Source organism: Camellia sinensis, chromosome 1 (assembly GCF_055761805.1).
Source record: "Camellia sinensis isolate YWXY chromosome 1, ASM5576180v1, whole genome shotgun sequence".
Classification (NCBI taxonomy): domain Eukaryota; kingdom Viridiplantae; phylum Streptophyta; class Magnoliopsida; order Ericales; family Theaceae; genus Camellia; species Camellia sinensis.
The window spans coordinates 254253663-254325751 of NC_138961.1; the positions used below are offsets into that span (position 1 = coordinate 254253663).

General features: G+C 35.6%; 1 protein-coding gene and 1 long non-coding RNA gene across 7 annotated transcripts; both read left to right on the forward strand.

Annotated features, from left to right (window-relative positions):
* The first annotated feature begins 17759 nt into the window (after positions 1-17759).
* LOC114261198 (nudix hydrolase 13, mitochondrial) lies at positions 17760-22918 on the forward strand. Of its 2 annotated transcripts, none has more exons than XM_028201419.2 (6): positions 17760-18265; positions 18374-18472; positions 20901-21015; positions 21142-21225; positions 22105-22257; positions 22371-22918. In XM_028201419.2, the coding sequence occupies exons 2-6, from the start codon at positions 18402-18404 to the stop codon at positions 22755-22757; spliced, it is 810 nt and encodes a 269-aa protein (XP_028057220.2). In that variant the 5' UTR covers positions 17760-18265; positions 18374-18401; the 3' UTR covers positions 22758-22918. The 2 variants fall into 2 exon arrangements, with proteins under 2 accessions (XP_028057220.2, XP_028057221.2); XM_028201420.2 differs by having other exon boundaries at positions 17817-18265; positions 18374-18602.
* A 35217-nt stretch (positions 22919-58135) lies between these two features.
* Positions 58136-62792, forward strand: LOC145806299 (uncharacterized). 5 transcript variants are annotated; one of them, XR_014349243.1, is made up of 7 exons: positions 58136-58413; positions 60052-61240; positions 61588-61704; positions 61855-61930; positions 62082-62144; positions 62245-62292; positions 62431-62792. It is a non-coding gene; the product is annotated as an uncharacterized LOC145806299 (long non-coding RNA). The 5 variants fall into 5 exon arrangements; XR_014349244.1 differs by having other exon boundaries at positions 60052-61704; positions 62082-62126; XR_014349247.1 differs by having other exon boundaries at positions 60052-61704; positions 61855-61926.
* Positions 62793-72089: the final 9297 nt, after the last annotated feature.

Below are 72089 nucleotides of genomic sequence, written 5' to 3' on the forward strand. Positions count from 1 at the left end.
ACCCAAAACTGCGTTTCGAACCCGTTATGGCCACTATGAGTTTGTGGTAATGCCATTTGGTTTGACGAATGCGCCTGGGGTATTCATTGACGATATTTTGATATACTCACGATCAGAGGAAGACCACGAGCAACATCTGAGAACCGTTTTGCAAATTCTAAGAGAAAACCAATTGTATGCTAGAGCTAGCAAATGTGAATTTTGGCTGAAGGAAGTAAAGTTCTTAGGTCATGTTGTGTTTGAATCAGGGATATCAGTGGATCCTGCTAAAGTAGAAGCAGTAATGGGGTGGAAACAACCTAAGAATACGTTTGAGATTCGTAGTTTCTTGGGATTAGCAGGTTATTATAGGAGATTCATTCAGGATTTCTCCAAATTAGCCAAGCCGATGACACGCCTAACGCAAAAAAGAGTAAAGTTTGAATGGAGCGAAGCGTGTGAGCAGTCATTTCAAGAAATCAAGAAGAGACTGACAAGCGCTCCAATATTAATCATACCCGAACGCGACGTTGGGTACACTGTTTACTATGATGCCTCTAAAGAAGGGTTAGGTAGTGTGTTAATGCAAAACGGGAAGGTAGTGGCTTACGGATCAAGACAATTGAAGAATCATGAGAAAAATTATCCTACTCACGATCTGGAGTTGGCAGCTGTGGTCTATGCACTTAAGACTTGGCGACATTACCTTTATGGAAAAAAATTTGAGATATTTACCGATCACAAAAGCTTGAAGTACTTGTTCACACAAAGAGATTTGAACATGAGGCAGAGACGCAAGATGGAGTACCTTGAAGATTACCAATTTACCTTGTCTTATCATCCCGGAAAGGCTAATGTTGTAGCAGATGCACTAAGTCGAAAGACAAGGGAGATTGTAGCCAACATATCAATTAAAGAATGAGAAATGGTAAGCACTGTGAATGGGTTTAAGTTATAACCAGAGACTCAGAATGGGAAGGGTAGGTTGTTTACAATAGTTACAACACCCCAACTTCTTACCAAAGTGTTGAAAGCCCAAAGATTTGATCAGGAGACCGACTTCATCAAGGCCCGATTAGTGACCGAGGAATCTTCACCGGATTGGACACTCCATCAAGATGGTAGTTTAAGGTATTTAGGTAGAATTTTTGTGCCAAACATCGAACAATTAAGAGAGGAAGTACTTAAAGAATTTCACCATTCGATTTTTGCGGTTCATCCGGAAGGAAATAAGATGTACCAGGATCTTAAGCGATAGTATTGGTGGAGTGGAATGAAGAAGGATGTTGCTCAATTCGTATCTAAGTGTTTGACGTGTTAGCAAGTGAAGGCAGAACATCAAAGACCGGCAGGGAAACTCCAACCCTTACCAATACCTAAGTGGAAATGGGAACACATAACAATGGACTTTGTAACGGGATTACCCCGGTTGCCGCAAGGCCATGATGCCATTTGGGTGGTGGTTGATCGATTAACTAAGACGGCACATTTCCTACCAATAGGACCAGCAGGCACACTCGAATCTTTAAGTCGATTATTTATTCGAGAAATCATTAGATTGCACGGAGTACCAGTCTCAATAGTGTCAGATCGTGATTCTCGTTTTACGTCACAGTTCTGGCAAAGTCTGCAAAAGGCCTTGGGTACAGAGTTGTGTTTTAGTACAGCTTTTCACCCTCAAACTGACGGTCAATCAGAAAGAACAATTCAGACTTTAGAAGACATGCTTCGAGCTTGTGTGATGGACTTTAAAGGTAATTGGGAGAAACACTTACCACTAGTAGAATTCTCTTACAATAACAGTTTTCAAGCAAGTATTGGTATGACACCGTATGAAGCTTTGTACGGACGGCCTTGCCGATCACCAATATGTTGGACAGAAGTCGGAGAGGCACCTCTTTTAGGGCCAGAATTAGTTCAAGAAACTACCGAGAAGGTGAAACTAATTAGGCAGAGGCTCGAGACCGCTCAGAGTAGGCAGAAAAGCTATGCAGATAAAAGGAGAAGACCTTTAGCATTTAAAGTTGGAGATCATGTGTTTCTGAAAATACAGCCTCATCGAGGAGTTGTTCATTTCGGAAAGAAGGGAAAGTCGTCACCTCGCTTCATTGGACCTTTCGAAATTTTGGACAAAATAGGAGAAGTGGCGTACTGTCACGACCCAAACCCGGCCCTATGGGTTTAGCACCATAACCGGCCAGTAATCCGAGATTACCGAAGGCCTGCAGAACAGTAGAACAGTAAAACAGAGTACAGGGCCTGGCGGAAGCCAAAACAGTAAATAAACAATGCCCAATGAGCTGTGATAGTCTGTATGCAAAAAGACTTTCATACATATATACATAATCAGTACAGAATAGTATGCACAAAATGTACAATCATTCAGACTAGGGACTCAACCCTTTACATAACAGTGCAGTAAACATTCAGTCTATACAGAACAGTAAGACAGTACAGAAAGGGGAGTCCTAAAACACCCCTAAGCCTTAGCAGGATAGGCTTGGAACCTCGCAGTGAGGCACATAGGCTGGCTTGACAAAACTGGAGTTAGCCTCGACGCTCCTAGCTGCGATCTGGTGCCTGAACACCTACATATATATATGAGCAGTGAGCTAAAGCCCAGTGAATAACATAATGCGTAAAGGAGTTAAGAATGAATGTCCTTACAGTAATGAAAACAGTTCATTAAATCAGTATTTCAGTCGTTCAGTCAGTACAGTCATATGTGGTACATCCATTAGCATAACAGTACAGTAAACAGTAGGTCTTAAAAGACCGAACAGTAGTGATGGCCATCAGTCAGTAAACAGTGGTGGTTCCAACAAGGGAACCGATAGAGAATTCTGTTACAGTAACAGTAAACAGTAGGTGCTAAGGATGCCACAATACAGTTCAGAATATAGGACATACATTCATTCAGTTAACAATAAATCAGTTCAGAAAACAGTACAGTTCAGTTGTTCAGAAGATAATCATTTGTGAACATATCTTTACACAATCGTTACTCACAGAGTTTGGGCTACAGTATGCTAGAGCGTGTCTCCCCAGTCGCCAACCCTACACAGTTAACAGATTGAACACACTAAGCTACACAGCTGGGAAAGATAATAACTTAATCCCTAATTGCCTCGGTGTGTTCTACATCTACGCCCTCATGAAGATGTCTTAAACTAGGCCTAAGAGTGCCTAGAATAGGATGAGGATGCAAAGATGCACGTTTAAAAGTAGTTTCAGGAGTTTCAGAAAAACAGAGTCCCGCTCGAGCGCAGGTTTTACCCGCTCGAGCGGACATGCAATAAGGTACACGCTCGAGCGTCAACTTTCCTGCCCGAGCATACTGTAAAAGTACTGGATGGGTGAAATCTCCGTTCGACGGACGCTCGATGCCCGCTCGATCGTGAGACACATGCCTCCGCTCGAGCGCCCAATCCTCCGCTCGAGCGGACTGTAAAACAGTGCAGAGAAAATACTGGATGCTCGGATTCCACGCTCAAGCGCCACTTTCCACGCTCGAGCGGGAGTGCAAAATCTGGAAAACCCAGATTGCACTACCAAGCTCAAGTCACATTCAAATGCATCAAAACCAATCCTCTTGGGCCCATTTTCTAGAAAACATTTATATACACATGGAATAATATGGTTCAAAGCTCAATTTGAGAAATCAAAGCCCAAGGGTGTTTAATTCAAACCCAATTTCAAACCATTTTCAGGAACAGGATGAACATGCGAACATGCATGAATTTTAAACAACACAAAGCTCAATTTGATGCTCTAAGGAGCCAATTGATCCAAAAACAAGATGAAAACATGGACCATTACAAAATCATGGACATGCATGTAACAATTTGCCATGAACTCAACTCAAAATCCAACAAGTCAAACATGCATGCATGGATTATGCTCTATATCAACATGCTAGAACTAATCCATGGCTCAATTCACTAAATTTGACATGACTCATGTAAGAACAAGATCAATTCACGAACAAGAGGGTAATTACTCTACCTTAGGTCTTCAATGCAAGACTAGAAGCTCAAATTAGCAAGCGATACTTCAATTCTTCAAGCAATTCTACCAATGAACTCAAGATCCACTCAATTCTCTCTCACTCTCTATCTTGGTCGGTTGAGTCTAAGGAATGAGCTGATGAAATGTGTATGTGTGAGTGTAATGAGGCTCAAAGATGATTCAAGTAGTGGGCCACTTAAGTGGCATTAAGGTAATTAAGTCAAATTATGTCATTCATTGATATAATCTAATTCAATCATACCTAATCAGTTTTCAGATAAATACACCATAAGATCACATTAATTATGAGGATCATAAAACATCAATCAATTCCCAGTTCGGCCGCCGATAAGGCCTTCCATTAGCAGTTTAAACATAAAACGTGAACAGATCAAATAAACAATCAAACAGATAAAATACAAATTAACATACATACTCGGTCAAGTCAGTTCCAGTTTTCAGTCAGTCAGTTTAGTACTTTAATCAGTTCAATTATCAGTCATAATCAGTTCAGTTTAACGGTAATCAATGTTTATCGGTAAGCAGTGGTGAGGGTCATTGCACGTACCGTTTGGCTCTACCGCCTCAACTGTCTGGAGTACATAATGTTTTCTACGTCTTTATGCTACGGAAATACAAGCCACACCCTTCTCACATCATCAATTGGGAGGAGATTAATCTTGATGAAGACGTGACAATTGAAGAAAAGCCTGTCAAGATTTTAGATCGTCGCGAGAAGAAATTACGAGGTAAAACTATACCATTGGTTCGAGTTCTCTGGAGACATTGTGGGACGGAAGAGTCAACGTGGGAGTGAGAAGATATGATACGTGCCAATTATCCTCAACTTTTCGAATCTAAAGGTACGAATTAATTTCGAGGGCGAAATTCTTGTTAACAGGGTAGATTGTGAAAACCTATATTTAAATTATTCTTGAAAGAAAATAAATAAATTAATTAATTAATTAGTTTTAAATTAACCAAATCCTATCACTAACAAAGACCCTATTAAGAATAATAATTTTGTGGGTGTTTAATATTTGTTGTTTATAAATTATTTTAATTAGGATTCAATATAATAATTATTCTTACTAAATACCTTAGATAAAAATCTTAGTGTATCAATTTTCAGAACCCATACAAATACACACACACACACACAAAAGAAAAAAAAGATATGTTCGTAGCTATGCCACCTGCTTGTTTGCATGGTGGTATAGGAACCATAAACCACCATCCCTCTTGGAATTTAGGGAAAGCTTTCATTCTTGGAACTTTGAGAAAGTGAGCAAGATAAAATAATGGAAAGAATGAGAGGGAGAGAGAGATGTCTTCAACTAGCATTTTATATATATATATATATATATATGCATGCAAGCCTTCCTTGTGCATGCAAGCATTCGGTAGAAGAAAAAAAAAAAAAAGAGAGGAGAGAAATCTCTTAAGCAACCAAGTTTAGTAGTAGGAGAGGAAGAAGAGTAGGAGGTTAAGGAAACCAAAGTTCTCAACCATTTTGTCACCCTACTAGTAGGTAAGAAAACCCTTCCAACCCTCTCATTTTTTTTTATTGTTGGAATCTTCAGATCTTATTCCTATGATAAAATGACTAATTTATAGATAGAAATTTTTATATATATGTATGTAAATTTTGTGATGTGTATATCAAATATCTGAAGATACTGATAGTCAAAAAAAAAAAATAATCATGGTATTATTGTAAAAATAGGCTTGCATGTGTATTTCATACCATTATAGAGTGAATTGAAGAATTTATTTGGTCTTTGAATCTGCCAGCCTGTTACCCAAATTTTTAGATAATTTTATACTCAAAATTTCGAGATGATTTCTTCTACAAAGTTGTTGATAATGATGTCTAGTTTGTCCAAAAATTTTTGGAAATAATTTTTGAGCTTTTTACGAATTTATACAAATTTTTAACTAAATCTGAAACTCTGTTGAGAATAAATTGTTTTGAATCTGCCAGCCTATTACTTGAATTTTTAGATAATTTTATACTCAAAATTTCGAAATAATTTCTTCTACAAAGTTGTTGATAATGATGTCTAGTTTGTCTAGAAATGTTTGGAAATAATTTTTGAGCTTTCTACGAATTTATAAAAAATTTTAACTAAATCTAAAACTGTGTTGAGAATAAATTGTTTTGAATCCGCCAGTATGTTTACCCGAATTTTTAGATAATTTTATACTCAAAATTTCGAGATGGTTTCTTCTACAAAGTTATTGATAATGATGTCTAGTTTATCCAGAAAGTTTGAAAACAATTTTCGAGCTTCCTACGAATTTATACAAATTTTTAACTAAACCTAAAATTGTGTTGAGAATAATCTGTTTTGAATCTGCCATCATGTTATCCGAATTTTTAGATAATTTTATACTCAAAATTTAGAGATAAATTCTTCTACAAAATTGTTGATAATGATGTCTAGTTTATCCAAAAAAAATTGGAAACAATTTTTGAGCTTTCTACGAATTTATACAAATTTGTAACTAAATCTGAAACTGTGAGACAGATTTTACCATGTATTTGAAAATTTATTTAAAATTCTATACTAAGCCAAATCTGGTAATTTCTAACCACAAGATGAAATTTGAGAAGTCTAGTTTCATGATAAATTTTTAGATTATGGGTTTGATCTATAAATTTAAGCATGGAATTAATGTAAGGAAATGTGACAAATCTGTGTCATAAACACCTTTGGAATTTGTTTAGAATTATTTATAAGTTATTTTTGGAAAATGCTTTCTGAAAAATAACCATAACATGTTTATTGAGTATCCTGTAGATTGATATGAATTTTAGAGTTGTATAAGTAATGTATTTATAATTTTATTTGCAAGATATATACTCTGAAAATTTTTCTGGACAGAATAAAATCACCACTTTAATATTATGCTAGTCTAATTTTGTAAATCAAAAAATTGTGCATGTGTGTATTTAGGGTTTAATTCTTGTATCTAAGTTATTATTTCATACCATAGTTTAAATAAATTGTTTATTTAAATTCTGTACTTTTATTTAGTATTGTGTGACACATGCAATATTTTATGATTGAGAATTTTAATGAGTTGGTATAACATTACTTGTGATTAAAAATTTGAAATTATTTGTGATTAATATCAAAATTAACTGAAATGATTAACGACATATACAAAGTTAACAATTGACGGTTAATACCAGTTGTTCGGGGTGAGTCTTGGTTTAAAGACTGTACGGAATTAAGAGTTGACGGTTAATACCGGTTGTTCAGGGTGAGCCTTGGTTTTGAGAATTCTCACTTAAATTGTGTTGCGAAACTCTAAGATGGCACGGGACTTATTTGACCCCTTTTCAGTATTCGGTTTTGGAATAAGGGTGGATGTGCAGGTGGCACACAGGGAGGTTACTTACCCATGGCAGACCGTTTCTTTGGGGCAGACCACGGATGCCACTACTTGGGTATATAACTCCGGATGTGGGCATCCCTGGTAGTTACAGTTGGTAATACTTAAATATTTGACCAATGGAGGGTTTCAAATTAACCGTTCTCATGCTTAGTGGTTGGTAAGTTAAATCTCTTTGGTGAGATTTCAAGTGTCACCTAATTTATAAAAATTACTGAAATTATTCTAATGGTTGTAATTTCTGTGTATAATTATATTGTTATCTCATGTTTAGAATATTATTTTTCTCTTAAAAAGAATGGTAGGTTGGTTACATTTTCTTACTGTGTTGCAAAACTCATGGCATATATTTTGTTGCCCTGGCGTTTCATGCCAGATTATGTTGAAGAAGGGACTGAGGCTGAAATTGGAGCTGCTGCCAATATCGAACCTTGGCTGACTTAGAGTCAAGATTTTATCGAAATAAAATCCTGTTATCCCTTGTATTAGGATTTAACTATGTTGTGACGTTGGGTGTGAATTTGTAGTTTTACTTTGTTGTTGGACTTTGACTATATAAGAACTTAAAAGTTCCTAATTAGTAGTTAAAACTTTATCTAGCAAGTTATCGTTATTTAAATCTTATGACGTTTCAAAAAAAAAAAAAATTGGAACGTCACATCAACAATGCAATTTATTCATTTTTTCTTGTGTGAAAATTACTAAAAATTCCATGTGAGTTGCACGTGGTATTTTTTCAGTTTAAAATTCTAATTGTAAGTGATGAAATAATCATTTTATGACAAAACTAAAAATGTAAGATTTAAATTAAAACTCCCAGATTCAAAATGAAACTTCACAAAAGGACCGACCTTGTAATTTACCCTTGTGTATAATTTTTTTTAATGATGAGTATTTTCAATTTTTTAATTGTTCTTCATCATGAAAATGTTGAAAATAATACTAAAAAAAGTAAACAAAAGAAATTGTGTTACAATGAGCTCACTGTGATTCCTTGAATTAGCTAGGCTGTCTCTCTCTCCCCCTCGCTCTCTCTCTAATAAGATTCTTCAAGTGTGGTGGTGAGTTTCGCTGAAATTGTTAATAAAATAAACTAAAATGGGATTCGAAACTATTCTATTACCGACTTATGCCCCATTTTGTGGAAGGCGTCCAAACAGTGTGGTATTAAATTAAAAAAATATTATACATCTGGATATCTATATTGGATCCAAGAAACAAAAAAGAATTTGATTCAAGATAAAATGGGGAAAAATAAATTTTAAAAAAAAAATGTGAGAATAAAATGAAAAATAATTTGCGAAAAAAAATTAATTTTCATTTAGTTAATTCTTGACAAAAAAACATATATAACTCTCTTATGTGCCATCATATATATATATATACTAGGTATGTCCGTACCTGAAGGCACGGTGGCCATTAATATATGAAAATGTAATTAAATATAAAATTATTGGGTTAAAATGTAATTTATTTAATTTGATGGGAAAAATTTTTTTAAGTGAAAATATAAATAGATGATCCGTATGGTTTTGAATTTTCAAACGAATTTTATAATTAGATTTTTTAAAAGAGTTTGGAGTATTGTAGTATGATGACACGAATGCAAACAAAGATCATATCACCAAATATTTACTATTGTAGTATTTTTGTTTATGTAACCTACTTGCAATTTGTAATAGAAAATAAACATTTTATTATCCTAGCCAATAACAGTACCCAAATAAATTTCTATATCTACATTTTTTTAGATAGTGAGTTTTGGTTGAAGTAAAGAAGAGAGATCTCAAAGCTATAGTTTTGCATCAATTTTAATGTAATGGTTAAAATCTACCAATTTTTATGATTTGGTAACATAAAATTTTCAAATTTATAGGTAAACGAAATAGTGAAAAGTAAACACATAAATGCTACGTAAAATTCAAGCACAACAAAAGTATAAGATTTTAAACAAACAACAAAATGTAAGAATGTAAGTCCCACAACACAGAAACATCTATATAAAAATCATACGAAATACGCCAGCCAATGCTATGCAATAGAAAAAAATAAACAACAAATTAAGCACACCAGCCAATGCTTTGCAATACAAAAAAAAAATGCCAAATAACAAATTAAGCACACTAGCTAGTGCTCTGCAATATAAAAAAAAATGCTAAATAACAAATTAAGCACACCAGTCAATGTTCTGTAATACAAAGAAAATGTAACACCCTTCCTGATAAAAAGATAACCAAATAAAAATATGATTAGTTTTGTTTAATCTAATTCAAGAGCATATTAGGAAGAAAAAACAAAAAAACAAAAAAATATATATCACGTAGTGTGTTACATTTACAAAAACAAACTCATAGCATAAATCAATAATTCAAATGGATATTATCTAACATACATCTAAACTTAGTTATAAATTTCACATAGATAAAAGACTTTACAAAACTATTGTGAGTAATAAATTTCACATCGATCGGAAACTTTACAAAATATGGATCGTAGCTAGCATATGTACGCTTTTCACAAAAATAAATATGAGATTCAAACTTGTTCTTTCTTAGAAATCCTGGGAGCGCCTCATCATTTTCCAAAAAGTCCCCGTATCAACTTTTATGTATCCACAGTGAGGAGCATGCACGACAATTTACTAATTTATGAAAATAAAAAAAAAAGTTAGTATATTAGTAAAAGGAAATTTATATATATATATATATCAAAACACTTTCAAATTGAAATTAACTTGTTACATCCCCATCGAAGCAATCTGGTTGTATTTATATTTTTGAGCTCCATATATTTTTTAACCAAATCCTACAAAAGTCGACACATATAGTAAAATATTTTTAAAATAAGAATTTGTAATCAATAGAAACAAATTTGTCAATAAATAAATTGTACCTTTTGACAAAAGTGGTTTGATCCATAAGTAACACTATAACAAAATTTCAGGATAAACAATGTTTGTAGTAGAATCTGGCTTATCATTGGGAAGGAGGACACTTATACGATGAAAAGATGTGCATCTAGATAGGGCCACATACAATTGCCCATGACTAAACACTGGTGTGCGCAAATCAACTCCAACAAATTTCACGGATTACTCTTGAGATTTATTAATGGTCAGGGCATATGCTAATCGAACTGGAAATTGACGTCTTGTCATTCAAAAAGGCATTTATGAAGAAGACGGTGTTAAGGATATTCTTGGTATGAATACCAAATTGCCACATTTTTCTCCAGTTAAAATTTGAGTTTCAATTATGCGAGTATTGCATCTAGAAACCATCAATCTTGTGCCATTGCACAGTCCATCTTTTGGTGCAATATTTTTAACAACATTATAGGACAACCCACTTTCAACTCTACCTTAAAAGCCGGTAGCCCAGGAGGATTTAATGAATTTAAATATTTATTAGGATATCTATTTATTATAGTACGATCAATTTCATCATCTTCAGACATCTTGTTTGCTGCCAAATAAGTATGTGTGTTACCGAGAAAAATATTCAATGCTGCAGTATTGATAGCATTGACATCATCATTCCATGCAGAAAGAATTGTACGTTCAGTTAAAAATGTTGCAGTCGATGTCATTGCCACATCCAATTACGGATAAACTACTGAGATTATGTCTTTTAGATCTTGACATTTGTGTATTGTTGATGGAAGTTTAATAATTTCCTAAGGATTGGTCCCAATCTATTTATAAAAATAAATAAATAAAATAGTAAGTAAAATAAATTAAAGTACATAAACGTAAATGTATTTCGTCAATTTAAAAGAATCATATAATAGAAAAAAAGTTTGAAGAAATATTACCTCCATCAAAATTTTGCAAAATTAGCATTTTCAAGATTTGCATGATTCAAGTGCATGTTCAAATTTAAAGACAGGACATGTATATCCTTCCATAGAAAATAGTGTCTTAATGATGCATTCACAATTTGCTCACGGACTCCTTTGGTTATAATTGGTAAGATTTGTCGAAAATCTCCACCAAGAACAACAGTGATACCCCCAAATGGCTTTTCACTATCACAAGTGTCCCGAAGTGTGCGATCAACTGTCTCAACACAATGTGTATGCTGCATATTATTAAAAGTAAGGTTCTAAAAAGCGGTGGCGGTCGCCATAACGGTGGCAGTGGCGCGGTTGCAGAGTGTAAAGGCCGTAGCGTAACAGTTGCAGTAACCGGAATCGTGAATTTTTTAATTTTTCGTACAATTTGAAAAAAACTTACCAATATGTATATTTTTTTTTCCATGATCATATTTATTGGATTTTAAAATAAATATTGATCAATTTTTATAAATTTTTAAGTATGATCCAATATATTTTATATTTTTAAATCACTATAAACAGAGTTTTTTACATTTTAGTTTAATAATTAATGACTTTATATTATACAAAAAATTAACAATTCACTATTATATATAAGATAAGCAATGACAAAGAGTAAGAGAATAAATAAGAGTCTAAATATATATATTGAGATGGTAATTTATATTTATAAATTGGGCCGAGCTGGGCAATGGGCCGTTATGGGCCACAATATGGGGGGCAGAGTAAAAAGGCCTTGAAGATTAGTCCGGTCCCAGAGCCTTGAAGATAGTCCGGTCCCAGACGGCCCTAAAGTTAATCTGGACCCAGAAAGCTTGTTGTTATCTCGGTCCAGGAGAGCGCTACGGATAGCTCGGTCGCTAAGATGCCACACTCAGAGTTAGTCCGGTCACGGTATAACGCAGCTAGCTCTGTCGAACCTAGCTAATGGTTAGCACGGACGTAACAATACTATGGTCAGCATTGGAAAAACCGTGGTAGCAGTGAATGGAAGAACCGAAGTAGAGTTATCTCGGTCTAGTCTGCGGCTTAGCATAGCTATGCTTACCTCGGTCATATTGGAGTCCGACCATGGAAAAACCATCTCACTTGGTTTAAGTAGTGAGGGGGGTGTTGAAGGATAAGCATTTATCTTTCAGGAGTGTGAATCCAAGAAGGACTCTACATGGAGGAGTAAGAGTCCTACTAGGATGGTGCCACACGGAACCTATAAAAGCTCACAAACATCACCTATGGAGAGGTAACACACAACTTTGTTTCTCGAATACACAGAGCTTTTTGTCTATTTATCTATTTTGCTGACTTAGGCATCGGAGAGGTATCCGGTACACACCCGCCGGCTAGCTTACGTTGTGTTTTCAGGGAATAAAGCGACAACGTACGGAGGAGCGCAGACTTAATTAACAATATTACACGAGAAGGTTTATTTTCTTTCCTGTACATATATATATATATATATATATATATATTTTAATCAAGCCAAATAGATAATGACCACACTTATTATTATTATTATTATTTTCAAACAATATGTAGATAGACACACACAAACAAAATGGTTGAGTGATAGCAATTGAATAGAATAACATACGTTTTACAGTTTTCACAAATCAATAACATGTTCTTCATCTTCTCTTTTCTCTCTCTCTCTCTATCTCTCTATCTCTTGCTCCTTTATCTTCCCTCTTCTCTTATTTTCAGCTTTTGTTTTTTGTGTTTTTTTTTGAAAGAAGCAGTTCAGAACTGTTACGTAACGGTGCGTAATAGGCTGTTATGACACTGTTACGACTGCTACGACAGCCGCTACGGCCGACACACCTGTGAATCTCAATCACACTGCAAAAGCAGCCGTAACGGGTGACAGTAACTACCACAACCACTACGTAACGACGTTATATAACGGTTGCGGCCGCTTTTTAAAACCTTGATTAAAAGTGGTATTTTTCTCATACTTAGAGGACACATTATTATAAGGACTTACTTTTTTTTTCTAATAGAGTCACATCAACATGTATTGTTTTAATCACATATAAAGTTTTATCCAAATATAATTTAAATTATATTAACTTTACATATTTTATATGGATTCTATTTGAAAAATATTTATTTTTCATAGTAAATTGAGATAATCCACAAACCTAATTCCAATTTTGCGTTTTATGTTTTTCTTCTTAATTTTTTCAAGGGTATTATGATTTTTTTTAATGCTAAATTACTTTTTTTTTTTCTTCTTACTTTCCCTTGTATTATTCTATACCCAATATAAATTCTATATTATGGATTTGTAGTTTAAATTTTATAGTGATTCTATATATGCAATTATACTTCATTTACTACATTATTTTTCATAATCACAATTCAAAAGAAAAAAAGCTGCACAACAAAGATACTCTTGAAGAACTTTTAAAATTTAGATTTACTGCTTGAGTTACTTTTTCAATTGTTGAATAATAAATTCTTTTATTTTTTGACATCATATTATAGATGATTAATCACTTTACACATTGAGATGTATTTATCGTTTGGGTGTTTCATTATTTTTTCTTTGGATTTAGATATTGTTATGTGATTCTTTTTTGATTGGAAATTAAATTTATTTTATATAGAATTTAATTAAGAGTGTTTATTTTACAATCTTATAATTTAATATGTATATATATCATATAAAATCATTATATGATAATCCAACTATAACATATTTATATTTAATTTTTTAAATAAATTTTATATAATTTCTATTTCTACATATTTTTTTCCCCAAATGAATATAAAAGAAAATTAAATAGTTATGTTACTAATTTTTCTTCTAATTTAACAATTATTTTTAATATCAAAATAAGTATTTATTTTAATATTTTATAATTTAATATATATCATACAAAATTATTATATGATAATTACACTTTTATAATATGATAGAACTAAAATTATCAAAATACACAAATAATTTAACTAAAATTAATATATATATATATATATATATATTTATAAGTATTCAAATAACAATTTTATAGAACGATAGCGCCAATATTATTAAAATAAATAATTAAAACCATAACTTAATTTTAATTTTAATTTTAAATTAAAATTATTTTTTTATAACACACATTGTACCATCAAATATTTTTTAAAAAAAAATACATGCATTGTACTAATCAACTAATAATTATCATACTAATTTAATGAATTTTATCACTCATATCACGAATGTACTAATGACTCATCACATACTAAGCTAAATATAATAAAAAATAATGATATATATCTATAGCATTAATAAACATTCATACCTACTAAAAATTTTAAACCTTCTTCATTTTGTTAACGATTACTTTTTAGAATACATGTTAACTATTTATAAAAATGGTTAATATTTTGTAATTTTCTTATATGTGTCTTAAAAGAATACATTAACAAATTTTATTTTTTAATTAAAATTCAACCATTAAGATTTATAGATGTTAGTTGACTTAAAAAATTATTGTACCATCATTCAAGCCAATAGCTAATATTTTGCCAATCGTCATGTCAAGAAGATGCGTCATGGTTTGCGATGAGCGTGGCATTTTTGTTGCCGAAAAATCAAAAAATATGAGTTATAAAAAGGAAATATTATGGTGTGTATCTTTTTAGGGATATATATCATATCTTATTATATAAAAAAAAATAGATTTTTTAGTGAGAAGTCTTTTAAGAGTTCTAAATTCTCATTTTAATTTTCTTAATTTCCAAATTCTCAATCTAATTTTCTTAATTTTTTTTAATTTTAAATAATTACTTTTATTTGATAATTCCATATAAAAAAAAAAGAAGGAAATTCTCTTTAAAATTAAAAAAAAAAATACATTTGACCTTTTTAAGTTTGAAAAATAGATCCCTTTTTTGATATTTTAAAAACAATTAATTCATTTTATTAGCCAATCATTTTTTCTTATGTCATGACTTTTATATGTTAAAAGTACCAATTTTTTTTTTCCCGAATAATGCTATATGTACTAATTAGTATACTAATCGATGATATGATATAATTTAGAGGTTTTTGATATTTGTAATTTATATAATGAGTGAAGTCAATAATAATGTCATAACTAATAATGTTGATACATTAATTAATTAATACACTAATTGATACATGTAGTACCATTGATTTTTTCCACCTTACTAATAGAAACAAGAATTGATCAAATTCTATCGAATCTGTCTTATAATGATTATTTATAAGGGCGAATTACACTAACGGTCCCTATAGTTTGAGGCCTATGTTACTTTAGTCTTTAACTTTTCAATTGTGACATATTTGACCATGAATTTTGAATCTTATTCCAAATAAAAATAATTGAAAATACCATTACTTAATTTTAAGGGCAAAATTGTCAATTTAATAAAATATAAACTAATTTGACAAAAATAAATGCCAAAAAAAAATATTTTTGAATTTTTAAAAATTATTTATACCCACTAATAGGAATGGCAACGGGGCGGGGCGGGGCGGGGCGGGGCCGGGGATCACCCTCCCCGTCCCCGATCCCCGATGGTGGAAACTCCCCTCGTCCCCGGTCCTGATCCCGACGGGGAGCTCATCACTACCCCCGCCCCCGCCCCTTAACGGGGATCGGGTTTTCCCGACCCCGAAAAGTCCCCGACCAAAAGAAAAAAAAAAAATCAGATTCAACATCCCATTCAACATCAAATTCAAATCAGTTCCAAAAAAAATGTCATAAATAAGATTCAACATCATATTTAATATCAGATTCAACATCATAAATAAATATAAAAAAATCGAAAGAGAAGATCGAATGAGCTCAAATGTCATAAAAAAAAAAAATCAGATTCAACATCATATTCAATATCAGATTCAAAGTTAGAGCTCAGATTCAATATCATATAGAAAGAGAAGATCTGAATCTAATGCTCAAATATAATATATATATATATATAACAAATCGAAAGAGAGAGAGAATATTCCAGATCTGTGAAGCTTGGTCGGTGATGGTGGCGGATCGACGAAGCTTGGTCGGTGATAGTGGCGGTGATTCGGCAAGCTTGGGAGGATGGAGATCGGCGGTGGGAGAGACGTTGGAGTTGTGGGAAGATGGAGATCGGTGGTGGGAGGAGGGAGATCGGCGGTGGGAGTCTGGGAGATTGAGAGAGGGAGACCGAGAGAGATGAGGGCGGTGATGATGAATGAGTGTGTTTGAGGTCCCTAACCCTAATATACCAAACCGTTTATTATTATTATTATAACTATTATAAACACAGTGTCATTGGTTTGGTATGTTATAAATATTATAAACGGTTTGGTTTATTATTATATATATATATATATATATATAAGGGGTATAAAAGTAATTTCACTTCGGGAAAATTCGGGGACGGGGACGGGGATCGGGCCGGGCCGGGGATTAAACACTAATCACCGTCCCCGGCCCGTGACAGATTGGGGATTGATTTTCAAATACCGTCCCCTTCTCGTCGGGGGTATTTTTCGGGAAAAAACCGCTTAAATCGGGGTCGGGATCGGGGATCCCCGTCGGGTCGGTTTCAAATTGCCATCCCTACCCACTAAAGATAAAATCATGTAAAATTGATAAATCTCTTAAACATTTAATTATTTATTTATTTTACTAAATTAATTTTTATTATATGTTTGGACGATAATCATGTAATGTGTTGTTATTTTTATTTTCATTAAATTAGGTTCTATTTTTCCAAAAGTCAAATATTACGACAACTTTGATATTATTATTAAACCAATCCATTAAATTAAAAAATCCCAAACTAAAAATATTTCATATATTAAATATATCGATTATAGATTAAAATCTTGACAATTACCCATTATATGATCATCATCTAAACACATAATAAAAATTAATTAGATAAAAAAATAAATAAATGTCTAAAAGGTTTATCAATTTTACATAATTTTATCTTTAGTTGGTAAAAATAATTTTTAAAAATTTAAAAATATTTTTTTGACACTTATTTTTATCAAATTAGTTTATATTTTATCAAATTAATAATTTTATCCTTGAAATTAAATAAAAGTATCTTCAATTGTTCTTATTTAGAACAAAATTTAAAATTTAAAATAAAAAATATCACAATTAAAAAATTAAAAATCAAAATAACACGATTCCAAAATTATAGGAATCATAGTGTAATTCGCCCAATTTATAAAGAATGACTCTAATTTTACCCTCAATGCCTCCATCTCTCCGTGCTCAATGTGAAATTAATTCATGTCCTTGTTATTGAAAAAATTAATCTTAAATTAAGAGGTGGTTTAGAATGTTCTAAATAATTATAATTTTTAATTTTTTATGAAATATGAGTTGAATTTAGGTTAAATTTGAAGTAATGTGATAAAGAAATGATGTGATTTAAATAAGATAATGTAACTTAAATAAAATAGTGACTTTTTAACTTTTTGAATACATGACAAACAAAGCCTAAATAATATAGAACTGCATAGAAATACACTTTTCGCTTATTAATTCTATTTTAAAATCAAAATTTTGAAGAAAAAAAAAAATATAAATAAAAAAGCGGTAAAGACAAAAGAAAAAACATTTGTCGGCCAGGGGCGTTTTAAGAGTTGCCGTTATGCGTTGCATTGGTGTCGTTGCTCTCTCTCTGTGTTCCTAAAATTACTCTCTCCCTCCCCCTTTCTCTCTCTTCTCTATCTGTTTCTGTTTCTGGAAGAAATTGCTGTATTGAGAAGTTGGTCCTCTCTGTATCTCGTTTGTTTGTTAATATATACACGATGTTGTCTTCCAAAATGGGTTGGGGATTCTGTTTGTTGCAATTTCACATTATTTGACTGCGAAAGTGCTCTTGTATTAAATAAACTTCCTGTGTTTATTATTATTATCATCATCATTATTAAATAGAGAAATAGAGGAAGAGACAAACCTAGAGAACAGGTTTGAGGGAACTTTGCATTTGAATGGTGAAGCTTTACGACAACAACATTCGTTGGAGGTGGATTCTTTGGTTATGAAAGTCCGTCGTCCCCTCCTTGTTCTCCAAAACCCCGACAGTACGTAAATAAATTTATCATTATTCTTTTTTTTTTTTTTTTAACTTCCTTTTTTGTCGATTGATGATCCCTTTACTGATTGATATAATCAAAATTCATTTTTTGTAGGATTTGATTGATTGATTCTTGGATTGCCATGGCGTCTCTTGTTGCACGAACGGGCAGACTCCGCCAGCGTTATGACAACAATCTTAGGCTTGTTTCTGGGTAAACCCCCCCTCCCTCTCCCCCTCTCTCTCTCTCTTGAAATTTTGACTTTTGCAGCCCCAGGAGAAGAATCGCTTATCTCTAGTGTGTTGAAATCAGTGTTGCAACTGTGAATCGTTCTTATCCGCAGGTTAACTTTGCGTCTTCCAACTGTTAATTTACGTTTGCGCAACCGCAGATTGACTGTATTTACTGACTGATTTTCTTTAGTTGAGACAAACAAGTGTGTCGATTGAGTTCCACGATGCATCCCATTAGATTTAAAAATTAAAATAAAATATAATTTAAAAAAGTTATTTTGATGATAAAATGATTACACCAGAGTGGGCCTCTTCATTGACTTCAATGGTCACTATAAAATATGTTTTGTATTATTATTGTATTGTATTGTATTTTATGTATTTTCAAGTGTCTGTTGTGTGTAATGATTTTTGGCATGATTTATCTTATCCTTGTCCCATATGTGGAATTTGTGGATCAAATTAATCCCTTATTATAGATTTTGATTTATAATAATAATACATGCATAAGTTGGCTTTTTCTCAAGGCTAGGGAGGAGGGGCAGGGTTAGGTGAGGATTTCTCAAGTATGAACAGATGTAAAGGCAACCTCGCACTAGACTGCAATGTTTAGATTCATTGGTTTAGTGAATTCACTGGTTAAATTATTGATTATAGATTTTATTTATTCAGCAACTGTTAAATTGTGCTGTCGTTTTGTAATTGATGATGGGATCATTGCCTATATTAAATCTTTAAAACTTTGACATAGGCTGGTTTTTCTTCATTTCTTTCTTTGTCCCCCCCCCCCCCCCCCTCCTTTTGGTTTATTTCTTGGGGATTTAATGTTTTTCTTGTCCTTAGATTATTTATTTATACAAGGTGCAGAAGGCCTCTACATGCCTCGTGCTCCCCATTTCATAAATAAATTACTATGGGGTGTTTGGGAAGTTTTTTTTTTTTTGGCTAAAAAAACACTAAAAGACAAAATTGGTTTTAAAAAAAAAAAAATCCAGACAAAATGTCATATCAAATCAATAATCATTTCACTTTTTCTCTCATAAACATCATATCCAACTACAAAAAAGCTCAACTTTCTTCCCAAACACACAAATTTTAACCTCCTAAAATAATCAAAAACTAAAAAAACCTACTAAAATAACAACTTCCCAAACACCTATCTATTGAGATAATAAAGGAAAGTAGTAGGTAATTGGTAGTAGGTTTAACAAAAGTTCACCCACCTTGGTTTATTGAAACATTATAAATTTTCTAGTACATCAAGAAAAAACATAAACCCGTTTTATGGGCTCATATGTAAATGAAATTTTTTCAGACTTGTCATTAAATCATGGGAGAAGACTATTCCGCCTCTTAAATTTTATTTTGTGATCTACCAAAAACATTGTATATACATGTAGCACACATACACACAGAGCTACGTTACTACTTTCAGCACATCCAGAACTTAATAATTATCATGATTGTTTTTTTCTTTCTTCCCTAGAGAAGGGACACATATCTGAATTGTGGGCGAGAAAGAGTCTTCTAAAATTATATGAACGCTTCATAATTACGTATTTCTTTGTGGCATTGAAAAATGTATGAGAAAGAATAACAAGTGAGAGAGAAAAAGAAGAAGAAGAGGAGGAGGAAAGAACTGCAGAATTTTGGATGTCAATATGAAATTAACTCCAGAATTTGTTTGAATTTTTTGCTCCTTCAGTAAAAACTTTATATCCTAATGATGGTTCTCCACCAAACAAAAGAATAAAATTCAAACCCGAATGTTGTTAAAAAAGTTCTAGCTATACTTTAAAAGGAGGAAGCTCAAGATGGTATGGTGATTTTGTGCATTTTGTGAATGCGAAGCAGGTAACAATACATAATGATGTTACCATTTACATTTAAAATTCAAAATTTTCTTAATCTGTCTTGTGGACATTGTCAATGGACATCCAAGTGCCTCTTTGATGAGTGATTCTTGTTCCTTTAGGCTGTGTTTGGATCATGGATTTGGTTTGGGTAGGGATTTGGAAAGGGAAAGAAAAAGGTGAACCTTGGTGTTTTTTTCCAAGGCTTTAAAAGGATCTACTTCAAATTTTTGTATAGTGCATAGAAATAAGAGAAGAATCATTTTCCTGTTAAAATTCTTATCTGATTATCTTTTTATATTGTCTGATTTCATGATGTTGTCTTAAGATTCTTAACTATGCTTTGGACTTGATGATTCTAATTACGCCAATGGTGCATGCAGATTTCTGCTTATCAGAAATCTTGATGTGATTTGAAACCTCCAAATTAAAGCATAAAATCATATATGAGCAATGCACAAATAGAAGATCAAGGATAAACATGCAATTGCCAGTCTGATTGTTCAGCCAACTAGGTTGGTTTCCTGTTGCTTACTTATGCAGTGCAATCAACAGGTGTATTCCTTACCGGGTGACAAAAGGTGATGAAGATCATAACATTGATCTTGAGAATGAAATAGAAGTTCTCATGATTTCTTCACCAAATCGTGATGACCTGGTGTTTCCAAAGGTAAATACATATATATACTACCCCTTTTATCTTCATCACAAATTTGCAATAGCAGCATTACTAAAATCTTTCCATCTGAAATGTTAGTTTTTTTTAATTCTATATAACCATTATCTCTGTTTTCAGGGTGGATGGGAGGATGATGAAACTCTTGAAGAAGCTGCATGTCGTGAAGCATTAGAAGAAGCAGGAGTGAAAGGAATTCTTAAAGTAAGTGTCTAAAATGTGTCTGATTTAAAAAAAAATAATAAAAAAAATAAAAATAATACGACATATTTGGATATGTATCTAACATGTGTCGAGATGTATCTGAGGAGTGCTGAAGTCTAACATGCGTTAGATACACTATCAACAACTCGAAATCAACATGTATGTATGACTCTTCAAAGGGTTCCAAGCATCTATGTATAGATGCCTTGGGTTTATTCATTTAGGATGGTAAGGGAGAAATATTTTTGGAAGATTGGGAAAAGAAAAATATTACACATGAACTCATATTTCTTACCCCACTAGACACAAACAAATAGGTTTCACATATCCTGTATTTATTAATAAGGGCACAACTGCCTTGGGTCTAGTGAGTAAGAACCTCGGGTATTTATGATATTACTTTTAAGAAAATCATTTGTGGTGTTCATAGCTGACGATATATGATGCTGTATATCCACTTTTGTGGCTGGTGGGGGTTTCGAATTTGAAGATTGTATCTAGTTACTTTTGCTAATCAAAATATATGCTGCTGTGTATGGAGAAAATAAAAAATATAAATTAGGAAAGACAAGAAATACTTTTGGAATGGAGTTTATATGTTGTGCAACATTAAAGTAAGATGTTATATTATTCCCTGAAACTTGACTATTTCCAGTTGGTTGTTGTGGGAAATGTATGCCATGTTTTGCTCAATGTAATCTCATATCATATTGTTAAAAATTTGTGATGCTTACTGGACTTCCTTTCAGCATTTATACTTGTACAATAGGAGTATGTTGACATGGCATTAAATTAATTTGGTACTAATACCTGTCTCACACCATGTCTAGACTACATGTGTAATATATATATAGGTTGATCATATTTCTGTTTGTTTAGGGAAAACCACTAGGAGTTTGGGAGTTTCGGAGCAAGAGCAGTCAAGAAATATGCAGGCTGCAGGAAGGAGGCTGCAAAGGTTATATGTTTGCATTGGAGGTGATGGAGGAGCTTGAGGACTGGCCGGAGCAGGGAAACCGGGATAGAAAATGGGTTAGTCATAGTATGCAAATTAAGTGTGTGCCCATTGCTGATTTACCTTGAAAACTTTCTTTTTTTTTAATATATATATAGTAATAGTATATGTGATATGTGTACACATGCAGTTGTCCATCAAAGAGTCATTCAAACTGTGCCGGTACGAGTGGATGCGTAGTGCCCTGAAGGAGTTTGTGAGAATAATGGCTGAAGATGATGGGACACATGAGATGCGAGAAGAGGAGGTAGTGGAGCCATGTCGTCCTGTTCCAGTTTCAGATTGTCAAATTTTGGCAACAAATTATTGTTATTTAATGCATTCTGGAGGTGCCCAAAACCATAATAACATTATTAGCACTACTACTAATACTACTAGTAGTACGAGGAGGACTAGGAGTACATCATTGATCTGGCATGATGGTAGCAAGTACTCATCCATCCCAGGACTGTTGGAATCATGTCAACTTGTCTGCATAAAAGCGGGGGTAAGGTTGTCTGCATATTATCACTCTTAGACCCTATGTAGAGCAGCCAAGTCTGCGAATACACCTTGTAAGAGTGGATATGGATATCTTTTCTTTTCCTTTTTATTTGGGATTATATTATACATATGATGATGTATTATGCTTCCTAATTAATCCTGGCATATTCTGTGATAGGGTTGCCATTAATTTTAGTTTCAGGTTGTTGTTCTTGCAACTGGTCTTTAATTTTATGTAGTGCAAATAAATAGGGTCTTGTATTATTAATCAATGCTTTCGTTCCACAGATGGTAAAGACTGCTGGTTTCTTTGATCTGTTTCTGTCGTAGAATATATACATGGAAGAGCTATCTCCACACCTACATTTACATTTACGAAACAGTCTCCCAAATATAATTGAAAGATGCTTCCTGTAAAGAAAATAATTGTATTATCATAAAAATTTGTGTGGATAAAAAATTGGAGATCGCATCCGAATGAGTGGATGATTACGGTTGAGGCGAACACCGGTGTATTCTCTACATGGCTATACCCTAGGCTAATTACAAATCCTCATACATCCTCATATTCTCTAATCACCTAACACAAAATCGGGAGCATGCATATGTAGAACATCACGTGGCGTTGCCCTTGAAACAACCAATAACTTCTCATTCAATTAGGGATACTTTGATACTAGAGTCACTATAATATGGTGCAAAGTATAATTTTAAGGGTTTGGTTAAATAGTAAAGACTTGAGAATAAGATCAAATGTCTTGAGTTCGTGTCACCCTAACACTCCGTTTGGATGGAGGGGTTTGGTGAAAAAGTAAAAAAAAAAATTGTGAGAATAAAAAGTTTCTTCACTTAATTGGATGGTTAAGTAGGTAAGAAATGGTGAAAAAATAATTCTCACTAAACCTATGTTTTGTTTCTCACCAAAAGTGGTGAGATTTGGTGAGAAAGAAATTAGGTTTAATGGAAGTTTTTTTAAAATACCAAATTGCCCTTATGAAAAAACATAGGTTATGAATTGGAAAAATTATTGGTTGGTTTTAGGGCACCACGTGGCTTTGTCCCAGGCCAATCACAAACCTTATATCCTTTCATGTTCTTCAATCATCCAATACAAAATCGTGAACCTCACTCCCTCCACCAATCACAATTAGGGCTGCAAATGAACCGAGCTGTTTATGAACAAGCTCGACTCGGCTCATTAAGGGCTCGGCTCGACTCGGCTCATTTAGTAAACGAGCCGAGCTCGAGCTCGAATATTAGGCTCGTTTAGTAAATGAGCTGAGCTCGAGCTCGTATAAGCTCGGTTTATTAAGCTTGGCCCGTTTATTTTTATTTAAATTATATAATAAATATATTATTTATATATTAAAAATATATAAATATATATAAAAATAATAATATAAATACATTTTTTATATATTAAATAATATAAATAATATTAAAAAAAATTTATCGAGCCGAGCTCGAGTTTCATTAAAATTAACGAGCCGAGCCGAGCTTGAGCCCAGTTCCTTATTGAGCCGAGATCGAGCTCAATAAACGAGCTCGATAAGTAAACGAGCCGAGCTCGGCTCGGCTCGATTCGTTTGCAGCCCTAATCACAATGCATGTAGAGTATCACGTGGTGCTACACCTGAAACAACCAATAACTTCTCATTCAATTGGGCATACTTTGATACTTGAGTCACCATAATATGGTGCAAAGTATAATTTTAAGGGTTTGGTTGAACAATAAAGACTTAAGAATAAGATAAAATGTCTTGAGTTTGAGTCACCTTAGCACTCCGTTTGGATGGAGGGGTTTGGTGAGAAAGGAAAAGAAATTGCGAGAATAGAAAGCCTCTTCACTTATTTGGATGGTTAAGTAGGTGAGAAATGGTGAAAAAATGATTCTCACTAAACCTATGTTTTGTTTCTTACCAAAAGTGGTGAGATTTGGTGAGAAAGGAATTAGGTTTAATGAAAGTTTTTTAAAATATCAAAATTGCCCTTATGAAAAAACATAGGTTATGAATTGGAAAAATTATTAGTTGGTTATAGGGCACTACGTGGCTATACCCCAGGCCAATCACAAACCCTTATATTCTCTTATGTTCTCAAATCATCCAATACAAAATCGTGAACCCCACTCTCTTCACCAATCACAATGCATGTAGAGCATCACGTGGCGCTGTACTTGAAACAATCAATAACTTCTCATTCAATTGGGGATACTTTGATACTTGAGTCACTATAATATGGTGCAAAGTATAACTTTAAGGGTTTGGTTAAATAGCAAGGACATGAAGAATAAGATCAAATGTCTTGAGTTCGAGTCACCCTAACACTCCGTTTGGATGGAGGAATTTAGTGAAAAAAGAAAACAAATTGTGAGATTAGAAAGCCTCTTCACTTATTTACATGGTTAAATAAGTGTGAAATGATGAAAAATAATGAGAGATGGTGAAAAAATGATTCCCACCAAGCCTATGTTTTGTTTCTCACCAATAGTGGTGAGATTTTGTGAGAAATAAATTAGGTTTAATGAAAGGTTTTTTAAAATACCAAAATTACCCTTATAAAAAAAAATAGGTTATTAATATAGGAGGTTATAAAACACAACACTTTCATTTTTGTTCTTTTATTTACTCTATCCACACAAGATACGTGTGAAATCACATTTTCTTCTCTTTTATTCATCCAAACACAATAATGAGAACCATAATCATTTTTTCCTTTCTTTTCTCACCTCGGTGAGAAATCATAATCATTTTTTTTCTCCCCTCACCTCACGATCCAAACAGAGTGTAATGGGTCACTAGAGGTTTGATCAATCATTAATTCTGTACCTCAATTTCTTCTTCAAAAAGTATGATGTGGTAAAAATTAAGAGCCATTTGAGTGAATTTTGTTTTAAAATGATCCTTCTATATTGAGCCATATCATTAGACTAACTTTGTTGGTACTTTTCATTTTTCATTAGCTAAATGATGAAAAAGATATACTCTTTATTTTATCTAACTAACTTTTTATTTATGTGCTCCAACGTTACTATTTATTTCACATATTTATTTATACAAATTAATTTAAAGAGCCTCCCAAGGCTTTCCAAATGTAGTTAGCTTGGAAGAATTTTGTTAAAATAATTATTGCAGTAGCTAATCCTCATTAGCTATAATAACTAACAAGTTTCTTTTAAAGAGCTCATTGGAGATGCTTTTTATATATTAATTTTTTGTATTTTTGTTTGTTTATATAATATTAGCATTCCTATAGTTGAAGGGGTTTTATAGATTTCTTTACCATTTATTCTATAAGAACAACTTCAATATTATTATTCATTTTTCAATTAAAGTACAAAAAATGACTACTTTTTATTTTATCTATTCAACTGCACAAATTATTTAAGGTATCAAGACTCTTCAAATGTAGTCAACTTGAAGAATTTTTTTTTAAAAATAGCTATTGCAATGACTAGCCTATTGAAGGGTGCAAATTTAACAACTTTCATTTTTTTTTTATATTATTTATCTTTTTGTTTTTTATATGCAATTCCAAAATTCAAACAGTACTTTCATTAAGCATGTATTAGCTTGGGTGTGTGCTCCTTCTAGGTGTCAGGTTCAACTCTTATTAGGTGCTATCAATTTCTTGAGGCCACGCCTGTAGGCTTTGCCGGTAATTTACTCAATCCGCAGATTTGACACCTAGAAATGAAAATATGAGGTTAAGCTAATCTCTGGATAGAAGTTGCTTTATCATCAAACAAAACTTAGCAATACATATATATGAAGAATTTTTTTTAAGATCCTTGAATTTTTTTTAATGAAAATTAACAAAGCTTAGAATTTTTTTAATGAAGATTTTATAAGATAAAGGCCATACAATTTTTCATAGTAGTTAAGGTCCTTCAACATTTTCATAAAGAAAATTTGACTTAGAGAAATTTTACCTCGACTCAAAGAAATTTCGGCCTTGACACAGAGAAATTCCAAAATTTCTCTAGTATGATCACAGAGAAATTTCATTAAGAGACCTTAGTTAATAAAAAAAATATCTTGGACCTCTCCTATGACACAAAATTGGAGAGGGATATTTCACTAATTTTCCCATATTTATCTATCTATCTATCTATATTTTTATCATGATGCCATTAATTATATTTTAAAAAAAAGGAACAAAATCTATAACACAGTTATGTTTTTGCGGGCACAAATAAAATTACATTACAAATAACTATCAATCATTTGCTAATTTAGATTGAATAAAAGTAAATAATTCAAATTCATTTCGTCACATCCCAACCCTGGTTGCTTAGGGCTGGAATTGTAACTTGCTAATTAATTTTAATTTTGGCAAATTAAGTGGCGCAGGCAGAGGCGGAAAGAAACTAAGAAAGTAATCAAATAGATAATTAAATTTTAATAAAAGGAAATACATCCATTGGGTTTTTCTTATTTTATTATTCGGTAACAGAAAATTATAAGCAAAAGAGAAAAAAAAAAGATCCGCATCAAATTTCGTACTGATCCCACTACACGAAGTTACAATCCTTCTTTATATTTCATCACCTGAAAGGGGTAACAACTATAAGTACACAACAGAGTGAGAGATATCATATCAAGAGCATAGGGTTCAAAATAACCATTGATAGTTATTTAAGCTAAAGCATTAAACAAACTTAATTTGAGTAAATAAATTATTTAAGTGGCGGAAATTGAAATCCAGAAGTTATGTAAATAAATAACCATAACCATGGTATAGAACAGGACATAACAGAGGTCACTAGAGTGACAATCAGAACAGGGGTCAATGGATCCATGACAAATTGAAGGACACAAATTGACCAATCAGAGGCTAATGGTAATTTAAGTCTTCCAAAACATTGGACTCCCGTGGTGGTACTCACAAAAATAAATATTTATATAATTATTGCCAAATAATTTCTAAAAATTAAACAATCATATCTATGGGTTTCAATTTAAGTAAATAGAGTTCAAAAAATAATTAACGCAAGTGAAATATTAATATAATTTATAGATGTGGAGACGTGGTTTGGAAATACTCTCTGGATCTTGTAGGACGCTCTTGATCCTCAGCTAGTCACCTAAAAAGGAATGAACACTCCGGCCGGGGGTGCCAGAATTAGCACTCTGACGGATAAGTTAGTGTATACTCTCTTGGTTTCTTGTATCTCAAGTTAATCTTACTTGTTCTCACATACCTTTCTTTGGCTGATGCTTCTCTATTTATATTTTTCTTTTGGGCCTCAGGGTCGGGCCCACCCTTAATCCATTACACGTTTATTTATTCGGCTTTTGTTCGATTGGTTCTATGGCCAATTAATCTATTCAGCTTTGGGATCGTCCAGGATGAGGCCGAATACAAATTCCGTTATTGACTGACCTCATACCGTTATTCGGCTTTATTGCCCCCACAATATTCGGCTCCCACAATTGCCCCCCAAACATCCTATTAACGCCAGTTAGTTGGCATGTTTGGTTTCGAACGGCGTGTTTGGTTTCGAACTTGAAAAGTCAAGAAAAGAACGGCGGTTAACCTTATTCCAACGCATGTCAGAACACATGCTTTTTAGGCATCATTACATCTTCCCGCCCCTTCGTACGCTTTCTTCATTTAATGTGATTTGAAACTATGTTGTCCCTTCGAATGTAAGTTTTTTTTTTTTGAATACTCAAAGCTTCTGGTTTGCCTTTCGATATACCTCTATTTCGCGACCTCTGCAACTTCCTCATGTTTCTTATTGTGTGTTCTGCTTCTTGTAAGTTCTCTTCTTCTTCATTTCGAATCCCATTTCCTTGATTATTTTTAGTTTTGCATAATCCATAGGCTGGCTAGGGTGGCAAAACACTTGAAAGAACTCCTTTCTGCGGATCGAATTTCTAGTTTCCGACGTCATTATTCCATCCTTGACAACGTTCATCTGTTACTCATGGTAGACAACACCACTGATATGGAGAGGACTAATGAAAGTATAATCATCTTTCCTCTCCTATCAATTGCTGAGGACGGAGTCTGTTTTCCCCTTCACCCATTTTTAAGGGCCGTCCTTCGACACTGGGGTCTAATCGCTTCTCAACCTAATGTAAATTTTTTCCGAATCATAATGGGGATTATAGAGTTGAACTGACGCCTTAAGATTAACCTTGGTATACCTGCAATTCGACATTGTTATGCCTTAGCCAAATCTTCTGGCCGGCTGGGATGCTATTTTCTTAGGGCCAAGGATACCGATCATCACTTAGTGACTATGCTTGCTAGCTCTGGCAAGCGTGTTGACAATGCAATGGTCATTGTCCGAGGCAACTGGGAATTCGGCGAGGGTGAAGATCGCCTAGATCCTATGCCAAGACAAAAAGGCGAACTAGGTGGCCGTATAGCTCATTTTTTTATTATTATATATTTATTCGGCTTTCCTTCTATGCACTTACCGTTTTATTTATTTATGCAATGATTTGAAGAAAGTTTTGGTTTCAGCTGACGACATCGTACTTGCAGAAATTAAAATTGTACTCTAATTTTTTGGCTGTCCAAGCCTTCAGAAACAAGGGAGGGCGGCCCACATTCTTTTGAGATACGAGCTGACTTACGCAACGTTTTCGGCGGCAGACAACATTTCAATTCCGAGGGGCGAAGAGCATCTTATGGCCCTTATCTTCCCCAACTTCAAAAACCTAAGGCAGATTGGTTTGGAAGCCTCCAATTCGGAGTAGGTGGAAGAACAAGTAGCCGAAGAGGTCACTGAGGAGCCGAACCAGTCGGAAGCTGAGGTAGATGAGGCTCTAAACTTGGCCTTTGAGGAAGCTGGCCTCAATTCATCCAACCTTCCATCCATTTCAGACCGAGGGAACGTCTCCTTTGAAGACATTTTTACAGACTTAGAAGACCTTCCCGGCGCCTATCCTGAGAATATGGCTGGGGACGCAACTTGCCAGGAGGAAAAATGTCGAAAGGATGGTCGCCCGGAGGAGAGCTGAGGCCATCTGATCGGAAACTCCACCCACTGCCGTCGCTAAGTCCTCCCTGCCTGTTATTGAGGAAGAAACAATCAGACAGAAATGCCCGAGACGGAGCAGGTAGAACAGGGGGATCGTGAGGCTGAGCAAAGGGGGAAAAAGCGCCTTGCCGAGCGAGAAGCCGTCTCTGGTGAGGACTAAATCGATAAACGGCCGCGCATTGAGGAATTGGACTTGGTTGTTCCGTTCATTGTTCAACCAAGGATAAGGAATATGTCGATTACCTTTGATGCATCGGCTTTGAAGGTCTCGGCGGTGGCCTTGAGCATGGCCTTCTCAATTTCCTTGCCGGCTGACAGAGCCACATTTTGGGTGGAGCCAGATCTATTGTCAATTGCATTAGCCGCTCAATTGGCCTTATTGGTACATTATTTTCCTTATATGCAATCTTTCGCCTGTATATACATATATTTTTTTCTTATTTTTTGTAACTCTATTTCCTTGTTTTGCAGACGGTGGGTAGGATAGCCAAAATCGGTTGCCGTCAACATGATGCTATAGAACAGATCGGCTTGTTGAAAGCCGAAATTGAAAATGAAAAGAGCAAGGCTGTGGAAGCCTCTCAAAAAGCCAATTCTGAGGCATCAAAAGCGGTGGAGGAATGTGCGAGAGCTGACTCCAAGGTCGAGAGCGCGAAGAATTCTGACCAACTAAGGCTGGCCATCGAAGAGAGGGTAAAAGCAAGCAAAGATGCGCTCAAGTTAGCCAATGAGGTGATCGCTAAGTTGGAAGCCAATTTGGAAGAGTCGAGGAAGGTAAAGGAAATAGCCGACTCTGAGATTTCCAAAGCGTTCCAAGCTGGGAAGGATGCCGCCTTGGAAAACTACGTGGAAGAAGTGCCTAAGTTCGAGAATCGGGGCTTCAAACACGGCTGGCTTAAAGCCCTCACTGCCACGGATGTGACATTGGCGCAACCGATTCCATACGAGCAGGTGGCCGTTGAGCCGTTGGAGTCTGACCCTAAAGATTGATTAGGGTGATATTTTGATTTTTGTTAGGCATCTTAGATGCATAGTTTTTGTAGGTTTTTGTTAGTAGATTTTCATTTCTTTACTTCGACTGGAAGTTTAAATGTAAGGTAATTTTCATGTGTAAAATGACTACTATCTATACTCAATTTATTAATTAAAATTTCCTATGCTTTTCGGTTTACTGCATATACTATTTGTCTTCAATTTATTAATGAAAATTCCTTATGCATTTTTGTTTGCTGCATATGAGTAAATTAAACATCTGATAAATTAACCAAATCAATTAAACATCCTATGCTTGTCTTTGCTATTTAGACGAATAAATAAACGAATCGGCAGTTAACAATTTGGAAAGGTGCATGAATATTCAATAAAATAACAAGTAAATCGGCTTAAGGCCTTGACGTTTGGCCGATTAGATTAATGAATATGCCCCTGACCCAGCCAATGTATGAACTGGAATGCCGAATGCTATTAGTTCATGGAGTGGTTGGGGCACACAACCTGAGCGGCGCAATGGCTCGACATTTGGCTGATTAGATTAATGAATTTGCCCTTGACCCAACTAATGCATGAACTGGAACGCCGAATGCTATTAGTTCATGGAGCGGTTGGGGCACATGAGATGATCAGCACCAGGCCTGGACATTTGGCTGGTTAGATTAATGAATCTGCCCTTGCCCTAGCTGATGCATGAACTGGAACGCCGAATGCTATTAGTTCATGGAGTAGCTGGGAAACACAACCTGATCGGCGCAAGGGCTCGACATCGGGCCGATTAGATTAATGAATCTGCTCTTGACCAAGCTAATGCATGAACTGGAACACCGAATGCTATTAGTTCATGGAGCGGCGGCTGTGGCATATGAGATGATCGGCACCAGGTTTGGAAATTTAGCATTAATGAGATCGCCTCGGGGGTGCTGCACTTGTAAGAAATAAATGTGGTGGGTGCTGGGTGCGCGGAGGCGCCATTGTTGCATTTAGAGCCAATAAATTGAGGGAGGAAAAGAGCAGTGTACAAGATTGTGGATGGCAAGAAGATTATTCTTCAACAACAGAGGAGAAGGGAGAACACTCACGGAGTTGGACGCAGAGATGAATCGAGGTGGCGAGCCTACACGCATGGGGTGTAAGACATTGAGAGAATGTGAAAAATGCTAATCCCTGCGTCGTCGAAGTAGGTCACCCAGAAGGGAAATATAGTAACGGGACAGCTCCCCTCAACCACGCTCGAGAGGAGAAACCAGTGCGACGCCACGCCCGTTGCGTTTTACGATTTTTATGGGGAACAAACCGATGACGGAAGCGGATTCAATTGTTCACGACCCAAATGTGGCAATCGAGTTTGCTCGACAGATTTTTCCACCAAAAGTTCAGTAGTTGATGGTCAGTCGACCTGATTTCGAAGTATTTCGGGAGGGCATCCATGGAGCGGTGAAAGGGCTGTATACCGCCTATAAAATCAGCATGCGTCTTCGTGTCGCGCGGCGGGAGATAGAGCAGAAGGATGAACGCATTCAAAACTTAGAAGCTCGGGCGGAGAAGGCTGAGCGTGAACTAAGAAAAGTCAAAACTGCCAAGACACAGTCGGCCGGCCGAGCTAACCCGATTGTGGAAGAAAGGGTGACCTAACGGCTTATAAGTCATGCGATTTTTGATCGAGATACGGTAAGCATGTTTGCAATAGAGGCTGCAAAGACCAGGGCTTATGAACAAGGCTCCCATGATGGCCGAAAAGTTGGGATACAGAAGACTAAGGAAAAGCGCGTCGAGGAGGTCTACCGATGTGAGAATCGTAGATTTAAGCACGGGTGGGTCAAGGCTCTCCAGGCAGCAGGCGTTGATTCGACGTTGCTGTTATATCAGGGTCATCATTTTCTCTTTGCGGCTTTCAAAGTCGAGAAGAGCGATGACGAGGGGGATGCCGAATAAAACTGAACATATTGTACCGCTCTAACGTAGATTAAAAGCGAATTATGTATTATCGATTAATTCAATGAAACATATTATTTTAAATGTTTGCATATTATTTCAATTTATGTTTATAAAGTCAGCTAAGATCATTTTCCATTTTGTGTCAACTGTGTTTATGCTTGTCAATCATAATATTCACGAAAAGAGCACCGAATTCAGAGACGTGTTGCCTAGGCCAAACGTGGTTTCCACGAAGGGCGCTCCGGATTTGGAGGCTTATTCCCTTGGCCAGTCGGTCCACGAAGGGTGTTCCGAATTCGGAGGCTTGTTCGGCCCAAACGCGTCTTGCACGGATAGGACTCCAAATTTGGAGGTTTTTTTCTTGGCTAATTGTGAATTCCATGAAGGGCGCTCCAAATTCGGAGGCTTACTCGGCCCAAACGTGTCTTGCACGGATGGGGCTTCGAATTCAGAGGCTTTTATCTTGGCCAATCGTGGTATCCAGGAAGGGTGCTCCGAATCTGGAGGCTTACTCGGCCCAAACGTATCTTGCACGGATGGGGTTACAAATTCAGAGGCTTTTATCTTGGCCAATCGTGAATTCTACGAAGGGTGCTCTGAATCTGGAGGCTTACTCAGCCCAAATGTGTTTTACACGGATGGGGCTCCGAATTCGAAGGCTTTTATCTTGGCCAATCGTGGTATCCACAAAGGGTGCTCCAAATCCAGAGGCTTACTCGGCCCAAATGTGTCTTGCACGGATGAGGCTTCGAATTTGGAGGCTTTTATCTTAGCCAATCATGGTATCCACGAAGGGCGCTTCGAATCCGGAGGCTTACTCGGCCCAAACGTGTCATTCACGGATGGGGCTCTAAATTTGAAGGCTTTTATCTTGGCCAATCGTGAAATCCATGAAGGGCGCTCCGAATCCGAAGGCTTACTCGACCTAAACATGTCTTGCACAGATGGGGCTCCAAATTCGGAGGCTTTTATCTTGGCTAATCGTGGTATCTACGAAGGACGCTCCGAATCTGGAGGCTTACTTGGCCCAAACGTGTCATTCATGGATGGGGCTCCGAATTCGGAGGCTTTTATCTTGGCCAATCATGAAATCCACAAAGGGCACTCCAAATCCGGAGGCTTACTCGGCCCAAATGTGTCTTGCACGAATGGGGCTTCGAATTTGGAGGCTTTTATCTTGGCCAATTGTGAATTTCAGGAAGGGCGCTCCGAATTCGGAGGCTTTTGATTTACCGAACTAAAATTTCATATAGTGAGATAAGAAGTCTTGCATTATAAAAGTGAAAGTTGTACACGACGAACATTCAAAACAAGTTACCATGCCCCACAAGTCGGGTTAATGATAAAATTTATGCAAATGCGTAGAATTCCAAAAACATGGCAGACTTCTCCCAGACATGTCTTTGAGCCTATATGCCCCTGTTCCTGCGATTGAATCAATCTACTAGGGGGCGTCCTAGTTAGGACCTAATTTTTCATCAGCCGGATTCCTGGAAGCGGGAAGTACTTTCTTGAGGACCAATTCTCTTGGCGTATAACGGCGTAGCTGAACACGTTGATTATACGACTTAGCGAGCTGTTGTTGGTACCGTGCCATAGATGCAAGGGCACAGTCTCTGTAATAACCCTCACCACTGTTTACTGATAACACCACTGATTACTGCTAAACTGAGATTGATCATGATAATTGACTGAATTGACTGAAATCCTGAATTGATTGATTGTCTGTATCTGTTTAAGTGCATTTCTATAATGACCCAAAAATGCGTATAAGAAATCATCTTTATTTACCTATGAGAGGATGTGTTTTAATTTAATTATAGCTATTAGAATTGAAGCATTATCTGTTGAGTTACGGACTTAAAATTTAAATTACCGACTTTTATGGGTTCAGAAATTAAAATTGAGTACTTGGGTATGTTAATGGGAATTGTTAGAACTATTAGGGAAAATTAATTGGAAATCTAATTTGTCTGATTCGTTAATGCACGTTTGGGTGGTTAACTTTGTACTGCAAATTGAAGACCATAGAGACTTCAGAAACCAGAACAGGAGACATATTTATGATCAGCACAATTTTTAGAGTCACTTGGGAACTTTAATTGAAATTTGATTTTGCGCGATTCGTAAGGCCACGTTTGGCTCTCCCTATTGTGCTAAGCCTTGTGTGCGTGTTTATTTAGATATATGATGAGGAACTCAACATTTTGAGCCCAAAAATATCTAGAGAAAAAGGGGGGGGGGGAGACACGTGAGAAAGAGAAGGGAGAGAGTTTTGGAGAGAACTCAAAGAGAAGAAGGAAGAAAGAGTAGAAATGGAAGAAGACATCAAAGAATTGGCTTGAATACATCATGATTATGCAAGAACAAGTGATGATAAGGGCTTAAGGTAAGACTCTCCCTTTCAACACTTGAAGATCACAAGCTAAATAATGAGTTCTTGGGTTATCTATAATTGTATGTAAGGGTTTGGTTTATTCAAGCAAGAAGATGATGAATCTTTATACATAGCATGAATTTATGTTACAACTTAACTTCTTGTAAGGATTTTATGGCTCTTAAAGAGGCTAGAGAGCATTTACCATGGGAATGAGTTTTAAACCCCAAACCATGGTTACCTTATGCTTTTGTGTTTTAATTTGTAATCTTGTTCTTGTGATTGGGAATTGAGTTGTATTTTGGAGTTATGAATTGGAATGGAAGCTAAGAATGTGAAATTTATCTTATATTAAAAGGTTTTGGGCTTTGATTTACATGTAATTAAGGTTTGATTTTGGAGATGAGAAACCCCAATTTTTCATCCATTTTCGGACTGCAAACTGTCCAGGCCGCACGTGCGGCACTGTTCCCCCGCACGTGCGGAGACAACTCTGTGCAGCTAACTTTGAACAAGCATATCTTTTGCATCCGGACTCCGTTTTGAGTGATTCTTGAGCCTAAAATCAAGCCCCGAAAGTCTAGTTTCTAATGGCGGTTGTCTCACGCCCAAATTATAAATACAGAAATAGTTATGCCCAAATTAGTGACGACTGTTCACTTTCAGTCAACCAGTTTTGTACCATTTCTTCACCTAAACCATTTCCCATCGATTCTCCTATTTTTTGAGACATGAATTATAAATTATTAAAGAATAATGAGCTTGGTACCACCATGGCTAATTGATTGAATGATCAAAGAGAATAAGTAAAGGATCGAGTATAATCTCTTATAATGTGTTGTGCAATGTACTTGTAGGTCGAGACGAGGACATCATCCCATTACTACTGGGAGCCGATCACTGTGAGTAATAGTACTACAAATGTACATGGTCTACCGTTAAGAAAATTTTTAACAACATTCTATTCTCCGTGAGCTAATATGTTAACATGTGTGTTGATTGGGAATTGATGTGAACATTGAAAGAGTTAACACACATCGGTATGACTCTGAACCTACTCCGTATTTTGGGTTATGGCTAATGATTATTGTCAATGTACCATCCTAAGAATTACCTATGATTCTGTATAAGAATTGCATACAAACTATTAACACGGTGAAGGTGGTTAATAGAAAAGAATTGTGTATCAACGACATTGTTATGTAATTCATGTTATGATATGAATTGTTCTGGTCTGTTGATGTAATGGTACATTTACCTTCGGATTATTGTTAATGTTAAGGTTCTGTTAATTACGAAACAAGTATGTCTACTTACAAAGAACCATGAGGAAATCTAAGCGCAACATTGTACCATATGTTTTGTTTGCTATTGATAATTAATGTTACCATTCTGTTAACTGCTAGTGAGTGGCATTGAAACATGATGTGCAAATGGGATGTATATGCATTATGGAACTGTGGGATCTACGTATTTCTAAAAGCGTTCAAGCTGTAAAATATGTTTACCTTTTGCTAACAATTATCGGCAACATTCTGTTAAACTTATATTATCTATGTTTGTTCATGTGATTAATGGGAAGAATGTGTGTACTTTCTGTATGATTCTGAAGTTAATCTGTTCTGATGTTTTCTGGTATGGAACAAAGTATTGTACGGAACTAAGTGCTACACCTTGGTGGGAGCCACCTCTAGAATCCGTACGAGCAACCTCTTGAGTCCATACATCTGATATTTCTGGGCCGATGGCCGTTCTGTTATTTCTGGGCCGATGGCCGTTCCGTTATTTCTGGGCCGATGGCCGTTCTGTTATTTCTGGGCCGATGGTCGTTCTGATATTTCTAGGCCAATGGCCGTTCTAATATTTCTAGGCCCATGGTCATTCTGCATCTCTAGGCCTATGGCTGTTCTGTATATGCTGGGCTTAAAGCCACTCTGTTACGGAAACTAGACCCATGGCTGTTTGGAAATAATTACGGAATGTAGTTAATCATATGTATCTGCAGTTATATGTTTTATTATTTAGGTTAAACATTACATTATTTATGTACTATTATTCACTGAGTTCGCTCATTCTGTATTTTGTCTGTCTATTTCTGTAGGTAATCAACCTGGAGTTCAGTCCTAACCTTTAAGGCTCGTCTTTCTCTTGTCAACTTTGATGCGTCCAAGCACCACCTGAAGCCGTGCATTTTGTAAAGTGTTGTTAGCTTATTAATTTATGCTTTGGTTGCCTTTCATTAATATTTTCGTTACATGCCCAATTGTGGGTCTAAGTATGAATGTATAAGTGTGTAACCGAAGTTCGGGTGTATGTTTCTATATATTATGTACCTAATGCAGTGTGTGTGGTCCTGGCATGGTAGTGGTAGCTCAATGGATGATGTTTTATGTTATTTTGTATTGATAATGCTTCCGCTCAGGCCCCATATGTTATGTATAACAGGTTAAGTGTCCATTTCTGAATAGGTCATGCCCAAAACTTTTAGGGGCGGGTTTGGGGCGTGACAAGTGGTATCAGAGCACGAGTTGCCATCTCACACACAAATCCATTGAGCTTTAGGATGTCTAGCAAGACTTAGGCATCATGCATAATATTCTGAAAGCACATGAAAAGATTGATGGCAACGTTAAATGTATATGTTTTATCTGAAGTACATGAAAAGATTGATGGCAACGTTAAATGTATATGTTTTATCTGCTATTTCTAATGATTACAATCTATGTCTGTTGCATATTCTGTTATTGCCTCTGTTTATCTTATATAGATTTTGCAGATGGGAGTAAGTCAACAACGTTGTACTGCGGAGGTGTGGTAAGAATTTGAGATGATTGGTGAGACAGTTTATATGTAAATACTTAGATAAAATTTGTGTCATCGGTTGATAGTTATCTGTGGGAAATGATGGCGATATAATTGGGCTTTTTAGCATCTATTTGAGTGAATTGATTAAAGTTAAGAATGGGATATTTCTAAGATTAAAGGAAAGGTTATATGTGATACTCTACTTTTATATTATAGGTATGTCTTCCTTGCCATAACAATATTTAAATCTGCGATTTCGGGGAAAAAAAAAAAATTTGCTATGTTTGAATATTTTGATGAGATGTGTTTTGTGTGATAATTGAAATTGCGTTAAGTAGGACTGGTTATAAGAAGAAATTATGCATATAACGACCCCTTTTCAAATTATGAAAGGAATTAATTAATTGTGAATTTACTTCTTGCTGACGATTTAACTAGATAGGCTATGTTGGGGAATTGGTTATGAACCTTGAAACAGTATGTAAGTAATATGATTTTGTGAACTAAGGAAATTACCGACGGCTTCTGATAGAGCATTATGAATGGTGTCTACTAGGTACTGTTTATGTGTAATTGGAATTTGATTGCGAGAATCTGTATTTTGCACTGTACTCTGTACTCTGACCTCTGTAATCTGAAATCTGAAATCCGTAATCTATAATCTGTTCTGTTTATGTATAATCTGTAATTTGTAAGTGAGCTTTCGTACGAGTAATAGTCGAATGATACGAAGAATCCCGCTTATGATACGTGTCTGTCCACATGACACTTGCAAAACAATTGACAACCACTAACCAATTTGTCATTAAATCTAAATGATTGGTGACCTGACAAGCTACTGCAAGAATTAGAATCCTGTCTCTGTGTATTAATAATTGAAGACTGAGAAATCATTTCGATGATATAATTCTGTGTCGATATTGTAAATTGTTAAACTAATCCCTATTTTGTATGTAAAGGCTATAATGTAAGCTGTTCTGCACGACATTGTGAATTTTGACAGGAACAAGTGGTTATGGGGGGTAATCCATATTAAAGATGGGTTAACGGGTATCTCCTTCCTCTTGCGTGTTTATGCAAATTTGTATAAGCTGCACTATACGATTCTGAATTGATTTCCTGTTATGTTGAACCTATCTTATTGAAAAATTTTAACTCTAATGCTAGTCGGTTAAATTACTTTATTGTTGTACCGTTGAATTTCTAGATATTATGGAACCCAAATGGATGTGATTACTGTATACCTAATGACATTATAACCCTATGAATGAATCTGGTAGGAATAATGTACGCGAAGTAACTGGACACTCTGCCTGTGATAATTGACTGGACCGGATGACTGGTCTATAATTTTTGTACGGTTGTTTGTTAATCCACTGTAAGTATCCATTATGAATACAAACCATGTGTTTGATTTTGTACCCTACAGTAGGAAGAGAAAGAATTAACTGAATTGTGAAATACTGAGATGAGTAAAAAGAGGTCAAATTAATTTGTAATACTCGTTCAGAGAGGATGTGCATCTTACTGTTATGACTGTTTAATTAAACATGATTTTAAATTCAATTTCTGCCCTTATCTTTGGATGGCTTCCTTGAAAAGATGGTTGCTATACTTGTTTCTATTGCTCGGATTTGAACTTATGATGGCATGATTAGGTGTCTGTCTTGGCACGCCCGCATGAATTTGCAAAAGTATATGCTACTTGTTTTGGAGCCTGTTAGAAATATGATTTGAACTGATAAGTCTACTTCTGATTACTGAGCAAAGAGCCACAAAGTCACTGATTTAGGACTTGTTTGTTATTCTGGGTTTAATCGTTGAAAGATGTATGTGCCTTTGAAACATGATTAAGTAGGGAACGTTACCTCAACTTTGGAGGAATTATGATAGTTGGAGTTGTGTGTAAACCTAAAGAGTTTGAACTGTGTTTGATGGCTTATGAGTCACATGTAATCGAATACTTGAAGTGAATCTGAGTTATTATAGTATTTGGAAGGTATAACTTTCAGAGCAATAAATTGAAACATACCAGGGTTGTGAATAATGAGACGATGCTTTGATGTTATTAAGTACTATTATCAATTGGGTTACCAATTAGTCAGTAAAGACGAATTACTTGTGATTTTAGGAGCAACCTCCATTGGAATTGACTGTATAAGATGGGGAATGACTAAATGATTGAGAAATGTTATATGTCCAAGACGGAACCAGACTTGTGACAAGGAGAATCAAGTTTGGAGGACCAAACTTCTTAAGGTGGAGAGAATGTAATGACCCAAAAATGCGTATAAGAAATCATCTTTATTTACCTATGAGAGGATGTGTTTTAATTTAATTATAGCTATTAGAATTGAAGCATTATCTGTTGAGTTATGGACTTAAAATTTAAATTACCGACTTTTATGGGTTCAGAAATTAAAATTGAGTACTTGGGTATGTTAATGGGAATTTTTAGAACTATTAGGGAAAATTAATTGGAAATCTAATTTGTCTGATCCGTTAATGCACGTTTGGGTGGTTAACTTTATACTGCAAATTGAAGACCATAGAGACTTCAGAAACCAGAATAGGGGACATATTTATGATCATCACAATTTTTAGAGTCACCTGGGAACTTTAATTGAAATTTGATTTTGCACGATTCATAAGGCCACGTTTGGCTCTCCCTATTGTGCTAAGCCTTGTGTGCGTGTTTATTTAGATATATGATGAGGAACTCAACATTTTGAGCCCAAAAATATGTAGAGAAAAAGGGGGGGGGGGGAGACACGTGAGAAAGAGAAGGGAGAGAGTTTTGGAGAGAACTCAAAGAGAAGAAGGAAGAAAGAGTAGAAATGGAAGAAGACATCAAAGAATTGGCTTGAATACAACATGATTATGCAAGAACAAGTGATGATAAGGGCTTAAGGTAAGACTCTCCCTTTCAACACTTGAAGATCACAAGCTAAATAATGAGTTCTTGGGTTATCTATAATTGTATGTAAGGGTTTGGTTTATTCAAGCAAGAAGAAGATGAATCTTTATACATAACATGAATTTATGTTATAACTTAACTTCTTGTAAGGATTTTATGGCTCTTAAAGAGGCTAGAGAGCATTCACCATGGGAATGAGTTTTAAACCCCAAATCAGTGTTACCTTATGCTTTTGTGTTTTAATTTGTAATCTTGTTCTTGTGACTGGGAATTGAGTTGTATTGTTGAGTTATGAATTGGAATGGAAGCTAAGAATATGACATTTATCTTATATTAAAGGGTTTTGGGCTTTGATTTACATGTAATTAAGGTTTGATTTTGGAGATGAGAAACCCTAATTTTTCATCCATTTTCGGACTGCAAACTGTCTAGGCCGCACGTGCGGCACTGTTCCCCCGCACGTGCGGAGACAACTCTGTGCAACTAACTTTGAACAAGCATATCTTTTGTATCCGGACTCCGTTTTGAGTGATTCTTGAGCCTAAAATCAAGCCCCGAAAGTCTAGTTTCTAATGGTGGTGGTCTCACTTTCAGTTAACCAGTTTTGTACCATTTCTTCACCTAAACCATTTTCCATCGATTTCTCCTGTTTTCTGAGACATGAATTATAACTTATTAAAGAATAATGAGCTTGGTACCACCATGGCTAATTGATTGAATGATCAAAGAGAATAAGTAAAGGATCGAGTATAATCTTATATAATGTGTTGTGCAATGTACTTGTAGGTCGAGACGAGGGCATCATCCCATTACTACCGGGAGCCGATCACTGTGAGTAATAGTACTACAAATGCACATGGTCTACCGTTAAGAAAATTGTTAACAACATTCTATTCTCCGTGAGCTAATATGTTAACATGTGTGTTGATTGGGAATTGATGTGAACATTGAAAGAGTTAACACACATCGGTATGACTCTGAACCTACTCCGTATTTTGGGTTATGGCTAATGATTATTGTCAATGTACCATCCTAAGAATTACCTATGATTCTGTATAAGAATTGCATACAAACTATTAACACGGTGAAGGTGGTTAATAGAAAAGAATTGCGTATCAACGACATTGTTATGTAATTCATGTTATGATATGAATTGTTCTGGTCTGTTGATGTAATGGTACATTTACCTTTGGATTATTGTTAATGTTAAGGTTCTGTTAATTACGAAACAAGTATGTCTACTTACAAAGAACCATGAGGAAATCTAAGTGCAACATTGTACCATATGTTTTGTTTGCTATTGATAATTAATGTTACCATTCTGTTAACTGCTAGTGAGTGGCATTGAAACATGATGAGCAAATGGGATGTATATGCATTATGGAACTGTGGAATCTACGTATTTCTGAAAGCGTTCAAGCTGTAAAATATGTTTACCTTTTGCTAACAATTATCAGCAACGTTCTGTTAAACTTATATTATCTATGTTTGTTCATGTGATTAATGGGAAGAATGTGTGTACTTTCTGTATGATTCTGAAGTTAATCTGTTCTGATGTTTTTTGGTATGGAACAAAGTGCTGTACGGAACTAAGTGCCACACCTTGGTGGGAGCCACCTCTAGAATCCGTACGAGCCACCTCTTGAGTCCATACATCTGATATTTCTGGGCCGACGGCCGTTCTGTTATTTCTGGGCCGATGGCCGTTCTGTTATTTCTGGGCCGATGGTCGTTCTGATATTTCTAGGCCAATGGCCGTTCTGATATTTCTAGACCCATGGTCGTTCTGCATTTGTAGGCCTAAGGTTGTTCTGTATATGCTGGGCTTAAAGCCACTCTGTTACGGAAACTAGACCCATGGCTGTTTGGAAATAATTACGGAATGTAGTTAATCATATGTATCTGTAGTTATATGTTTTATTATTCAGGTTAAACATTACATTATTTATGTACTATTATTCACTGAGTTCGCTCATTCTGTATTTTGTCTGTCAATTTCTGTAGGTAATCAACATGGAGTTCAGTCCTAACCTTTAAGGCTCGTCTTTCTCTTGTCAACTTTGATGCGTCCAGGCACCACCTGAAGCCGTGCATTTTGTAAAGTGTTGTTAGCTTATTAATTTATGCTTTGGTTGTCTTTCATTAATATTTTCGTTACATGCCTAATTGTGGGTCTAAGTATGAATGTATAAGTGTGTAACCGAAGTTCGGGTGTATGTTTCTATATATTATGTACCTAATGTAGTGTGTGTGGTCCTGGCATGGTAGTGGTAGCTCAATGGATGATGTTTTATGTTATTTTGTATTGATAATGCTTCCGCTCAGGCCCCATATGTTATGTATAACAGGTAAGTGTCCGTTTCTGAATAGGTCATGCCCAAAACTTTTAGGGGCGGGTTTGGGGCGTGACAATTTCTATCTGTTCGACTGTCAAATTATCTGGTCATGTTTATGCCTTTAACTGCAAATTTAAGGCCTTTTCGGCGGCCGAACCGAAAATTGATTAGTGTTTTATGCTAATTGAGATTTATGTGATTTTAGGGTATATTTAATTGAAATGTGATTCTGTATGATTAAATTAGATTAAACAAGCTAAATTACATAAGTTGGGCCTTTTTACTAATTTGCCATCTAGTGGACTTAGCTAGGCTATTGTTTAGTCTTCAATTACATATGTTGGCATCACTTTTCCTCAGCCATTTTCTTGAGACAAACCGACCAAGAGAGAAGAGAGGGAGAGAAGTTGAGTTCTATCTTGTGAATTGCTTGGTGAATTACAGAAATTGAAGGTTAATTTCATAGTTGAGCTTCCTACACTTGTTATTCAAGGTCTAAGGTAGAGAATCCACCTTCTTAAACTTGTCTTTAAGTTAGTTCTTGCTTGATTCTTGTTATATTGGAAAATTGGAGTCAAAATTAGCTTAATATGTTGAATTGAGTAGGAATTCATGCATGCATGTTGCCATTCTTGAGTTTTGAGCATTTTTGTCCATGGAATTCATCATGCATGTTCATATTTTTGCATTGGACTATGAATTCATCTTGTTTTTGAAGGAATTGGCTCTTTGGAGCAAGTATTTGAAGCCTTGGAGTTGTTTAAATCCATGCATGTTACATTTAGAGTATGTTCTTGAAGTTTGGTTTGAAATTGGGTTTAATTGAACTACTGTTGGGCTTTGATTTCTCAAATTGATCTTCAAAACATGTTATACTATGAGTTTTAAAGTGTTTTCCAGAAAATTAGCCCAAAATGATCGAATTTGGTACATTAAAACTTGTTTTTGAGCTTGAGGTTCAAATCTGAAAATTCCAGATTTTGGACTCACGCTCGAGCGGAGTTATTGGCGCTCGAGCGTAAAATTCGTGCATCCAGCACTTTACACTATTTTACAGTCCGCTCGAGCGTGGTATTGGATGCTCGAGTGAGGACTTGTGTCACACGCTTAAGCGGGTATCGAGCGTCCAATTGAGCGTGATTTTCACCCATCCAGTACTTTTGTCACGTTTTGCAGACCGCTCGAGCGGGAAGGTTCATGCTCGAGCGAAGTATTTTGTTTACCTGTACGCTTGAGTAGGTAAACCCACGCTCGAGCGGGACCTCTGTTTTCTGAAAATGTTTTTAAAGTGCATCTTTGCATCCTCATTCCATCCTAGGCATTCCTAGGCCTAGTTTAAGGCATCTTAATGAGGATATTGATGTAGAACCACACTGAGTCAAGATAAGGATTAAGTTATTATTTTTCCCAACTGTGTAGCTTAGTGTGTGTTCACTCTATAACTGTGTAGGGTTGGCATCCGAGGACGTGTACTAGCTTATCTATAGCCCAGAACTCTGTGAGTAACAATGTTGTAAAGATATGTTCGAAAATGAATATTTTCTGAATGATTAACTGAATTGTTTTTTGAACTGTTTACTGTTAACTGAATGAATGTTTGTCCTCTATTCTGAACTGTATTGTGGCATCCTTAGCAACTACTGTTACTGTTACTGCTACTGTTACAGAGATCTCTGTCAGTTCCTATCTTGGAACTTCTGTTTACTGTTACGATGGCCATCATTGACTGTTTGGTCTTTTAAGACCTACTGTTTACTGTACTGTTCTGCTAATGGATGTACCATATATAACTGTTATGACTGAATGACTGATATACTGATTCAATGAACTGTTTTCGTTACTGTAAGGACATTCATTCTTAACCTCTTTACACATTATGTTATTCACTGGACTTTAGCTCACCATTTATATATATATATATATATATATGTAGGTGTACAGGCACAAGACCGGAGCTAGGAGCGTGGGTTAGACTCCCTTTTGTCAAAGCCAACCACTGTGCCTCACTGCGAGGTTCCAAGTCCTTCAAGCAAGGGCTTTTGGGGTGTTTTAGTTTCCCCCTTTTTGTATCTGTTTTGTAATTACTGTATTGACTGAGTGGTGTTGTACTGTACTGTTCTAATAGGGATTAAGTCCCTGTCCTGAATGTTTATATATATTGTACATACTATTTTGGTACTGATTGTATATATATACGAAAAGTCTTTTTGCATACAGACTGTCATAACTCATTGGACATCTTTTAATTACTATTTTGGCTTCCACCAGCCCCTGTACTCTGTATTACTGTAATTCCTGTTAAGCAGGCCTTTGGTAATCACGGATTACTGGCCGATTATGGTGCTAAACCCATAGGGACGGGTTTGGGTCATGATAGAGTGGTATCAGAGCGATACTTAAACCACGTGTTATACCGCACACACGTGTCCAAATGAGCTATAGGATGTCCTAGAAAAGCAAATAGGGCATTACATGAACATTGAAAAGTGTGTGTGGCCATGACATGAATATCTGTGCTAATGTGTTAATGTGTTTAAGTATGTAACTGCCTATGTTTATAATTGTTATAACTGCCTATAGTGAGATGGACAACGCAAGAAATGTTGATGAAACTGAATTCTCTGAAGTAAGAATGACAAGGTTGGAGACAATGATGGAACTACTAACTGAAAGACTAGGGCAATAGCAGAACCAACAGCCTCCACCTCCTCTAGTACAACCAGAGCCACCTATGAATAATGATATCATAGCTTTGACATAGAAATTTAGTAAGATGAAACCGCCATCCTTTCAGGGAGGCCTCGAACCGCTAAAAGCCGAAGCTTGGGTTCTTGAGACTGAAAAGTTATTTGAAGTTTTTTCATGTTCTGAAGCACACAAAGTGCTACTGGCCACCTTTACTTTGCAAGAAGAAGCTAGAAGGTGGTGGATGCTTATCCGTGATGTCAACACTGTTATGACTTGGGCTCAATTCAAAGAAGCCTTCTTCAAAAAGTACTTCCCTCAGTGTGTCAGGGACAGAAAGGTGACCGAGTTCGAACAACTGAAACAAGGCGCCATGTCCCTAGGAGAGTATGAAACAAAGGTCACTGAACTTGCTAGATATGCACCACACATGGTGGACACCGACTATAAAAAGGCCATGAAGTTTGAAGGCGGCCTCAATGTAGAAATACTGGACAGAATCAATGTGCTAAAGTTACTGAAATATGTGGATGTTCTTGACCGAGCCATTATGGCCGAAGCAACTATTGAAGCTTTGAAGCAGACTGAAACACCTGCAACTGAGTGGTGCGGGAAGAGACGGGGTTTTAAATTCAAGAAAGGCAGAAATAATTCATCGAATAAGAAGCAGAATACGGGGTCAACAACCAGTTCTAGTCAGAGGAGTGGTTCCATACCGCCCTATTCTGAATGTGGTAAGAAACACAAAGAGGTCTGTTATAAATTATCTAGTGCTTGTTACAGGTGTGGCAAGGTGGGTCACATGGTCAAAGATTGCCCTTCCACTCCTCAGGGCAATAGTAAAGCTGCACCAAGCTCAGCAGCATCAACTGCTCCACCAAAACCCAACCCCAAAGCTACTGGGAAAGAGCCTATGAGGCAAGGCCGAGTGTTCACACTCGTACCGGGAGATGTGCAGAATACCGAGACCGTAGTGTCAGGTATCCTCTCAATTTGTACTCAAAATGCATATGTTCTGATTGATTCGGGGTCTACACATTCATATGTATCGCATGCTTTTTCGCGAAAATTGAATAGACCATTGGAACCCATGAATTATTGGTTAGCTGTATCTTCACCTGTTGGGGATCTGTGACTTGTGCTTATATGTACCCTGCATGTGAAATTATTGTTGGGGATATGCATCTGTATATTGATTTACTGCCACTGAACATTGATCATTTTGACGTGATATTGGGAATGGACAGGTTAACAAAATATCATGCTACTATAGACTGTGTGACAAAATAAGTTGTTTTCCGTCCACCTGGCGTACCCGAATTTGTGTTTAACGGAAGTGGAGTGATACCTCCCCCATATTTGATTTCATCTATGAAAGCATACAAATTGATTAGAAAGGGGTGTAAAGGGTATTTCTGTTCTGTATTGACTGTATCTACTGATGTTAACGCTAATGTGAACAGTATTCATATAGTCAGAGAATTTCCAGATGTATTTCTAGATGACCTACCAGGGGATTTGATTGATAGGGAGATTGAGTTCACCATTGATGTGATTCCGGATACACAGCCAATATCTAAAGCTCCTTACCGAATGGCTCCGACTGAACTGAAAGAATTGAAAGTGCAACTGCAAGAAATGTTAGATAAGAAGTTCATCAGGCCCAGTACTTCGCCATGGGGCGCACATGTCTTGTTTGTGAAAAAGAAAGACGGCTCACTAAGACTTTGTATTGACTACCGTGAACTGAACAAGGTAACTGTGAAAAAAAAAATATCTATTGACGCGTACTGATGACTTATTTGATCAGTTACAGGGTGCTCAAGTGTTCTCTAAGATTGATCTCAGATCCGAATATCATCAGCTGAAAGTTAAACCAGAGGACATTGACAAAACTGCTTTTCGAACGAGGTATGGACATTACGAATTCCTAGTTATGCCTTTCGGAGTTACCAATGCACCTGTTGCATTTATGGACCTTATGAATAGAATTTTTAAACCATTCCTCGATGATTTTATTGTTGTATTTATAGACGACATTCTGATTTATTCTAAAAGTAGAGAAGAACATGAACATCATCTGAGACTTGCCTTACAGACCCTAAGAGAACAGAAACTGTATGCAAAATTGAGTAAATGTGAATTTTGGCTTGATCATGTTATGTTTTTGGGACATGTTATTGGTAGAGATGGCATTTCAGTTGACCCACAGAAAGTTGAAGCCGTGACAAATTGGCCTAGACCAACAAATGTTACAGAAGTCCGAAGCTTTTTGGGGTTAGCTGGGTATTACAGAAGATTTGTCAAAGACTTCTCCAAAATTGCCTTACCACTGACACAGTTGACTCAGAAGGGGATGTCATTTGACCGGACTAACCAAAAAGAACCGACATTCCAAGAGTTGAAAACTCGACTTGTGACTGCACCGGTTCTTACCCTACCTTCAGGTACAGATGGTTTTACCATTTTTAGTGATGCTTCTCATAAGGGTTTGGGATGTGTTTTAATGCAAAATGGGAGAGTTATTGCCTACGCTTCTCGACAATTGAGACCGCAGGAAAAGAACTACCTAACCCATGATTTAGAACTCGCTGCAGTAGTGTTTGCACTGAAAATCTGGCGTCACTACCTTTATGGGGCGACATGTGAAGTGTATACAGACCACAAGAGTTTGAAATACTTCTTCACACAGAAAGAACTGAATATGATACAGCGGGGATGGTTAGAACTGATAAAAGACTATGACTTACAAATTTTGTACCATCTGGGGAAAGCTAACACCGTCGCCGATGCATTGAGTTAGAAATCGATTTGAAACTTAACCCGTTTACTCACCGGATAGAAAGAGTTGCTTTGTGACCTTGAGAGATCTGAAATTGAGATTGTTTTGCGAGAACAAGGTGGAACAATAGCTGCTATTTCTGCTCAACCAGCACTGATTGAAGAAATTAAAGAGAAACAACAACATGATGACTTCTTGAAAAAGATCATCGAAGAATGGGAATCCAAACCGAGGCCGGATTTCAAATTTGAGAATAATGTGTTGAAATTTCAGGGAAGATTGTGTGTATCAAGTGATTTTGAACTGAAAAGAAGAGTTCTGCAAGAGGGCCACAATTCGAAACTGTCTATCTATCCAGGGAATCCGAAAATGTACCAAGACTTGAAACTGAATTTCTGGTAGCCGGGAATGAAGAAAGAAATTGCTGATTTTGTATCAAAATGTCTTCATTGCCAACAAGTCAAAGCAGAACATCAACGACCCGTAGGCTTACTGCAACCCTTACCCATACCGGAATGGAAATAGGAACATATCACCATGGATTTTATTGTTGGATTGCCTCGCTCCAGTAAAGGTATGGATTCAATTTGGGTTATTGTTGATAGATTGACTAAATCTGCTCATTTCTTACCTGTCGAAACAATTTATAATGCGGACAAATTGGCTGTAATCTATATTGATGAGATTGTTAGATTGCATGGAGTGCCTGTGTCCATTGTTTCTGATAGGGACTCGAAGTTTACATCGAGATTCTGGCAAAGCCTGCAAACTGCATTGGGTACTAAATTGAAATTGAGTAGTGCCTACCATCCTCAGACAGATGGCCAGTCAGAAAGAACCATCCAAACTCTAGAAAATTTACTGCGGATATGTGTTCTTGATTTCCAGGGAAATTGGGAAAGTCATCTACCCTTAGCTGAATTTGCCTACAATAACAGCTTCCATTCGAGTATTGGTATGGCGCCTTTCGAGGCATTGTATGGCAGGAAATGTCGATCTCCGATTTGCTGGGCAAAAGTTGGAGATGGGCCTTTGCTTGGGCCTGAGATTATGTATGAAACTACAGAAAAAGTAAAACTAATCCAACAGAGACTGAAAACCGCACAGAGCTGACAGAAAAGTTATGCGGATGTCCGAAGGCGAGACAGAGAATATGAAGTAGGTGATCACATTTTTGTAAAATTGACACCGATGAAGGGCCAGACTCGTTTTGGAGTTAAAGGCAAGTTAGCACCGTGATATGTCGGACCGTATGAGATTATTGAGAAAATTAATCCGGTGGCGTATCAAGTAGCGCTTCCTCCTGAAATGGAGCATATACATAACGTGTGCTATGTTTCAATGTTGAGGGAATACCTTTGGGACCCCTTCCACGTGATTGAACCTACCCGTGTAGTGCTAAGTGATGACTACACTTATGAAGAACGGTCTATTCAGATTGTGAACAGACGGATCAAGAAGTTGAGAAACAAAGAGATTCCGTTAGTAAAAGTTGACTGGCAGAACCATGGTGGTGTGTATGCCACTTGGGAAAGGGAAGATGACATGACGAAGAGATATCTTGAACTGTTCCCACTGAATTCAGTTTTCTTCCAGAATGAAGGTAATTCGAGTTTGGAGGACCAAACTCTTTGTAAGGAGAGGAGATTGTAATAACCCTCACCACTGTTTACTGATAACACCACTGATTACTGCTAAACTGAGACTGATCATGATAATTGATTGAATTGACTGAAATCCTGAACTGATTGATTGTCTGTATCTATTTAAGTGCATTTCTATCTGTTCGACTGTCAAATTATCTGTTCATGTTTATGCCTTAAATTGCAAATTGAAGGCCTTATCGGCGGCCGAATCGGAAATTGATTAGTGTTTTATGCTAATTGAGATTTATGTGATTTTAGGGTATATTTAATTGAAATGTGATTCTGTACGATTAAATTAGATTAAACAAGCTAAATTACATAGGTTGGACCTTTTTACTAATTTGCCATCTAGTGGACTTAGCTAGGCTATTGTTTAGTCTTCAATTACATATGTTGGCATCACTTTTCCTCAGCCATTTTCTTGAGACAAACCGACCAAGAGAGAAGAGAGGGAGAGAGTGAGAGAAGTTGAGTTCCATCTTGTGAATTGCTTGGTGAATTACAGAAATTGAAGGTTGATTTCATAGTTGAGCTTCCTACACTTGTTATTCAAGGTCTAAGGTAGAGAATCCACCTTCTTAAACTTGTCTTTAAGTTAGTTCTTGCTTGATTCTTGTTATATTGGAAAATTGGAGTCAAAATTAGCTTAATATGCTGAATTGAGTAGGAATTCATGCATGTTGCCATTCTTGAGTTTTGAGCATTTTTGTCCATGGAATTCCTCATGCATGTTCATATTTTTGCATTGGACCATGAATTCATCTTGTTTTTGAAGGAATTGGCTCTTTGGAGCAAGTATTTGAAGCCTTGGAGTTGTTTAAATCCATGCATGTTACATTTAAAGTATGTTATTGAAGTTTGGTTTGAAATTGGGTTTAATTGAACTACCGTTGGGCTTTCATTTCTCAAATTGATCTTCAAAACATGTTATACTATGAGTTTTAAAGTGTTTTCCAGAAAATTAGCCCAAAAGGATTGAATTTGGTACATTGAAACTTGTTTTTGAGATTAAGGTTCAAATCTAGAAATTCCAGATTTTGGACTCATGCTCGAGCGGAGTTACTGGTGCTCGAGCGTGAAATTCATGCATCCAGCACTTTACACTGTTTTACAGTCTACTCGAGCGTGGTATTGGACGCTCGAGCGAGGACTTGTGTCACACGCTCGAGCGGGTATCGAGCGCCCAATCGAGCGTGATTTTCACCCATCCAGTACTTTTGTCACGTTTTGCAAACCGCTCGAGTGGGAAGGTTTACGCTTGAGCGGAGTATTTTGTTTGCCTGTACACTCGAGCGGGTAAACCCACGCTTGAGTGAGACCTCTATTTTTTGAAAATGTTTTTAAAGTGCATCTTTGCATCCTCATTCCATCCTAGGCATTCCTAGGCCTAGTTTAAGGCATCTTAATGAGGATATTGATGTAGAACCACACCGAGTCAAGATAGGGATTAAGTTATTATTTTTCCCAACTGTGTAGGTTAGTGTCTGTTCACTCTGTAACTGTGTAGGGTTGGCATCCGAGGACGCGTACTAGCTTATCTATAGCCCAGAACTCTGTGAGTAACAATGTTGTAAAGATATGTTCGAAAATGAATATTTTCTGAATGATTAACTGAACTGTTTACTGTTAACTAAATGAATGCTTGTCCTCTATTCTGAACTGTATTGTGGCATCTTTAGCAACTACTGTTACTGTTACTGCTACTGTTACAGAGATCTCTGTCAGTTCCTATCTTGGAACTTCTGTTTACTATTACGATGGCCATCATTGACTGTTTGGTCTTTTAAGACCTACTGTTTACTGTACTGTTCTGCTAATGGATGTACCACATATGACTGTTATGACTGAATGACTGATATGCTGATTCAATGAACTGTTTTCGTTATTGTAAGGACATTCATTCTTAACCTCTTTACACATTATGTTATTCACTGGGCTTTAGCTCACTATTTTTATATATATGTAGGTGTACAGGCATCAGACCGGAGCTAGGAGCGTGGGTTAGACTCCGTTTTGTCAAAGCCAACCACTGTGCCTCACTGCGAGATTCCAAGTCCTTCAAGCAAGGGCTTTTGGGGTGTTTTAGTTTTTTCCTTTTTGTATTTGTTTTGTAATTCCTGTATAGACTGAGTGGTGTTGTACCCTACTGTTCTAATAGGGATTAAGTCCCTGTCCTGAATGTTTATATATATTGTACATACTGTTTTGGTACTGATTGTATATATATATACGAAAAGTCTTTTTGCATACAGACTGCCACAGCTCTTTGGACATCTTTTAATTACTGGTTTGGCTTCCGTCAGCCCCTGTACTCTGTATTACAGTAGTTCCTGTTAAGCAGGCCTTTGGTAATCATGGATTACTGGCCGATTACGGTGCTAAACCCATAGGGACGGGTTTGGATCGTGACAGTCTCGACGTTCTTCAATCAGAGTCAAGTCCAAGGCCAACATCATGTCGTTTTGACCCATATCAAAAACTTTCGATTTCAAGGTTGGGAGGCCAAACTCTAGCGGGATGATTGCCTGGGTTCCAAAGTATAAAGCAAATGGCGTTTCCCCAGTGGATCGCCTCAGAGTAGTGCGATGAGCCCATAACACACTGGGCAACTTTTCGACCCATCTGCCTTTAGCTTTCTCCAGCCTGTCTTGATGCCGTCCAAAATAACCTTGTTGGTGGCCTCCGCTTGACCATTGCTTTGGGGGTAAGCTGGTGAGGAAAAGTAGGGCCGGATACCATAAGTGTCGCATAATTCCCGATACACGCCACAATCAAACTGGGTACCGTTGTCAGAAACAAGTGCTCGTGGTACGCCGAATCTTGTTATGATGTTTTTCCATACAAAACACTTTACGTCGGAATCTCGAATATGTGTTAGTGCCTCCGCTTCGACCTATTTTGTGAAATAATCCGTCACAACAATTAGGAATCGCCTATTGCCTGGGGCTCGTGGTAACGACCCAATGATATCAAGGCCCCATTGAGCAAATAGCCAAGGACTAGTGATAGAATTTAACTCATTGGCTAGCAGGTGATAGGTCACTTCTTCAACAAGTAACCGGCCAAGAGCCATGTAGGATAGGTCACTTCGCGGATTGCCCCGGCATCAAGTAACTGGTCAACTTCTTCAACAACGACTGCAGTGTGTTCCGCGGCTAACCGCCGGCTTTTCTGAATAATCGGCTTACATTTGGGATCAACGTTTAAGCAGTGCTGAGACACAGATGGATCCACCCCCGGCATCTCATATGGTGACCATGCAAATACATCAAGTTGAGTAAGAAGGAAATTAGCTCCTGTCTGTCGACTTTATTCAGGGAAGGGCCGACCATGAAGAACTTGTTAGGATTCTCTTCAATTTCAACCCAATCCAGGGCTTCGGTTGCCTTTTCACTTCGGAGCCGCCCAACGTCGTCGTGGCTCTCTTGATCCGGCACCTTAATTGAATTCACTTCTAGCTCTCTTAGAGTCTTTGCAGCAAGAAGATAACATGCTTGCGCCGATTTCTGAGAACCTCAAATTTTCTCTATGCCACGTTCGGTCGGAAAGCGAAGTAGTTAATGATAGGTGCTTGGCACGGCCTGCATGGTATGCAGCCAAGTTCGTCCCATGATGAGATTATACGGCGAAGGAAGCTTGATAACCAAAAATTCTACATCCACTGATCGGGAGCCCGCCCGAACTGATAGTGTGATTTTGCCCAAAGGATATTCCGGATTAACGTTGAAGCCGAATAACGAATAATGAGCTGGAGACAGGTCTGACTCAATGAAGCCGAGTTTAACGAAGGTCTTGTAGTACATAACTTCCGAAGTACTTCCCTGGTCGATGAGAACACGTTTAACGGTGAATCAATTCACGCGTAGTTCGATGACTAAGGGATCAATGTGGGGGAGCGTTATGCCGACCAAATCGGAATCATCGAAAGTAATACTCGCAGCTTCATGGGGCCGTTTCGTTGGTGTGATTTGCTTTTGGGGGTTAGGATGCGACTGAATTATATGTACCGCGGATGCCAGCGGCAAGCTGTATATCATATGGATCACGCCGAGTGGAGGTGAATCCTGCCGTAAAGCTACTGTTTTGGTTGATTTGTTCTTTTGGATGTGTTGCATAAACTGACCGTCTTGAACCAACTCCTCAAGGTGGTCCTTCAACGCATAACAACTGTCGGTATCATGACCGTGGTCTTTGTGATATTCGCACCGCCTATCCCGTCTCCTCGTGTCGGGAGGTCCCACCATCTTGGGCGGCCATTTAAAGAACATAAGGTGTTGAACTTTAGACATAACTGCGATGATCGGCTCCTATAACTCCGTATATTTCTTGTCCACGCGCCTTATGCGCCTGCTATCCACTTGAAGTTGTTCATTAGCTCGGTGTGAACATTGGTCATTTGATCGGCGCGAATCTCATCTTTTGCCCCGTTTAGCCCAATTTCGTGGTTCAGGGCTTCGTGATAGTACATATTTATCGGTTGAACAATTTCAGATGGGGCCGTCTTGTTGGCCTTGTGCCCGGCTTTGACCCGCAGGGCATCATCTTTTACTTTGCAATATTCCTCGACTTTCTTCATTAACGACCAGACTGTTTTGGGGGGCCTTCTGGTCAAGGAGTTGCGGAGGGCACTATCAGGATGTAATCCCATCTTAAAGGCAGTGATGGCCATGGAGTCATTGCAGGCATCATCTACTAGATAAAAGCATTCCCAATATCACGCTGAATACGCACGAAGGGTTTCTCTTTGTTGGATTTGCATTGCCTAGAGAGAATCGGCCTACTTCGGCTGGGCCTTATTGGCGATGAACCTTGCCCTGAAGGATTTTTGGAGTTGATGGAAGCTCTTAATCGACGCCGGTTCTAATTTATAATAGCATCTGACAGCCAATGGTCCCAAACTGCTCAGAAATATTCGACACATGGGGGCCTCGTCATCGCATGAAGCGTCATGGCTTGCTTATAATGACGAATGTGATCAGTGGGGTCCGATTTTCCATTGTATAGGGTGAACGATGGAGCTTTAAACTTTTTGGGTAGCACTGTTCTTGCGATTTGTCACACAAAGGGGTCATGTTGATCCTCTTCGTCTGAATCATTTCTTCTTCGCTTATTCTGTGCATGCGGACTTTCTCCGGAAGAACTGGAGACTTCGACTCGTCCCTTCTTTTTGGATTCTGGGGATGATGAGTTAGAATCACTGCCACTATCATATTTTCGAATTCGAGGTCGTCGACTATCCTTTCCCAGAGGTCGTCTCGGATCTTGGCGTGCGGCCTGTTGGGATATTGCCACCTCCAAGGCCAAATCTTGTTGAAGGCGCTCGTTCTTAGCCATCATGTGTTTCCAACCTCTGTTCATTTTGCTTCGGTTGATCCATAATTGCTTGCATTGTCTCATGTGCTGATGTCGAGGGTGAGGTTTGGGCAATTGAGTCGAAGTTCAAGGCCCTTCGTGCAGCAATGTTCTCTGGCCCAAGCATGTTTCTTGGAGTGGTATCATCTCGTGGCGTAAGGTCGTTAGTGACTACTGGAGGATCTTCCGTCACGCCCGCCATGGATGTGCTGGAGTATTCCCATAGATGGCGCCAATTGTGGAGAAGTGGTTTGGAAATAATCTCTGGATCTTGTAGGACACTCTTGATCCTCAGCTAGTCACCTGAAAAGGAATGAACACACCGATCGGGGGTACCGGAATTAGCACTCTGACGAATAAGTCAGTGTATACTCTCTTGGTTACTTGTATCTCAAGTTAATCTTGTTCTCACATACCTTTCTTTGGCTGATGCTCCTCTATTTATATATATTTTTTGGGCTTCAAGGTCGGGCCCACCCTTAATCCATTGCATGTTTATTTATTCGGCTTTTGTTCTACTGGTTCTACGGCCGATTAATCTATTCGGCTTTGGGATCGTCCAGGATGAAGCTGAATACAAATTCTGTCCTCATACCGTTATTCGGCTTAATTGCCTCCACAATATCCGGCTCCAACAATAGAATATGAATTGCATAAAATAAATTATAGTAGCTTGAAACATATGTAAAATATGTTATGGTAACTCAAAGTACAATATAACTCACCTAAATTTTGATTTCCCAAATTTGTTTTTCTTTTCCTTTTCCGTTTCCCATTGTAACGTAGCTCCCAAATGTTTCTTTTCTTTGTTTGCTATCTTAGCTCATTATTTGTACTGAGTTCTTTTGGTGAGATCTGTGACAAGTTGCTCCCAAACCTTTTTGACACCTACTTGGTCCAAATCATCCCAAGCAATTCTTATCTTGTTTGTAATTATAACCCGTGCAAAGGTGACTAAGTTTAGAGATGTTCAACAATTTTGTCACCTTTCACCTAAATTCCTTTTTGGCCTGACTAATTTTTTTTTTTTGGTTATTGTTGTTGGTTACATACGATAACCCCTAACTGAATATAAATTTTATTTATTTATTTTTTATTACATTAAATTAAACATTTGAGATATCACACATTTAGGCCAATATGCAGATGACACTAAATAATTTTTATTAGCAACAAAAGATTCAACTACGTATGTATATATTAGGTAAAATCTCATACTCTTTTCGTAAGCATTATATATATATATATGATTCAATGGTGACATCATGGCATATGGAATTCTCGTGGGAATCATTGAGTAAAGAGCATTTAGGCAAAACCAAAATTGACTATCCTCGAAAAAAAGACAAAAGTTTCAATAATCACATCTAAAACCTAAATTTATATTATATACATGTGTGTTTATATATATAAATGTGATAACCGTTCCAAAAAAAAAGTGTGACCATATATATATATATCACAATGGCAAGCTCCCTAATCCAAACTTGGACTAATTCCTTGCATCAACTTGGGAGTTGAGAGGTGCATATATATATATATATATACATACATTTTGTTTGTCCTTCAAAAAGCCTTTGTGTAGGTTTTTGGCCTATGCTATGGTACCTTGGTGGATTTGATCAAATTATTATGTCACAAATAATTTCTCATCATTTATTTGTGGTTGGTAGATTTTGTTAGATAATTCTCAAAAAATGGATTAAGAAAGGAGAGTAGTATTATTTTCTCAAATATTTTGATCAAGTTCAGTGTTTAACACTGTCTCTTTAAGATAGATTCGTCCTCTCCTCGATACTTTTAGAATGTGGACGCCTATCTTCCAAGATAAAATGATTGTCGACACTTAGTAGCAGCATTACAAACTAAATGTCCAGTGAACATACTTTGTGTTTATACTCTTTCTTACAGAAAACAAATGCAGCAAAATGCAGCGAGTAATAACAGAAGCAAGAACATAAAAATTGAGTACAAAACCAAATGGAGGACTTGTCTATTTATAGGAGAATTGATGGCTTTTCAGGACAGATTTGAATAGGTAAAAAGCATGTTCGGTTGGATATGAACAGGTACGAACTTGTTCGGGTTGAAGAAAATACTAAAGAAGTGTAAGGGACCAAACTGCCAATGTTCAGAAACGTTGGGGTCATTTCAGAATTAAGTTTGAATTTCAAATCGAAATTCAAATTTCAAACGGTAAGAATTTAATTTTCAAAAAGAAAAAGGAAAAATTCAATTGTTTTTGGCCCAAAAAGGTAAGCATTGGACCAGACAAGCCTAACCTCACACCTGGTCCAAGCCCAGCCCGCCCGGATAGTGGCGTGTGTGTGTGTTTTGGGTCCAATGGGTTGAGTGCCCCTTGTGGCCTACCCCAAGATCCAAACTCAAAGCTTATAAACCCATACAATCACTACAAGAAATCAGGGATTTAACGGCGTTTAATTAAACGTCACGTTTTCTAATTTTTAACGGCGTTTTATAATCGCCGCATATTTTTTTAACCAAAACAATACCGTTTTCTAATTGAAGGCGTTTAAAAGCGCCTCCAAATGCGGTAGATACATGGACTCCTCTTTGAAACCCTTATTTTTTAATCTGAGCCCTTTCTCTCTCTTATACGCACACATCTTTCTTATACGCATACATCTCTTTCTCTCTCTCTCTCACTCTTAGCGACAAAGAAGATGGAGGAGATAACTCTAGGAAGAAGCTTCGTCTCTCGAAAGATCAATCGACTGTTCTTGAAGAGAGCTTCAAAGAACATAAGCTCCATCAGCTGTTCAGAGTGATTTCGAAGATTCAAATTGATTTCGAGATTCAGAGCGATTTCGAAGCTCTGTCGCCACCATCATCTGCACTGGCAAGGTAGCAAGCTCCACCGTCTCTATTTCTCTCTCTAGATCTCTCTCTCTCTAGATCTATGAAATCAGTGTTTTGAAGCCATTCTTACTTGATCCTCAAGCTCAAATGGCTGCGAATAGTCTACTTTGTTTCTGAACTGTAATCGGTTCTCTCTTTCTCTCTCTCTCTCTCTCACTCTATTTCTTTCAAATTTTACTGCATGTATAACATTTTTATACATCAATATGTGTGTTTGTTGAATTGTTGGTTACTTCTAGAGATAATGAGTCGTAACATTTGTACTTGACAACTCGGTTTTCACAATATTTGACTGCAAGTGCATATTTAGAAGTGTAGCAAAAATGTTAGTTGAGTTGTGTGAAAAGGCATGGTGTTGATTTGGTGATGGTATTTGTGCCTAATGGATAAATTTTTTGAGGAATAGTTAGTGGATGAATGCAGCAAACAGCTTAGGCACTGGTCTCTTAAGTTCTATTAGTGGATGAGATTTGTGGATGTATAATAACAATGGTCCTTTTTTAGACTGATTTTATTTCAATAACGGTGCCCAGAGAATAATGTATAAACCATGCTTTGCAATACACAACACAAGATTGATTTTTGGGTTGAGGAAGTTTCACAATGTTTTAGTCAATGAGAGGCTTAAGCTCAACTACTGTTTTTTTTGGCATGCCTGTTACCTTGATTGTGTAGTTAACATTTCATATGAGATAGTACATTAGAAAACCAATTCATGAATTAGGTAAGAAAGGTTTTATAAAGGGACCCTAAAATATCAGCTCGTATATGAGTATGGAATGAAAATAGATTTGTTTTGTGGCATTTGATGCTCAATGTGATGGTGAAAGAATTTGTCAACAAAATTAAGTTTTACCACTATTGATAGTTCAAAATGGGAAAGTAGTTTATTAACTAAATCCTTATGCATATTTTAGTCTTTGTAGCATGTAATATAATGTTTTGTTTGTACATTGATTTTATGTAGTTACGATTTTACAAGATATTATTAGGCTATCAACACTTCTGTTTGTGATCATATCCATTATTCTAATTTTGATTAGATGAAAGCGATCATATCCACAATTCTAATTTTTGATTAAATTGTATTTTTAAAATGATGATAAAAATGTTTTTATGGTATTTTTTAAGCATTGCAGCATAATGAGTTAGTTATCTTATCAAAAAACTTAAAAGCAGTTCAATAAAATTACATTTGAAAAGATTTGTAACTATTGTTTGGCAACTGCTATTTGAGCTACAATTTTTTGTGCAATTAAGTGCCCATCAACACCTGTGCATATTAATGCTATTAAATCAGATAAATACCACTATATGTCGGCATTTTTCCTCCGATGGGACTATAATTGGCTACCATCATATTCTTATTCTTTAATCACTTTAGAAATTTTCTGAAATTCTGTACCTCTTTAACTGTCCATATGTTCTAGAGGTAGGTTCATTACTGAATTGCTTGATTTTCTATCTCTTTTATTTTTCTTGGGGGATGGGAGGAATATAGTAGCAGTTTCTCTTAGTTCCATAATTTCTATTATTGAATTGTGCAATTCGTTTTTCCACATGTTAGTTTGTGACCTGCAACTGCAAATGAGTTGACTGATTATCTTTTTGTTGACTTTTTAGGTTCATCCATAAGGGAAATACGTTGTTGATATCGATAAGAGCATAGATATAACAAAGCTCACACCATCAACCGGAGTTGCCCTTCGTAATGACAGCTATGTGCTTCACTTGGGCCATTTTCTTTTTTACCTTATTGTCATCCTTTCCAAATTCGTTCCCTTGCTGGTGCATTTAGGGGCTATGACTGTACATGAGTAAACCATCCTAGCTAGTTTTTTCTTTCATACTCTGTTAAGTTCTTGCGAATGAGTTATTTTTTTCCTTTTATGTGTGTGGTTTTATTTCTTGTCATGCTAATTATTCGTCTCAACATCATATTTTAGATATACATAATGCATGTTGTAGTGAGAATGGGTTAAAGAGCATGGCTGGCATTCTAATCTTCCTAACCAAAGTTCGTTTTAAATTGCAAGTAGTAGCTGCTTTCACCGTGCTTTAGAAGCACTTCTTGTTTTCATCTGTTTGATTCTAAATTATGGGTAATGCTCTTTCAATCTCTCCCTGCTTATTGATGAGCAACCTTGACATTATGCAATGAATATTTTTGGGTATATGTTGGCCATCTATTTTAAATGTCCATTTGCTCTGCTTCTTGGTTTTCTGGAGATTATGTTTCATGTATCTTGTCTTTGCCATGCTTACCTTAAAATCTTATTAATCTTGTTTTTTTAAAAGGGTTTGCAGAAACAGGACATCTTTTGATCTTCAAATAAATATGTGTAAACTGTGCAGATGAGTTTGTATGAAGATCTTGTAGCAGCTTTCAAAGTGAACTGGGATTTATTTCTAATTTGAAATGATCCAGTCCCTTTTGAATGGGCCATTTGTTTGATATCTATCCAATTTCTTAATATATGTTATAAAATGGACTAAATTGACCCAATTTAATAAATTAATGGATGAAATTGGTAAAATTGAAACTACATGACTAGATTGGAACTAGAGATATATCACAGGTATAATTGATTTATTTTTTATTTATAAATTGTCCATTATACGTTTTTGTTGAACATCTCCATATGACATCATCTGTTTCGGGCTGTTCATGATGTTGCCACATCATTTTGACATGATTGGTAATTTGATTCTCTTTGTTTTCAGCGATTACCAACTGTTGAAAACTACACCAAATTCCAACTATAGAATTTAAGCTCCAAATCTATTTGCAGTATGGTTCACTTGCACAGCTGTAATTTCCTATTTTCTCTCTTTTATAAAAGCTGGTCAGGTCCGGTATCTCTTCATATTTACTGTGTACTTGCAAATTCATATGGAGCTAAATTTTAAGCATATGTAGTTGGAAGCATGTTGGATGCACACACATTGAGAATTATTAATATTTTTTTTTCTGTCTTTACATATTGTGAGTGCTCAATGTATGCATTGAGGTTTGAGGGGACTTTTCTATAACCATATGAAGATAGAAGAAATTGGATCTCCAAAAAACTATTTGAATCTGATATAAAGACTCTTCAGAACTTCAGTTTCAGGTTGTCGACTGCCTAGTTGTTTTTGACATTTGTGCAAATCTTTCAGATGGAAGAACTGATGAAGAACCAGATTTTTGCTACACATGCAATTGCTGCTGCAGGTTCAGTCACATTAGGCACTGCCCTCACTTACCCTCTTGATACTATCAAAGTCCTTATACAGGTTCGAAGTTTGAAACCAACCTTTGTCTGCATTTGTATGCTCATATGTGTGTGCGTATGCATGTTGGTGTTGATTTTGGAACTGTTTGTTTGCATATGACTATCTGTTTCTAATATTGATGCATTTTTGTTGTGGTGGAGAAAATAACAGGTAGGGTCAGTTTCTAATAAACAGTTGACTATAGCTCAGGTTCTTGATAGAGTTAAAACTTTATCTGGAAATGTAGGTAATTCAATTAACTTATTGTTTTGCTTGAGCTTCCATTAGTGCAATGAGTCATGTAGATAAGGTTAACAGCTACATGTGAGCTTAAGTTATTTATGATTCTTGTTTATTACTGCTAGTTAAATGAATATTCTTTTCAATGAACATTGTAGGTTTGTGCAGTGGTTTTGGGTGGTTAATGTTGGGAAGGATTTTAGGTGCTGGCGCTTGCTTTGGTACTTATGAAATTTTGACAGCTTTTTATAAAGCTATATTCTTTATTCTATGCGCAGTTAGAAGTTATTGTGTTTGTTCTTAATATTATTCTATGTGCAGTTAGCAGAGGTGCCTGGGAATGTTGATATGGTTATCTTCCCAAATTATGTGAGTGAATTGGTTTTCTTTTAAATAATTTTTTAGTACTTAATACTATGAATTTATACTATTGTTATCTGGTAAGTAGTAGATTGTGTTGATTTCACCTTTCATATATAATTCTGATGTAACTTTAATTCCCTACAGCATTCTATTTTCTGAATCTGATCTGCGCAAGCATCTGAATCATTGAAGAGAGTTGCAACAGCGGTTTTGGCAACTCATGACTGAATTGAAGAGTGCACATCAGATCTCATTTTATTTTTTCAATGATCTTTCAGATATCTCTTTGACTGCGCCAATAGAAAAACCCCAAATTTTTTTTCTTGGTAGATGCTTTCATGGTACTTGTATGTATAATTAGTTTGAATTGCATCTTTTGTGCTGATCTGTTTTGTAATAACTTTCAACTTACCACTAGGCACTAGTTTAACTTTATTTCATCTTGGAATGGAAATATTGTTGCATATTGAGAAGCATGAATTGATCCAGTATTATGTTTGCCTAAATTTACTCAATATATTTAATATTTTTCATCTTTATTATAGATATTTTTTTTAATTAAATCTTACAGAATTAGCATAATTTAAAAAAAAAAAAAACAAATGAAGCTATAATGGTGTTTTTAAACACCACAATAGAATAATGTCAACGGTTATATTTTTAAAATAGAAAAGATCTATCACGGCGTTTTTAAAACGTCTCTAAATGTGGCGTGACGTCATTGTATTGTTATGCAGCACATTTAGCGGCATTTTAAAAAACGCCGCCTATACTAATATAGCGACGTTTTTAAAGCGTCATAAAGTTACAGCGATAGCTACATCTTCGACGTTTGGTACGAAACGTCACAAAAATAATTAGCGGCATTTTTTATAGTTATAGCGGTGTTTTTTAAATGCCACTAAAAGTCTATTTTTCAGCAGAGAATGTTAGCCTAACCAAGTAATGTGGGACAAACTTTCCTTGCTTCAATTTGAAAAACCTACCAAAACACCATTTTCATGGAGCTTACTATGGCATCAATTTTTCGTTCACCCGATAATGGTTTTGAACAACCAAATCTACTACGTGAATCACAACGCAACATAGAACACGTTACTACTAATACCCGCCAACCTCGTCGCATGGGTTCTATTTAAAAAATAAATCAAAGTTTAAGAAAAAAACTATTTTTTCCAAAACCATTCTTACAGATTTTCTGTTAAATTCACACAAATAAATATAACCATATCAATATCACTTATAATACTCAATTATTATTTTTTATTAACCAATATTCCATATCTGCAATCTCTATCTTTAAATGAAAATAAAAGAACACTACATATATAATATAAGGACAATATTCCTTAATTTTTGTGTATATTGTTTGTTTCTTCAACTAATAATAATAGTGTGTAATAGTTTGACGAAAGATCACACTATTTGATGTCCTGGAGAGATAGCATAGCACAAATGCAAATAAATAAGCTTGCAATCAATATTAACAATATTAATGTGATTGTACCTAGGTACAACTAACACGATACTTTACAACTTAGAGGAAGGAGGGAGCGAGCGATTGACTTGGGACTTAAAGTGAACTTATTAATATAATATCTTTTAGTGGTTATGTCAAAATACATGACAAAATTAAGGTTGGGTTTGGTAGAATTTTAAAATTATGATTTGAGAATAGAATTATATTTTGAGTTTGTGAGTTTTGAAATTATGATTTAAAAAGAGAAAATTTGTTTAAGTTTTGAAAAAAAAAATTGAATTGAGTTTTGAATTTTTAATATGACATATGAAATGAAAAAATTTGTCTGGTTATGAGTTTTGAAAAGAGGCTTTAAAACTTAATTAAAAAATATATAACTCATAACCAGACACAAAACTCAAAACTCTATAAAATTCTATTTAAAATTCACAACCAAACTCCATTTAAAAATGTAATTCAAAAAAATAATTTATCATTTTGGTCTAAATTTTTTTTTTGTATGTTTAAAAATATCAAAAACAATATAATTTTTTTTTCGTAGATAACAAGTGGTCATTGGCAATTGCAAAAATAAATAAATAAATAATTTACACTGTTCCAAAATTCAAAAACTCTTTTGGTTTTCAGAACGGAGAAAACGAAACAGAATGAAGAAGACGAAACGTGAAAGAGAAATATGTTTTAAGAACTCCATCCAAATGTGAAAGGGAAATACGTTTTGAAATGTGTCGTGGAATCACATGGACAAAACTCCATCCAAATGGAGGGTGAAAACGGAGGGGTGGAATCACATTTTCAAAGTTGCATCAAACACAGACTAAAATTTTACAAGATTTATTCAAAAAATCATTTCTAGTGACTTGTTATTTCACATTTTAAAGAAAATTATTTATAAACATAAATTTTATGCTCAAAATCCAATTACAATGAATGGAAATGAAGATCGAAATCATTTTGTATAAATTTTTTTTTGCTTGTTTATCATTATTATTTGCCAAATTACAATATTGTCAAACATTGTGTTAGATATGATATAATGTTAGGCAATTGTCAAAATTTGACAAAACTTTTTTTTATCTCTGTATCTCTCATAATGGGTCTTACAAATAGCATTTTTATTTGATATTTTTCACAAATAAAAAATAAATGAAAAAATTGACATTTGCACAATTGGAATAGAGTTGCCAAATCAAAACATTTTGAAACTATAACATGCCAAAAATTTGAAAAAAAAAAAATTAGTGTAGATTTGGAAAAAAAAAAAAAAAAATTACACATAAGTCGTAAAATTGATGAATATTAATAATTATAATTAATTCTAAATTTCTCATGTATCTGTAAATATTTTTTTTTAAAATTCACCTGATTGTAATTCTTACAAAAAAATAAACATATATTGATAAGTGACACATGAAGTTTTCATTAAATAAAAAATTATTTTGCAGTTATTTAATGTTATGTTTCCCTGTTTGTTTCTTTCATTCGGAAAACATGGACCAATGGAGTAGCAGCCTGCATGTAAAAAAAGGTTTTTGGTCAAAAGGACATTTAATTTTGGTCGCATGATCTTAATTTGTTCTGGCTTTCTCTTTTTCGCGGCCTAGCTAGATACGTGTTGTTGGTGTTTATCTCTCATCTCACATGCCACCCAACATGGGCTTCTCCTCTCTCCTCTTTCCTTTCTCCCCTCTCTGATGTAATAATGGTTTGACCGGTCCAGCGTGGCCTCGCCCATCCGGGTCTAGGTCCAGACCGGTTCAAGCGGGTCTTGCAGACTTCCTTCTTTTTAGTAGGCTGGGTTGGGCCACTTTATAGGCCAAAAATGCAGCCCAAGGCCTAAGTCCAAGCCCAAGCCCATTCATAATAGGACTTGGGCCACGGGCTGGGCTTAGTCGGGCATTTATTTAATTTTTTAATATTTTTTATTATATATATTAAGAATAAAAAAAAAAAAAAAAATTATACCAAAGTATTTTAGTTAAGATTAATGAGATATTTTATTTGATTATGTTTTATGGTGATATTTAAATTTAATTATGTTTGACTTATATTTTTTTAATTATGAATTTATAACTAAAAAAGTATGCAGTTATGTAATTTTTTTCTTTTGAAATGAATAATTTTATATATATGAAAATGAAACTTTTAATGTTACAATATTAAATTATTTATATAACATTTATTAAATCAATAATTTTTATTTCAAAATGAAATAAAATATTAAAAAAATTGATATTATTAAATAAAATAGGTGTACGCTATTGATAATGGTAGAGCAATTACATCACTATAGGTCAAGTACATTCCAACAAGGTTGGCACCTACTAGCCTACTCCACCTCAATAATCTAATACAAGAAAAAAAAAAAAGGCAATGAAATGAAATGAAATAAAATAGTAAAAAACAAATTGTTGATCATTCATTGGTGGGGACAGACATTTCAGTCGCATTGCCCGAGGATATGTCATCCAAATCATTTTGAATTCGCTCATTTTCGCTATAATTTTGTCTTCTTATAAGCGCATGCATATGATCTTTGGATATCATCAGTGTTTCAATCATTTGGGATGAAAGCCTGCTTCGGTAATCGCTCAGCACCCGCCCACCTGCACTAAAAGTTGTTTCTGAAGTAACTGTAGAACTAGGAATGGTTAGTATATCACGGGCCATCTATGAAATCACATGCCAAATAGTTTCATTTTGTTTCCACCATTCCAAAATGTCAAAATCATTAAAATCATCCACTGACAGGTTTTCCAAATAACGTTGTAGTTCAAAACTACTTACACTTGTATGTTGAGATATTCTTCTACTTTTTATTGTTGAAAAAACACTTAATTTCCTACCTCGAGATAAGACTGCTAGTGTAGTATGTGTAGATGTATTTGTTGATGCAGCTGTCCTGTATTCTTCAAATAATTTGTTGCATGTTTGCATAATAGGGGCAAACTGTGTTTGATCAACGAAAAGACACTCTAAAAATTCTTATAAACCAATTTCTTTACATCTAGAATCAATTATTATGGCTAAACCTAATAGGTGAGGCAAAGGATCAAAATATTTATAAATTTTTTTCTTTCATTGAAGTAATAATGGTTACATAATATTCATTACTCATATATTTTACGAAAACTTTAATTATTTCTGCTAGTATATGTAAAACAAATGGTGAAATAAGAATATATGTATAAGAAAATAATTTTGTTGAAGTATCGAAAACTTTTAAAAAATAATTATATAAGGCTACTTGGCACCGATTAAATTCTGTGGGAGTCAATACTCCTTATATTGATGTTGTTGCAAAAAATAAATCTACTTCTCTTCTTTGTTTACAAGCTATTTTTAACATATTATATGTTGAATTTCATCTACTATCTACATCTAAAATTAATTTTCTGAATGACATATTTTCTCCTTGATAAATTTTTCTATATTTCAAAATTCGATTATCAGAAGACATAATAGTAATAACTGCATTTTTTATTACAAGTACAGAAGTTTCGCATACATGCATGGCTTCTTTAACAATCCAATTCAAAAACATGAAATAAATCACCATCAACAAGTAATTTTAAAGTTGATTTTAAATGGGTTAGAGTTTGATTGTAGTATGTAGCATAATCTAAACTAATCGTAAATATTTTATTTTGTAAAGCCCATTCATATAATACATTTTTTCATTTCTACACCAAGCAAATAACCAGTGTATGGAAGTTCAACTAATTTAAATAAAATAATTCTTTTATTTAATTTCCAATCATTATCAATAAAATATGCAGTGATATATTGATATTCAAAACCATTATTTGATTATAGATCAGATGTTAAACAAACTCTTCCATTCAAATTTTTAAAGATGTCAAATAATTCACTTTTAACATCCTCAAATTTCTTTAAAATCCGGTTTCTAGTATTATTTCTTGAAAAACTTTGATATTGCGGTGCAAAACTTTTGTGAATCATTTCAGTAAAATCAGAACATTCACTAGTAGTAAAAGGTTGCTCCTTTTTAATAATATAATTAACTACAAAATTTTATGCACGTATAGGATCATATGAAATTGTTTGCAAATTACCAGTTGAGGAAGCCCCTAATTGCATTTGACTTCAAATATCAGGTTGTTGACTTTGTAAATGTTTATTAACATGCCTTTTTAGATGACTAGTACTCCTTGCAGATGCAGTACTAAGTAAATGTGCACAATATTAACATTTTGCTTTAAATATAATTGTACCATCAGGATATTTATAGATATTTTTTCAAAATATTCCCAAACATTACTACTTTAGCTCCTCGATGATGATCTAATTGTTGAAAGAGGGATATTAGAAGGAGAATCAACATATTCATGTTGTGTAGTATATGTATCAATATTGACATAAACATTAGGAATATTATGATTTATAGTAATGTAAGTAAAACAATATATAAGAATTAACAATTAACTTAAATAATGTGTAAATACAATCCAATCAGTAAAAAATAATAATTAATATATGTGCACAAATAATGAATGAAAAAAAATGAGTGGCTAATAAATTTAATTAAACTAATTAATGTTACCGACTGACGAATGCAATATAGAAATTAGTTTCTTTTGATAAAAGTTTCTTGTTGCACAATTGCAATTGTCACATAGGGATGGCACTTCAAAATTAATTGAGAGTTGAGAGAGATTGAGAGTTTAAGAGAGATTGAGAGAGTTTAAGAGAGAGAGAGAGAGAATTATTTGTTTTGAGATTTACTTTAAAAAATGAAGGATATTTATAGTAGTTTTAAAGAGTGAAATAAATATTTATATATATATATATATATATTACCGTTTGAATTATGACCGTTTGTATATATATTATTGTTTGAATTTTTTTATGACTGTTCGTCTCTACTAATTTATGACCGTTTGAATTTATTTATTTATTTTTTTCATTCAATGAATGAAGAAGAGTGTGAGTTGAGTAATTAATGAGATGCGACAGACCAGAGTAGGCTAGGTTAGTAGGGGCAGGGTAGCGCGGGCAGGCTCTTCTTTTCTTCAATGCAATGCCATTTAGCTCTATAGCAGCCTGTGGGTCCCACTCCCACACTCTATTTCTCTCTCTCTCTCTCCTCTCTTGTTCTTGTGGCTAGGGGTGGGTAAACTATTATTATTTTTGTTTTATTTTTAAATTATTAATGTTATTTATTTAATTATATAAATTTTAATTCAAGTTCTTGTAATTCAATTACAGATAATTGTACGAATTGCTATTATGTTATTTTGTTTTTTGTTTTTTGTTGTTTTTTATTTTTATTTTTCGAAATTTTGACCATTAGTAAAGAGAGGGCTGGATGGGTATGCCGCCCACAGGGCCCAAAAATTTGTAGGCCAGGCGAGGCCGGGCCAGGCCACAAATGGAAGGCCCAAGCCGAAGGTACTGGGTTGGGCTCGAGCTCAGGCCTAATCGGGCTGGGCCTACCTTGGGCCTCGGGCCATTTTTACACCCTTATGCATATGGAATGGATTGGGATTGGGATTGGTATTGGTATTGGTATGGGTATTGGAATTGGGAGGAGGTGTGTGTCGAGTAATTATTCAACATTAATGAATTAAGTTTATATTGTATTTTAAATTAATAGTTATTAATTTAAATTATAATTTTTTTAAATTTTTGTATTAAAATTTTAAGAAATAAAGTGTTAAGTGTCATTTGTAAATGGAGTAGAACATTACTCCAAGAGCATTGAATAATTTGTCATGTGTGTTTGTTCTGATCGAATCGACCTAGCCTAATTAATTTTGGATGGATACAGATGAAATATTTCAATTTGTGGATACAGTTCGGATGGCGGATCAACCATCCCGCATCCGTATGAACCCAATCCGGCTGTAGATGACGTTCAAAAAAAAAAAAAAAAAAAAAAAGAGACTGATAACAAGTAACAATACAAAGTAGAAATAATAAAATATATATTTTTGTGAAAATAGAAAACAATACTTTAAAAATATACATGTGTGATGCCATGGTTTTATTATAAATAAATAATACTTACATATATTTTTTATATTGCTAGTTATTGGAGATTGTAAAAGTTATGAATTATAATTCAAAAAGATGTCCAAAATTTGTAAAGTCTAAATCGCTAAACCAATCGCATCCATCCACTAACCCACATAGTGTCATGACCCAAACTCGTCCCTATAAGTTTAGCATCATAACCGGTCAGTAATCATAGAATTACCAAGGTCTTTGAAACATATTCATAGTATAAGGGGTTAGCGGAAGCAAATAACAAATATATAATATCCATAGAGTTGTACAGACTTATATGGGATAGGAAATTTCAAACTTATATTGACATATAATATAATGTCAGCCTTACATCTCCACAAACAAATAAGTCAAAAAGGGACTTAACCCTATTTATAGAAGAAACATAAACTTGTCCAAACAAAAGAAAATAAAATAAAACTTAAAACTGACCACAAAAAGACTTTCGGAACCTCCTCGGGAGGTGCATAGGTTAGCTGACAGAACAGAACCCAGACAGGAAGTCTCAAGCTTGGTCACACGTCAAGTCACCTACATACAAAATACAAATAGTGAGCTGAAGCCCAGTGAATAACAACTGAGTAAAAGTTTTATAAATGATGTCCATAACAGATTCAGAAATTAAAATTCAGATTAGAAGTAGATTCATATACTTGTTTAGAGTTGCATACAGTTATACATAGTACATCCATTAGCATTAATAGATCAGATTGGTCATAAAGACCCATATACAGATAGATGATTGTGCACAATTGTAACAGATAACCATACAGGTTTCACAGATAATTGTAGCTCAACTTTTTCGCATCTCTCTTTCGGGAGTTGAAATAAGCCATACAATATCGGACTCCCGTGGTTCTGAATCTGATCTTACAAGTGCAATGTGAAATAGATAAACACCAAAGAGTCCAAATTCAGCAAATCTTTTGAAAAATAGATGTTGAATCAAATTGTCAAAAATGGACTGTTTTGCCAGATATAGAGTCGCCACCTAACTATTTTGTTTTGGGAAAATTTAGGAAACCCATGACTCGTGTCAAAGGTCATGTGCCCGTCATCACCAAGATTGTCTCGGCTTGGGAACTTAGGTATGAGAGGGGAAGGTCATGAATGAATTGAGCACCCCCACTCGCTCGATCAATGATCGGCCTCTACTAATCATGATATGAATCTTATGTACATTATATGCTCTTGTTCTGGTTTATTAGGCTAGCATTACTATGTGATACGCATACACACAAGTATAGACTAACTTTGCAAGAATTGGAACACTTGATTTATGTTCGTTTTGAAAATTGATTTTAAATATGTACCACTTGAAAAAGTGATCGCATATGAACATTTACTCAACATTTTCCAATCCAAGTAACAAGCTGTCATCCACAGGTATTCAAGCAATTATAGCATCTAAGCAATTAGCCTCATGGCAACAATCACACACATGCAATATGCTAAAGCGAATAAAAGCTCATCTAGTACTCCAAGCCAAAAAAAATAATAAGTTAGAAAAAATACATGATTCCTAACTCTGCAACATGACTAATGCAACGCATACAAAAATGCAACTAATAAGCTTGGCTCCTTATCATGTCATGTGAATTAATTTGATAACATGCGGTCTAAACACGTATTCAAAGAAGTATTTAAACTAACAATGCAAGTTAGAATGATGAACCGAGCCTCGGTGCATGTAATACAAATGGATGCAAACATAAAGTATGCTAAACAAAACGTAATGTCCCTAAACTAACCATCATAAGCTAGTAAATAAAAGGGAGAAAGACGTGGGGTTGGAAGATATACACGATATTACAATATTACGCTCTCACGAAGGAGAGTCCGAATGAATAAATTAGCTAACTAACTAAGCTAAGCTAATTATTACAAAACAAATTAAATTAGCTAAACTACTTAACTAATTATTAAAAAAAATGAATGAATTAACTATTCTAATTAAATAACTAATTACAAAACGAAATCGAATAACTAGTTAACTAACTAATTAATTACAATACCTTACAAAATTAACTAGCCACAACTAATTAATTATAACAATTTAAACTTAAACATGCTCGGTACGCAAGAAATGCTCATGCACATGCTCGGTTTCCACCCGAAATGCCACTATTTTGCTTTTGGAGAGCATCTGTTGCAAAATAGAACACTAGCACCTTTGTCCACTTCCAGAATAACTCTGCTTTGCTCAAAGACCACACTGCTGAATTTTGCATCTGTGGCCGGCCGGCCAATAATGAGGCCTGTCGGCCACCAGTGATAAGCTGGCCAACAAAAG

What these genes read in the sequence shown, in the direction of transcription:
- LOC114261198 (XM_028201419.2), top strand. Translation starts at nt 18,402, where the DNA reads ATGGCGTCTCTTGTTGCACGAACGGGCAGACTCCGCCAGCGTTATGAC. An exon ending in AATCTTAGGCTTGTTTCTGG is followed by an intron (nt 18,473 to 20,900) that starts GTAAACCCCCCC and finishes TGCAATCAACAG; the next exon opens with GTGTATTCCTTACCGGGTGA. An exon ending in GAGTGAAAGGAATTCTTAAA is followed by an intron (nt 21,226 to 22,104) that starts GTAAGTGTCTAA and finishes CTGTTTGTTTAG; the next exon opens with GGAAAACCACTAGGAGTTTG.